The following is a 72,089-nucleotide window of genomic DNA, read 5'->3' as shown; positions in this document are numbered from 1 at the left end:
GGGATCCGGGAATTCTTTTTTTCAAATTTCGGGATGCGGGGTTTAAATTTATTTCAATTCGGGACCTCGGGATTTCGTGTTTTTAAACCCGGGATCCTGGGATCAGAACCCCTCCTACTCCCTCTCACTGTGCCATGGTTTGCCATCTCCATTATTCTCTAAACAAAGTCAAGTTGGTCCCGAGGAAAATATTTTATTATGCATTTAATTTTAATTTAGATCGGGGTTAAATCATAATTGTAAACAAATCTGTCCGATACCGTTGGTTCATGTTCTGAATTTGGTTCATGTTCTTAATTCACCTAGAATTTCGATTTTTTTTCTCAACATTGAGTAAACTGAATTACAGAAAAATCACAATATTCTTAGTCGAATACTTAAAACTTGTGAAAGATATAAAAAGGCAGGATGAGCAACTTGGCAAAAAGACCGGATGACAATTTATGTTAAAAAAAATCCAGACAAACTAATTAAAACTGAAAAGGAAGGACCAAGGACGTATGTTAGTTATACGTCCTTGGCAGGATCAAATAGACTGAAAAATAAAAAAGACAGGGATTACAAAGGAGTAGGTCCGGTAAGGACCGATTTTGCCCTCAAATTTCAGGTTCATCTGACGAAAGATTTTGACCACTTTTTAAACACTTAAGTGCTATTTCATTTGAATCAATTAGTTTATGTGAAAGATTTTAACTGATTTAGTCATTAAAACGATCCGATTTAAGCTCAAATATGAATAATCTACCAAATATGCCGAAAAATGTCACTTTTCCGATGGTTTCTGTCAAAAATAAAAGTGGCCGCATCCGTGTTCATCCTCAACCTTTGTATATGTTATGTATTATCATAAAATACAACTTACATTTCAATATTAAGGATGAACACGAATGTGGCCACTGTCGTTTAACACGAAAACCGTATAAAATTTACCTAAAAAGCTGGAATTGTGAAGATTTCAGTAATTTAGCATGACTTAATGGTGCTAGTACCCGATATATGTGCATTGTATTGTCAAAAACAGCCCACATTTATGTAGCAGAAGCATTCTACTGTCCAATAAATAACTAAAAGTTTACATTTTAATAATTTTGTAAAACTGTTATATTTTGGGGCCAAAAAGAGGTCTTACTGGACCTACTCCTTTTAAAAAAAGAAGAACAAACTGTTTCATCAAAGTCACCCCTCCAATCAAAATAAAATGGTAGATCTCTTAATCCAGAAACAATTGAGAAGAGACAGTTGAATGGAATATTTCGGTGTGAACCTTAAGATTTTAAAGTTTAAAAATTACAATTTCAATGAATTTTACATGCACATACATGTATCATTGAACAGCTAGCATCTTGGGATAATCAAGAACACAATCATGTACGTGAATACGACAATGGAGGTTATAAAAACCTTGACCGGCTACGTGAATACTCATCAGTCCATTCAACTTATAGTACGCGTGTTCTATTTTCGCAGGTGTGAGGACTAAGGTTTGAATTGACCAATGAAAACAATCGTTCCTTTACGAGTTTATCTAATAATGTTTGTTTGACTGATTACATCTCACTACCTTCCGCTAAGCTCGGCCGCATATAAGTGTAGTTTGATTTCAACACACTATTTTGAAGAATTTATTTTTAACTTATACTTCTATCAGGCTTATAATGTGATACGGACGCACGTTTCGTCTTCATAAGACTCATCAGTGAGGCTCAGATCAAAATAGTTAGAAAGCAAAAAATAAAGTTAAAGAGCATTAAAGATCTAAAATTTCAAGATACCATCGAAGACGAAACGTCCACCAGCAGTGTAAACAAGAATAAAACATACCAGGCTTATTTTTTGAAATTTTGAAATTTAATATTTGAATGGTTGTAAAACACTAAGTAACAAATTCTTCATATAGATTGGTTAGTAGGTTGGCAAATATATTGATTGATTAAATTTTTAACATGCTGTCATATTTGACGAATTTAACATTTAATTGGCAATTGATTGCCATGTTTCTGTTTGATTAATTGAATGATTCATTCATTGACAATTTCATTACGCGAAATTTGATCACAAAATTAGTGCGCCAAAAAAAAAATACAATATTACAATAATCCCCGGACCAACATCTAATTACATTGATATGAAAATATTGACCGTTATACAAAAAAATCCCATAATACTAACATAACACAATCTTGTTGTTAAAATATACCAATTATGCAGACTATTGTAATGTTCAGGTATCGAAAAAAAGATTTTTAGCCAACTTTTCATATTTATACTCAAACCTACAGGCGCCAAAAATAAAAACTACACACCCATCTGTGGAGTGCTACCTTAGGTTTCTAGGAACAAAAGATAGGGCCTAGGTATATATATATATTATACGTACAGCATGCTTATCTTTATAAAACAATTAAGGCAATTTAAAGAGCATGCAGGATTTAACCCCATTCTATTTCCCCCTTCCGTTGCATTATTCCTTTATAAATTTCAATCAGAACATGCTCTCTCAAAACTTCAGAGTTTTCTTTATGAGGGATTCTTGGAATAATCATTTTCTTTATTGAATGTGTAAACATTTCATTGTGAATAAGTTCGACTCTGGATCTAAACGTTTGTTTTTATTTGCGTACATTTTTTGTGTGAATCTAAAAATTCACTATTTTTATTTTTTCATTTTAATCTTTTTTATATAAAAATGAGAATTATAAGCAGCAGAAATGAAATTTAAAAAGAAGTTTTAACTTAAACTTATGAATGAGGTTATGTCATTATTGATAAAGGATTATGATCAGACTAATTAGTAGGAGTCAGCAATACTTTTCCGTTGTTTTGATCCGACAAAATCATTTAAAATTTCAAAACACTGCAAAACAAATCCTTGGGAAATCGAATGAAGAGAAAAACCGTGCTAGTTTCGCATCTATATATAAATCTCTCGCAATGTAAATCCATTCTAAATTGAAATGTCATAGTAGGGAAATGACGCAATCAATTAAGTACAGGTAAAATAATTATTTTTAAATCTAAAAATTATAACATCGCAAAAACATGTCGTCAATAAGTGAAGGATAAATAAATACTTTGTAAAAGTTAACCAAGTCGTGATGGTGAGCCTTAAACCTATGTTTACGTTGATTTTAATCTTTCTTCCTAATAAATATTGGAGTAGGTTTTAAAAGCATACTCATGTTGATAAACACAATGATAATGTGAACATACAACGGCTTTATTCTGTTATCTCGTTCATCAATATATATATAGATATAGGAAGATGTGGAATGAGGTGCCAATAATACAACTCTCCATCCATATAACTTTTATTTAAAAAAGTAAACCGTTATATGTCAAAGTATGGTCTTCAACATGGAGCCATTGGTCACACTGAACAGCTAGCTATAAAGGGCCCCAATAATGACTTGTGTAAAACCATTCAGACGGGAACAAACAACGGTCTAATCTATGTAAAAAACGAGAAACGAGAAACACTCATGAATTACATCAACAATAAACTCATATCATAGATACCAGGATTAAATTTTGTATTTACGCCAGACGATCGTTTCGTCTACGAAAGACTCATCAGTGACGCTCGAATCCCAAAAAGTTTAAAAAAAAAACAAAAAAAAACAAATCAAGTACGAAGTTGAAAAGTATTGGGGACCAAAGTTCCCAGAAGTTTTGCCAAATACAGCTAAGGTAATCTATTCGTAATTTTTACCCTTATCTGAAACAATAGTTTACGTTTCAAAATAAATAACTTTTCTTAAACTAGTATGTATTGATTGGGAATAAATCGAGGAATCAAAAAAGCAAAAAAAATATAGTGGTCAATGTGCTTGTTTTCGAGATATAATCCGTTGGAATTTTTGCGGGAAAATGTTCTCTCTTGATTTTTCATAGCTTTATCATTGACCAGTTAAGGTTCTCAAGTACTATTAAAAAATAAATAAAATTTTATAACACTTTTACAAATGACTTATAATTATACATGTTTAACTTAATGATTTATAAAAATGGGGGTTCATGGGGATTTTTTTTAAGGCATGCAAATGAATAAAACCAGAAGATTCCGAAAATCTGACAAAAAAACCAAAACATGACAAGCAGACATCCTTAACATAAACTCATAGAAAGACACACTTTAAAAAGACATGTTAACACAAATGAACATACACTGAACGTATAAGTCTGATCTATGATACAATGTAAGTACAAAATCAATAAAATAAGGGATAGGTAAATATATCTATTAAAGTTTAGTACACCGGTATGTAAACATTACCACGTGTATTTGTTTATAATTATACACGTGTTGAAATTAATAATAGGTTAAATGTTTTTCATTGGTCGAGTTAGAACTGACCATAATATATGAATAAGGTCAAATGAAATATTTCGTGCTATACTTTTGGTGGTTGTCCGAATTCAACATATTGTCATTCGAGGTTCGCTTTTGGTGCAGTAAGGTCCCCTCCCTCCCACCCGACTGGATGTAATTTTTGTTTATTGTGAATAATGTGTGTAAAACAGAATCTTTAAATTGATTCATAATATGTCTTTGAGTACATAATGAAAATTGCTTTTATTTTTGTAGATTGTTTTTTGTGTTTGTTACCTAGGCAGACAGTTACAGATGAACATTTAGTATTTTGCATTTGTCTTTGATAGAATTAAAGCTTTGCTACACACTGTCAGGTAAGCTGATCCCATACAAAGGGGTTGAGTTTCTTTTTGTAAATAATTTATGTTCTCTTGAAGTTACGAATTAGAACATAATTAATGTAATAGTACTATACTGCTGTGAAATGATAAACAATTTCCGAAACAACAAAAACCTTGCACCAAATTCCGCCATTTGTGATGATATTGGATGAGGATAATACGGCATGTGATATTCTTTTTGCCTTGTTTAAAATGCTTTCACAATATAAAGGAACTGCTAAATTATACATCCGAAGCACCTGGGTTGCCTTACAATTTGATTCTCGTTTCTCATAGAAATATTGTTCATTGTATTTTTTGTTGTTTATTTGACTATGATAGTTCATTGAGTTCTTTTTATCCTCCTTGTGTATTGTTGTACTATAAATATTGCATTCTGAATTAAAAAATGGTTGCTTTTTGTATGCCAGTAAATATGAAAGTTCGACGTCTGTGAAAGTTAATTGCCATGTCATGTGATAAATGACGTCACGCCCTATTGACCGTTTTATCTTTGGACCCATTGAATAAAAATGATCCAAAATAATTCACTCTTTTATCTACGGTATTTTGTTTGTAAGAGATACAAAAAGGATGAGAAGCTTGCATAAATTAAAACACGGACTTTATGTCTTAGTCGGAATCTGTACTGTTATATTAGAAATTCAAGTAGGGTTGTTATAAAGGGTAGACATGCGATAAAGGGTTGTGATAAAGGATCATCATCAAAGTTGAGCGATACAGATAAAACAGAAGGCTATTTATCAAATATTTTCGAAACTACTGTATAATTTACAACTAAATATATGATAAAATATAAGTATACATTTCAATAACTGAAAATCAACTGATGTTTTCCAGTATAGTATATGTTTATGCAAAGATAAACATATTGTTTTATCTTTTAAAGTTTATTTGTTGTTTGTTCTGTAAGCAGTTTATTTTCATAACAAAGAATAAGACACCAGAATTGGCGTACTAGTGTTCTTTTCTCGACCTATGCATTCATTTATGTCGGCTGGTGTAAAGTTGCCAATTACGCTTAGTGGCATTGCACTGATTGTGTTGTTCTTGTGTAAAAAATGCAAGAGGTCACGGCCAGATCTTGTTATCTTTTCTTTTGGAAGACCATATACAACAAAACCATGGTAGAATTGGGAAAATTATACCATAGACAGCTAGAGTATAGTTTTTTATTACTGTAAACCTCGAAATTTTAGCTCTGTCTTTATTTCGAGATTTATCATCACAATCCAAATTTGCGCTGTTTTGAATTCGCGTTTACCTAGTGGCGTATATAAATATTTTCATAAATGATTCTGAAAGTGAACAGCTCTACATATGTATCGTAAATTAAGTGATACAATCAATTTGAAATTGTATGCTTTCTGTTCATTTATATCAAAGTAGATTAAACAAATTTGCATGCTGGCTGGTAAAAACACATGCACAATAACAGAAAGTCGATCTACAGTAATTATATTTGGAGAATTTCAGGAAAGGTATCAAAAGACATAAGCACTTGGGGACAGGACATTTTTTGTTTGCACTCCCCTTGTTTCCAAAAACCGATATTTTCGGTTTTCTGTATACCATGAAAATACATATAATATAAATACTATAGACGGTTACTGATATAATATTTAGAGACTCTATTTAATATATTCAATTATCAGTGAACGACGTGGAAAGTAAACTATTGGAATTGATAGTCAATAGCAAATACACTTTATTTGTTCGTATATGTATGATAGTAAATAGCAAAAACATTTTTTTAGTATATGTATGGTCATACTATATAGAAAAAAAAAAAAAAACTATTGTCTTGTCCCCAAGAACATATCAATAGTATCTGTAATTTTAAAACGGTTCTAAACGGAAGTATTTTATACGACTCAAAAGTCAGTCCGATGACGGAAACAATATTCGAACGCCTTTATTTTCGTTTTCCTCCCGAAATAATCCAAACTGAACACTCATAAGCAAGGATGATCAATGCAACTATGCATTGTACCTATAGGACACAGAGGCATGATGAATAATTTATTGTGTAAGGAAAAGAAACACGAAATGAGGTCTTCTAAAAGGTTTGAATGTTTTCATTTTTTGTATGTTGATAATGCATTGAAGAGATTTGAAAATCAGTAGATTATTGTTGCTGCTATTAGATCACATAAACAAGGATATGTGGTATAAGTGCCAATGTGAAAACTCTTCATCCAAATAGAAAACAATTATAGGTCATAGTACGTCCTTAGATACTTGAACCTTGGCTCACAACAAGTAGAAAGCTGAAAAGGGCCAAAAACGACAAGTGTCAATCAAATCAAACAGGGAAACCAACGATCTAACTAATATATATATATAAAACCACGAAAAACGAAAAACACATATGAACCACACCAAATAATGATAACCACTGACCAACAGTCAACAAAGAGTAAACTTATTAATGTTAACAAAACAATCCAGTTCCACGTGACAACGAGTATTGTTAAATACTGATTAGATTAATTTCAAAGTCCAGTATCAGGAATAAGAATATCACATATTCATTACTTTTGTGTAAATATAGACAAATTGAACAGTGTTAGAAGTTGTTACTGAATATAATCATTAACTTTTTAACACTCAGTCTCCATAACAACTTGTACTGGTTGGAGATTTTGACTGACGTCGATAAAGAAGAATATTAACTAGTATCTCAATTGTTTCCTGTAAAATTGATGTTTTCGTAATGTGTTTTGTACAAACTTTGATTTGATAAACGACAAGCATACTTTCTGAAACCTTTCACTTTTTACACTACATTTTTGAGATCAGAAGAATGACATATGTAATGTAGACTTGATGCTTTTTCATTTGATATGCGATACCATCATGTTCTAGGAAGTTTGATTTTGCACTTGATAACATCATTTTTGGAGGACAGGAATTTGGTAGTTGAAATTTACACGTTTTGACCTTTCATTTGATGAACAACAAAAGAGGGACGAAAGATACCAAAGGGACAGTCAAACTCATAAATCTAAAATAAACTGACAACGCCATGGCTAAAAATAAAAAAGACACCACAAAAAACAATAGTACACACGACACAACATAGAAAACTAAAGAATAAACAACACGAACCCCACCAAAAACTAGGGGTGATCTCAGGTGCTCCGGAAGGGTAAGCAGATCCTGCAACAACCTTACCTTAAAAGACAATTTATTTTTTGCAATCAATGACCCAAACAAACCCATTTTTGGGGGACTTCAATTTGATATTTGAAATGTACGCTTAAAAGACTTTCATTTGACATGCGACAACCTAACCATCTGAGAAGTTTGAATTATTTGCACTAAATGACCCCACCCTTCCTACTGTTATAAAAAAGAGGTTAAAATTTCATTTTGGAGAAGAGATCATTAAGACGTTCAATTTGATATATCAACAAGAACGAAAGGGGGAGGGGGATTGTAAAAAAAATTTAAAGGGAGATACGTTCTACAGGGGTTGATGAACTCCTTAAGAGGTTTATAGGGAAATACCTCATGATAAGGTATATCGATGGTCCATATTTCGTCCTGTAACTTCAACTGAAACAAGGGGCGGCCATGTAAAAAACAATTTGGAAGAAAATACATTAGAAAATCAATTAGGTCTTTCCTCGCTTTGAGAAAAGACATTTTTTTTTTAAAGAAAAACAATAAGGTCTTTCCTCGCGTAGGGGAAGGTATTAATTATACTATTGGAAAGACCGCAATGTAAAACCAAATATTTATATTGTGACATGCATATTATTGTCAAATCAACTGAACGTGTCTATTTTCAGATATATTAGAGGTGTACAAAAACCAGACAAGCAATCCTCATACTCTTCGTGTTATTGCTTTAATATAAAGATTTCACCATAGATCTCGAAAATTGATGTGAAGATTTATCATTAAAATATATAACACGAACAAAAAGAAGCAACAGTTATTTTCAACGTGGAACACGAAAATGAACACTCGATATAAAGGGAATGATGAATAATGTTATGATAAGATGAAGAGGGGATAGTTTCATATTGGCACCCAGTATGTTGTTCATGCAAGTACAAACCCGGTTATAAGTATAATTCTTTTGGTCGCATTCGAGGATGGGATTTTGGTTACAATAATTGGAATATTTCTGTTAGAATGGATGATTTCACATTTCTTATAATCAGCAACCCTTTATCAAGGAATTCGTCATAGGAAATGCAAGCTTTGAAAAATCATTTCAACTAGGAGGTATATACTCAATATGCAGTTGCTGCTGGAATGTTGCTATATAGCAATGTAATGTTCACAATTTGTCGTAAAGTTTTGTTTTCAACCGACAATCATTGTACGTTTCTAGATGTTAGTTAAGATATCAGGTAGATTTAAAAGTGCCTTCTGTATCTTTAATTTCCAGTTCGATGGGATAGATTCCCTGAATATAATAACCACACTTAATTTAGTGAATGGACATCATATCTATAGCGAAATATTGCAATACTGAAATTGAGAACTGGAATGGGGAATGCGTCAAAGAGACAACAACTCGACGAATGAGCAGAAAACAGCCTAAAGCCACATATATGTAGCCACATATATGTGGTCAATGCAGCGTGAAAAATTCCGCACCCAGAGGCTTGCTTCAAATGGCTCCATAACAACATGTGTTCAAGTTAAATTATTATTGACGTCCTATTAAACTGCAAAATATGAAAATGAACTAAAATTCAAATTCATACAAGACTAACAAATGCCAGAGGAAGGGCAAAAAAAAAAACAACAGGGTTACACATGTTGTTTTTAAGATCTCAACCCTCCCCATGTACCTCTAGCCAATGTTCAAAAACAAACACACAGCAATACGCACAGTAAGATAAGTTTAAAAGAAGTCTGATAGGAGTTTAGTATCATACCATAATAAATTATATAAGAAGAACATAAAATTAAAAATGGAAATGGGAATGTTTCAAAAAGACAACAACCCGACAATGAATGGAACAGACAACAGTAGACGGTAACCTGTATCAACTGTTTTAAGTATATTATGTGTTTATTTCCATTAAAATCTAATACGGTGTTACATGCACGAGCGATTCGTACAGGTTGAGATATATAAACACCATAAGACAAGGGAACATCACCATCTTAAAATCGATAATAAACAATAGTAAAAGAAAAATCATCTCTTTTATCATAAATTTTGTTAGTCAGCCTACCGTTATTAATATAAATATCAAGATCTAGAAAAGGGCAGTGTTTATTGTTAGTATTAGCTATATTAAAAGTTAGTTCAACAGATAAATATCTTTAGTGTACATACTAAGGTCGTAATTTTTCAGAGCCAAAAGATCAATCAGATATCTAAAATTATTATTATTGTTTGGTATCATATGTTGTTTTGATGGGTCTTTGCTGATTTAAGTCATGAATTGTAACTCATAACAATACAGAAACAGGTTACAAGTGGTGCACAGTTTAGAACCCATTACAATTTCGATAGCCTGACGATATACGAAATCTCCAAATCGAACACAAATGTTATCTTGAAAAAATTCTAGGGAAGTTATAGAATCAAAGCATGTCCAATTGACATAGTTCTTTTGTTTGTTGTTACCAAAATGACATAAAATAGTTTGAACATATATATTCGCATTCGGACTTAAACGCCCATTAAATAAGGCGTGTGAATTTTGTCTTAAAATGAATAGTTATAATTATAGCATCTTTCATTCTTCCTTAGAAAACCCTGTATGAAGACAGCCTTATATGAATAAAGGAAAAAAGTCTACAAGAAACCGAAGAGGAACACAATTGGTGCCCAAGTAAACGCCGATTGTTTGTTGAAAAACACCTACTAAAATATAAAAAAATATATTGACAATTCTTCAAAGTGTCAGTTTCGGTATTCCAATGAGAACCAATTGTGCCCCTCTTCTTGCCGACCTGATTCTTTCAAACAGGAAATTCTTAGGAAGAAAGATAAGATGTACGCAATATCCTTAACTCTACTTTCAGCTTTATAGATGATGTCCTTTCACTAAATAATTCAAAATTTGGTGACTATGTTGAACGTATATATCCCATCGAACTAGAGATAAAGGCTACAACAGATACAGTTAAGTCGGTCTCATATCTTGACTTACATCAGGAAATGGACAATGAGGGTCGGTTGAAAACAAAACTTTACGACAAAACAGAGGATTTCAGCTTTCCAATTGTGAACTTTCCATTTCTAAGTAGCAACATTCCAGCAGCACCTGCATACGGAGTATATAACTCCCAATTGATACGATATTACCGTGCTTGCATTTCCTATCATGATTTTTCTTGATAGAGGGTTGATGCTCACAAGGAAGGTATTAAACCAAGAGTTCCAAATGGTGAAATGGAAATCATCCCTATGTAAATGTTACGGACGCCATCACGAGTTGGTTGACCGTTATGGAATAACAGTTTCACAAATGATATCGGATATGTTCCTGACGTCGTAATTACAATCCCCTTCCCTTTCATGAATGTGACTTACCGAATTACACTATTTACCGGATTTGTTATCCTATAAGCAACACGATGGGTGCCACATTAGGAGAAGGATCTGCTTACCCTTCCGGAGTACCTGAGATCACCCCTAGTTTTTGGTGGGGTTCGTGTTGATTATTCTTTAGTTTTCTATGTTTTGTCATGTGTACTATTGTTTGTCTTTTTGTCCTTTTCATTTTTAGCCATGGCGTTGTCAGTCTATTTTCGATTTATGAGTTTGACTGTCCCTCTGGTATCTTTCGTCCCTATTTTATAAAGTTTGGTGCATTTCGAAAGTTTTGTTTATTTCTGCTGTTTCCTAAGAAACGGTAATCATTCCCAAAAACACTGAAGACACCTGCGATTGCTTATGACGGGAGACATTCTATTCAAAAGAGGGACGAAAGATACCAGAGGGACAGTCAAACTCATAGATTATAAATAAACTGACAACGCTAGTTCTCAGGGTATGAGCTACCATGTTAAGTGAATGAATAGTAAATAGTAATTGAAGGTTTTTCCATGGGGTTTAATGCTAAATATATACCGTTTCCATGGCAATAAAGTAGTTCCAAAGATTCTCAAAATCGTCCAAAACATAATGGACACCAACATTATATAAACGTTCCATGGTTTTAAGTTCAGGCATACTAAAATTATTCACCAAAAACAGAGATTTTTTTTACATTTGTTGTTTCCATGGTAACGGCGGCCATCTTTAAAATTATAAAGTCAAACTGCACATCTTTATATGGTGCTACTCATACTAATGTTTCATCAATATTGGTCTAGTATTCTAAATAGTTCTCATTTAAATATCATTGTCGATCAATTGACATAATTATAAAACATAAATCAGTAAAAAAATACCAGAGGGACATTAAAACTCATAAATCGAAAATGAACTAACAATGCCATTGCTAAAAAGACAAATAGACAAACAAAAGTAATTAAGACACAACATAGAACATTTAAGATTAAGCCACATGACCCCCACTCAAAACAGGGGGAGGGCGGAAACCCCTGTACTCCGGAACGGTAAGGAGATATTGCTTTACATGTGGCACCCGTCGTGTTGCTCATGCAATTACAAACCCGGTAAATAGTCTAATTTGATAGGTCACATTCGTGAAAAGGGATCGGGATGTTATTAACGACATAAGGAAAAGGTAAAATCACAAAAATACTGAACTCAGAGGAGAATCCGATCGGAAAACCCATAATCACATGGCAAAATCAATTGGGGCAGGTCCTCTGTTTGTTCTCCCATGACTGTTTCATCATTTAAGATAGCCCTGGCAACAGAGACACAAGAAAATGGTGGTGCTACATCCGGAATGACAACTGGCATAAGTTTCTTGACTTTTTCCAAATGACAAAACACATCAAAAACGAATGGACAATAACTGTTATATTCCTGACTTGGTACAGGCATTTTCAAATGTAGAAAATGGTGGATTAAACCTGGTTTTAAAGCGCTAAACCTCTCACTTTGATGACAGTTTCATTAAATTCCGTTATATTAACAATGATGCGTGAACATATCCGATATCATCTGTTAAACGGATATTGCATAACGATCAACCAAATCGTGATGGCGACCTTAAAATTGACGGAGGATTGATTTCAACTTCATCATTTGGAACTCGCGGTTTAATAGCTTCCTTGTGTAAAATACATTAATTATGTATGTTCTAATTTTGAATAACTTACCATTTAGACCTGACAGAATGACTAAACCAAAAAGCACAATTGTCCAAATACCAAATGACATGTTCTTGAAAATGTGTGGCCTAAAACATAAAAAAATGTCACATTTTAAAGATGAGAATTATTTTTCCAGTAGTCTTGTAGTTACAGCCAAACTGAAAAATTATCTTTATACTGTTTGAAATTGTTGTATGATATGATTTATAATATTGAATATTTTTTTTAATGTTTACGCCTTAGAAAATCTTTTAATGTTCGAAAAAAAAGGAATTACCTTTTTACTGAAGTAGCTTTCATCTGTTCCCGTGTAGAAATTAGCAATTTAAGGAATTATATCTTAAGCAACTATTTGCAATTCAATGCCTTTTAATATTCCATTGCCAATTACCGATCTGATTCTGTTATTATACACTTTTTAAGCAAATTACTTCGCTTTGTCAATCGTAGACTGGTTCCATACCGGACAAAATTGGCTTTAGCCAATGCAAAGCATGATGAATTAAAAGTGATGTATCGGCGGTTAAACACGAAAAATAATTTCTGAAGTCAATATTATTTAGTTAAATAACAAATTAATGTTATTAACAGATTTAAAAACGTTTTAAAGTACTCACATTACGCACAGATAGATTTGCTCTTTCTGCTAGCTCTCCATTGTAAATTAAAATTAATGTCCCTCATAAATGAGACAACTTTTGTTAAGGGATCTCCAATTACAGGGTCATTTACGGGAATTGGCAAATAGCCTATTGAAAACAGAAAATTCAACTACGATGGTTTATATGATTTTTATATGTACAATAGAGACGACATTATACAATTGTACTTCAGTTTAAAACATAATATAAATCAAGACGATATGTATTTTCCTTCAAAAGCAAATACAATACAAATGATTTATGCAATCTTAACATGCTAAAGTGTTTATTATTAACTTTACTATATTTATCTCATTTGAAAAAATGTGCATAATTTATTGCTTCCTTTTAATGCAATTTTTTATTTTAATTTTGCATCTAAATATATTGTCTTTGATTATGATAAACATGCAGTATTGCTTTATGAGACTCTTTCTTAATTAAAGAGAGTTTCATTCATATGGACAGGAAGAGTAAACAGTTGAATTTTGAAATATTATTCATGTAAAATACAGTGCAATAATAAAGGATCTTTTAGAAAGATTTCATGTTGTATTAAACAAATGAGGTAACAAAAAGTCAAGAATTTTTTCAATTTGTGTTTTCGCTGAAAATTCTTTTGTGTTCTCTAAAAGTTAAAAGAAAAACAAAAAAGATTTATGATTATTTCAAAGCGCAGAAATATTTTTAAAACATTTCTGTGTTTGTTGGTCCTCATTTCATGAAATTCTGTCAACGAACGACTTCGTTTTGATCTTTTGAAAACACGAGTTTTTGTATAAACTTTTGATGTTTTCACAACGACGGCGGCGATATTTTATTTGTGTTTGGCTGTAGAACGTCACTCGGTGAAATCTTTATGGTGACGTTTCTAACGTCGGGAATTTGAATTCGGCACCGAAAGGGTTAACACGAAAAATAATTTCTAGAGTCAATATTATTTAGTTAAACAACACATTAATGTCATTAACAGATTTAAAAACGTTATTAATTACTCACATTACGCACAGATAGATTTGCTCTTTCTGCTAGCTCTCCATTGTAATTAAAAATTAATGTTCCTCGTAAGGGATCTCCAATTACAGGGTCAATTACGGAAATTGGCAAATAGCCTATTGAAAACAGAAAATTCAACTTCGATGATTTATATGATTTTTATATGTACAATAGAGACGACATTATACAATTGTACTTCAGTTTAAAACTTAATATAAATCAAGACGATATATATTCCTTTAAAAGCAAATACAATACAAATAATTTACGCAATCTTAACATGCTTAAGTGTTTATTATTAACTTTATTATAGTTATCTAGAACTCATTTGATGAAATGTGCATAATTTATTGCTTCCTTGTATTGCAATGTTCAAGATATGCGAAAGCAACAGACACTAGTATACGTAAGTCAATACGCAATGCTATAAAGGAAAAAGGTGAGCAGTTTCTTTTTTTTTCTAATTTTACATCTAAACATATTGTCTTTGATTATGATAAACATGCAGTATTGCTTTATGAGACTCTTTCTTAATTAAAGAGTAAATATCTGTTAAGTTTTTTTCATTTCGATTTGTTAAATAAACAAAGCTATTGAAAATTGTCGGAATTTAAAAGATAGGGAAAGCAGTTTGCCTTATGGTTAGGAAATCCGTATATATAAATGAGAATATATGCTATAATTACTAATGAGACAACTCTGTTGCCTTAATAAAGCAAAACTATTTCCGCATACCAAGCTATAAAAGAGGGGCGAAAGATACCAGAGGACATTCAAACTCAGAAATCGACATCGCCATGGCTAAAAAGACAGTCGGACACATAAAAGTACACAAGACACAACAAAGAAAACTAAAGACCAAGCAACACTACCCCCTCTCCCCCCCAAAAAAAACTGGGGGTGCTCCGGAAGTGAAAGCAGATCTTGCTTCACATGTGGTTCCCGTCGTGTTGTTCATTTTATTACAAACCCGGTCAATAGTCTAATTCAGTAGGTCACATTTGTGAAAAGGGATCGGGATTGAAGTTACGACATAAGGAACAGATTCGATATCATCTGTAAAAACAAATAAGAAAATACCAAACACGAAGGAAAGTTCAAACTAAAAAGTCCTCAATTAAATGGTAAAATCAAGCGTCAAACACATCAAAGAAAAGATAACAAGTGTCATATGACTGACTTGGCATTACGTCGTCTCCTTTTTTAATTACCGAACGTGACTTTATGGGAAATATTTTTAGAAATTCAAATATGACGTCACTTTGTGTGCTTTTTTAGAATTTTACATGTGACGTAACTTTGTGCATTGATGCTTTGACAAACTCGACCTTCTGTTGTTGTTTTTTTTCTATGATCGGGTTGTTGTCTCTTTGCCACATTCCCTATTTCCATTTTCCATTTTCCATTTTATATTTGATTGTTTTATGTAATGTATCCGTTTTTATTCTGTAGTTAGTCACCACTTCAGTTTTATCATGTATATCTATTATTTAGTAATTTTATAAAATTTACTGTTTGCAATTGTATGAATATTATTCTAAAAATGAGGATGTTCTTGTCCCAGGCAGAAAACCCTAGACGTATTGGACACAACTGTTTTGATATTTTGGTCCTCAGTGCTCTTCAACTTTGTACTTGTTTTGGTTTTCGAACTTTTTTCATCTGGGAGTCGCTGGTTGGTCTTGTGTGGACGGAACGAGCGTCTGGCGTATTACATTGTAAACCTAGTACATTAGGTTAGCTATTATTCGTGTGTTTCTCTGTCCTATATGTTCTTCCATTTATTTGTATTGTAGTTCTGTCATGTAATGTTGTCATTTTAATATTATATTGAACATTGCCATGAAAGCGGGAGGTTTGACATGCCACAATTGATTGTTACAAGCTATAAAGGGCCTCAAAAAATTTTAATTCAAAACCAACGTTGTAATTTTTTTTATAATAATACTTTATTTCTCAATGCTCGTCAACTGCGTACTTTATTTGGCCTTTTTGACTTTTTTGGATTCGAGCGTCTTATGAAAACGAAAGGCCTGTCTAGCGTGATTACAAATTTTAATCATGGTATCTATGATGAGTTTATTTAATCGATTGAAAATTAGCAATATCGTATGATTCTGAAATTAAACTTCATTGATTCAGTGTACAAAAACATTCAAACGGGAAAACCAACGGTCTTATCGAGAAATGATTACAGCTTAAGCAGGCGACAACCACTGAACATCACATTCGGACAGGTGCAAAGCGGGATTAAACCTTTTCAAACCTTCTTCCTTTTCGGAAACACTAGTATAACATCACAACATAGGAAGACACTATATAATATCAATCGGAATGACTTAACTCAATCAAAAAACGAAGTGATGCGAGTTCGTGTTGTAGTAGTTTAGACCGAAAGCTACAGTGCTGAAAGTACCGAGACACATGGTGATCAAAATATCAGTACGTCAGAAGGGTAATTTTCACCGTCTAACACACATCTTGTACCCAGATCTGAGTTTAAACTAGCATGGGTACTTTGTGGGCTTCGGTTTGTCCCCTACTTTGACCTTGAGTTAAATCATCTGATATCTCTATAGTTTGTCTGTTTCAGCTGAGTGGCCCGGTGGTTCTCCGAGTACTTCGGCTTCTTCACCATAATAACAGACTTCCTGGTGTCCTAGTACTCCTTTTGTGTTGGGTGGGAATTAATTGCCCTTCATGCATGTAAAATAATATTCGTATACATATGCGTTATTGAAACATCTCCTTTAATCCCGATAAGGAGTGTACATGGATGCCACTGTACCCTCGCAGCTTTCGAGGGGTTCTTAGGATAACGGAGGCATTTACCAGTACCTCTTTTTCTGTCTATATAATCTTCCGAATACCAAGATATTCCTTGTATGTAAATAAAAAAACTAATCTAAAATTTGATATATGTGGGGTGAATATTAACTATAAAACTATACAATTGTACTCTATAAAACTTCGTGCTCTTCACGCAGAGGTGCCGGAACACTATTTATGGAGAAAAGAACTAATTTTGATGTTCATAGTTCGAAGAAAAGACAATTTGTTTTATTTCTATATTTAAAATTTTATTAGAAACCAAATGGAAAATTTTCAGTTGGTATCTGCTTCAGTGTATTATTTCTACAAAGCAGTTACTATTAAAAGGCAAATGTCTGAGAATGAGTAATATAATTTATGTAAAACAGGAGATGTAGATTACTTGGATTTCTATATAACATGTTAATTTTTCTGGGGAGAAAGTAAATTATCAGTCTTCTAGCAAAAATGAATTTCAAACAAGATATTAGCAAAACATTTAGTATTTCGATACAAAATATCAGACAGTTTTATATATAACTATTTTGATCCGAGCGTCACTGATGAGTCTTATGTAGACGAAACGCCCGTCCGGCGTACTAAATTATACTCCTGGCACCTTTGATAACTATTAGTTCGATTTATGAGTTTGACTGTTGCTTTGTTGATTTTCGCCCTTCTTTTTAGCTGGGTAGTGGTAGTGATATGCTTGTTTACAATTTGACTCTCTGTGGAGCGTACCGGCCTGAAAGAGGGGCGACAGATACCAAAGGGACAGTCAAACTCATAAATGTATAACTGAATGCATATGCCTTTTTCTGTTTATTTGTAACCTATTTGCTTGCTTTTATAGTGATTAAGATTATAGCACAATATTAGTCAAACAATATTTTCCAGACATATTGCTTATACTCTGAGGAATGTAAATAGTACTCCCCTACTTTCCAGATGCTTCTTTAATACTTTTATTCCTTCCAACATACGCCCCTTGAAAGGTTTCCTCTGAGTACTAGTATACGAATACCCTTAGTTAATGTTTAATAACAGGAAGATTAAACAAATTTTATAAGACTGATGAAATATTTAAATCACCCTGTTAAGGATAACCCCCATTTTTGTTTAACCTAAGTACAATGATTTTGCCTTTTTTAATCATTTATTTCCTTTTTCAACAATATTTACTTTATTCCATAAAGTAATCTTAGAATCTCTTCCAAGCCTCATACATATATATATATTGGCCTTGTATTATATTTGCCTTCGGGTTTATTTGATCCGTTTATCCTATTTGTTCGACTCTTTCAAAATTTAAGAGTCTATCTTAAATTGAGGTTAACTACCGCAGGAATAGATTACCTTAGCTGTATATGGCAAAACTTTTAGGAATGTTTGGTCCTGAATGTATTTCAACATAGTACCGTATTTGATTGGAGCGCACTGATACGTCTTTTTGTAGGCGAAAACAGCGTCTGGTGCAAATACAAACATTAAACCCTGATATATATGATGAATGTATTTACAACCACTTGGTCGATGTCACTGCTGGTGGGTATCACTAGCCCAGTAGTCAGCTCTTCTGTGTTGAAATGAATTGTCATTCAATTGGTCATTTTATAAATAAATTATTTACAAAATTTTTATTGTTGAAAAAACTAAGGCTTTTCTACCTCAGGATTAGATTAATACTCTTTAACTTAGAACTCTATTTTGGATTTTTAGCTCTTATTCATTCGATCGTCACTGATGAGTTTTCTGTAGATAAATAGCGCGTCTAGTGCAAACACAAATTTCTTGGTATATATAAGGATTTAAAAGCAGTGTAAGGGAGGTAATCCAATTAAAATTCAAAGAATACTGTTATGTACAATGTATATGTTTGATTACCTTCTTGAAAATTATGAATTAAAAAATGATGATTGTCTTGAGATGTGTAGCTGTCAATTTATTTTTAGGAGTTATATATTTTTTTACTATTAATTACAAATATTAATTTTTACCATGACTATGTCATTTTATATTTTAATATTCTAAGATTTATTTAAATAATTAAATTTTTGTTGTAATTTAAACCCTCGACCCGTCTTAATCTCTCTTCAGTGATGTTAGGATTCGAAAAGGTATTTGGAAAGCCATATAAATAAACTCGTCAATATTAGTTTTTACCTTATGATATGGTGCAAAAAAAAACCCAACAAAAATTACATTAGTTTTGGCCCCAGATTACTTTAAAAATGTTTATATCATTGAAAAAGCTCAAAATTTTCTCCCTTTGATGCAAAAATGCTATTTTTTAAAAATAAAATTGAAATATCTTTTTTAAATCATCTATATTTTTTATCCTTTTTTCAAATAAGCTTAACTTTAACTAAACAATTGTAAAATTTAAGTGATTTATGTGATTTAATTAATTTCTTTTTTCATTTCGGTATTACCTTTATTTCTCCAAATTATTAGTTCAACAAAAACAAAGGACCTGAACAAAAATGCATGCTTCTTTCAATGGCAGATTATGAGCTTAAATGAACGCTGACCCCATTTTTTTATTCTATTTTCCATGAAAATATATGATAAAGTTCATTTATAGAAAAAAATAGGGAAATCCTATATGTAAAAAAAGTATCTGATTTATACCCTCGAGCCCCCTTAATTGTCGAAATCCGGATATTGTGTGCAATCAATTGCATCTCGTGTTTGCGGTATATCATACGTTGGTTTTGGCAATCGACAATAGCAGTCAGCAGGGTTAAAGAACATCAGTTGTTCGACCTGCTTATTGTGTTTTGTTAAAATATATTTTTTTTCTCTTTTTTTGTCTTTCGAAAAATGTTGTTTGTGCTGAATTTAAACACCTCTACAAAGACATTTGTTTTGCATGCGGTAAAATATTTGTGTTTTTTATCAAACGCAATCATAGGTTTAAACGTTGTTTTGAATTAAGACTATTGTGGGCCTGTATTATATTTGACCTTTTAAGATTTTGTTTGCAGCTTAATGTATTTGTCTTTGAAAGCTACTTTAAGTTGCAATTTTTTTTACAACCTTCGATTTTTCACCTGGTTGGCTGCACGTGCCTGACGAAGCTAATTTGTTTAGCGAAATATTGCGTAAATATATAAAGAATATTACAGCTTTTCTTTATAACACTCATAAGTGTGTCAAAGTTACATTCTTAGGCATTTATATAATTCAATTTAGCAACTGCATCAGTTTATTTACAAACTGATCCAAGCCTAGATAGATTGAATGTGGATTGTTTCTTTTCTTAAATACTATATTCATAGTTCTTATGATTTTTAAACGATATTTACATGTCTCAAGGTATTTGAATAAATTATGTTTAATTGCCTACACACTTAATAAAATTGAAAATGGAAATAGGGAATGTGTCAAAGAGACAACAACCTGACCATAGAGCAGACGCCAGCAGAAGGTCACCAACAGGTCTTCAATGCAGCGAGAAATTCCCGCACCCGGAGGCGTCCTTCAGCTGGCCCCTAAACAAATATATACTAGTTCAGTGATAATGAACGCCATACTAAACTCCAAATTGCACACAAGAAACTAAAATTAAAAATAATACAAGACTAACAAAGGCCAGAGGCTCCTGACTTGGGACAGGCGCAAAATTGCGGCAGGGTTAAACATGTTTATGAGATCTCAACACTCCCCCTATACTTCTAGCAAATGCAAAAAAGTAAAAGCATAAATATACTATAATACATCTAGTTATTAAAACTTTAGAGGTGTGTGTGTGTGTGTGTGTGCTCATTAGTAGCATTTATTTTCCACTATATCATATATGTATGATTTAATCTTTGTATATGTAATATTGGGAGAGATTAAATATTGATCTTGTCACATATTTCTTTATTACGATATATATCAAATATTATTTAAAATGAAATGAAATAAAAATCAATAAAAATTCAATCACTTATGAATTATACTATTTACCGGGTTTGTAATAGTAGACCTTTTCAACAATTGTCTACACCTACAGTTGAGCACGACTACGACAGGTAATTTGTGAGGGGTCGTCGCAAAATATGAATTGAAAATAATACTATATTGATTACTCATGGTTTTATTGCTTGAAATTGATTTGATTGGCAAGAAAGACAGAGTCCAAATGACATGGATTTTTTTAAAATTTAGAATGAAGAAAAGCATTATTTTTACGGTACATAAAAAAGAAGAAAAAAAAATGAAAAAAAAACACCCAGCGATCTCTGATCGACTAAAAAAGAATCAAATATAAAAGCGAAGCATACAGTCAAAATGTGACATCATTAACTAAAATATCAACCGTGTCAAGGCCGTACATTTTCAGGACTTGGTTCAGGCGCACAAAACTTGCGACGGGGTTTTACTATTCTTATTGGGGAAAAATATAAATCCGGCAAAGCTTTGTCAAGGAAAAGACAAAGAGAAACAATTTCTGACCCGCTGACAAAAAAATAAAATATATCAATGACAGTGTAACATATAAAACCAACGATACTTGATCAACACGGACCACATTAAAATATATTGCGCAGCAAGTCCCGTTTCTGGTAAGAAACCCAGAGTCTTTTTTCGAAAACTGGAAAATCATGACTCCATGTTTAAGGGACAACGTATCTTGTTTTTTTAGAACACGGGCAATTTTGTTGGTCAATCAGTTTGTGAGGACTTCCAAACCCTGATTGGCACTGTCCAAAAAGAATTTGCAATGACAAAGCTCTATAGTAACTAGCGTCTTGAATTATAAATTCCATACGCTGGTATGTTTTGCTTAAGTAATGATACATTGGAACGAGAAGTCAATTATTCTATTCATGAAGGAATACATCAACTTAAACATGGTGTCTTGTAGCGGCGTAGTCCTTCGTTGATAAAAATGGCGATGTGATCTTTTCCTTCGAACTGTGTTACCCCTCCCGAAATTGAATATGTACATCGGGTACGGTTTTGATCGTTTGAAAAACACAAACTCGACCGTTTTTACAAGTGTGTAACACACGGACAGAGAGTCCAGTAAATATGTTTCATATTTCTCATAACTTATCAGAACAGTTTTTCAGATACACATGTATCGTTATTGCAATGGGGCATAATCATAAATGTGAAGAGAAAGCTAATAAGGATATTTTTTAATCAATTCAACGTGAAATGGCGTGTAAATACAGATAGAGAAATATATTTTTCCCTGTATATGTGTACAAAAAAATATTAACACCTTATGTTTGTGGCATAATATCGTGACCACAAGTTAATTGTTTTCTGTTTAGTATTAAATTTATATTAAGATCCATTTTGTTACATCTTGTGATCAATTTTATTTGGCAATCGCCAATGGCAGTCAGCAGGGTTAAAGAACATCAGTTGTTCGACCTGTTAGCCAACGCAATCATAGGTTTGAACGTAGTTTATATTTTTTCCGTTTGGGCTTGTATCATATTTTACCCCCGGTTTATATGATCCGTTCATCCTATATTGACTCTTAAAATTCAAGAGTCTATCTAAAAATGAGGGTACATTTTATATGGCCTTCCAAATACTGTTTTGATCCCTAACATCACTGAAGAGACACTTATTGTCGAAATCCGGATCTGATGTACAAAAAAATATTAACACCTTATGTTTGTGGCATGATATCGTGACCACAAGTTAATTGTTTTCTGTTTAGTATTCAATTTATATTAAGATCCATTTTGTTACATCTTGTGATCAATTTTATTTGGCAATCGCCAATGGCAGCCAGCAGGGTTAAAGAACATCAGTTGTTCGACCTGTTAGTCAAATGCGTTTTGTTTAAATATACTTTTTCACTTTTTTGGTCTTTTAGAAAATGTTGTTTGTGCTGTATTAAGACCATTCTACAACGAAATTTGTTTTACATGCACACGTATAAAAATTGCGGTTTTTATCCAACGCAATCATAGGTTTGAACGTAGTTTCCAATTTAGACTCGTTTATATTTTTTCGTTTGGGCTTGTATCATATTTCCCTCCGGTTTATATGATCCGTTCATCCTATATTGACTCTTAAAATTCAAGAGTCTATCTAAAAATGAGGGTACATTTAATATGGCCCTCCAAATACCGTTTTGATCTCTAACATCACTGAAGAGACATTTATTGTCGAAATCCGGATCTGGTGTACAAAAAAATATTAACACCTTATGTTTGTGGCATAACATCGTGACCACAAGTTAATTGTTTTCTGTTTAGTATTAAATTTATATTAAGATCCATTGTGTTACATCTTGTGATCAATTTTATTTGGCAATCGCCAATGGCAGTCAGCAGGGTAAAAGAACATCAGTTGTTCGACCTGTTAGTCAAATGCGTTTTATATAAATATACTTCTTCACTTTTTTGGTCTTTTAGAAAATGTTATTTGTGCTGTATTAAGACCCTTCTACAACGAAATTTGTTTTACATGCACACGTATACAAATTGCGGTTTTTATCCACCGCAATCATAGGTTTGAACGTAGTTTTCAATTTAGACTCGTATAAATATATATCAATATACAGATTGCCTAACAATGTAATTTTAACACACTATTTAGTATGTAAATATAAGAATGTTTAAAATATTTACAAAATGATGAAGATAAACGCAATATTTCGCTAGACCGACTAGCCTTATCAAGCGTGCATCTATCCAGGTGAAATCGGATGAAGATGTAAGAAACTTTTGCAGCACAATGTATATGTTGCACTTAGCTGGCTTGAAAATAAGAGAATTTTGCAGCTCAATGTCTATGTTGCACTTGAATTTAGCTGCCTTGAAAATAAGAAAATTTTGCAGCTCAATGTATATGTTGCACTTGGATTTAGCTGTCTTGAAAATACATAATTGGTAGTTGAAGTTAGCAACGTCCATATATATCTTCGGTAGCTATATAGAGAGAATAATACATGGCAAAATCCGTATCATATGTCGTATCATCCCGAGACACCAATATCTGCCCAAGAACCTTTAGGCGCGAGGGATGATAATGTTTTATATGCTTTATCATATATTTCAACAGGAGAGTATTATATCATATGAACTGTTTTCTGATCCATAGAACTGGGCTACCTTCAGTTCTACTTTTGTCTTGCTTCAAAAGCCTAAAAAGAACTTCTCAATTACTTATCCGAAGCACCTGGGTTACCTTACAATTTGCGTGCTGTTGTTTTAAAAATATTTTGTTTATTATCATATTTTTTTGTGTGTTTTGTATTTTTTATAGTTGCACTTAGTGTGCCAAAAAATATGAAAACTTGACGTTCGTGACGTCACATACCAAACAATGACGTCATTCAATAAATTACGTCACTGTGTAAGGCCCGAAATGGGTTATTTGGCTGATTCTTATTTTTAAAGTATACTAACAAAACTATTTGAAATATACAATTTTAAGCAGCAAAAGATGCGATAGGTTAAAACAGTTATTCATATTTTGTTTCACAATTTTTCGGTGTATCGTCAATTATACCATACTTTTTGTTGAAACCCCCCGGCAACCTAATTCGACCTTTACACAAACTTATAAGTAAAGGTTATCTTATCAATGTTATAATTAGATATTTGAATATATTTGTAAAAATATTTTTGTCATCGGCAAATTAAAACATAATTAAAATTGTATTCTTTTCAAAGACACACCCACGATCTTTCTTTTTTTTTTTTATCTATAAGGAGGTTAAACGCTAACTATCCTAGTGCCTGTTGATGCATTTATATTAGGCAATGCACAAGTTAATAAAAGTCTTCTTTGATTGTTCATGACGTTAACATTCAAAATCCCTGGATGTGTTTTAGTTGATTTTAGTCTCTGATGCATTGATTTTTCATTATTTAATGGTTTTTGGATTTTAACTAGCTGTCAGTGACTGCGAGTACCCTTAAGCATATTGAAACACTATACATGTAGAGCACACATGGTTTATTGATGTGTTATGGACTCAAAGCAGTGTTTTAATTAAGCTCCGAAACATTGTTTGGTACAGTGCACCTATACTCCCTATAGTATGTGCTAATATTAGTTTGTCTTTTTTTTCAGTAACGACGAGTTCAAGTCCAAAGAAAGTCTCTTTGACATGGAAAAGAGATGGGGGTCATCTTTGTTTTTCCTGTGATGTAAAGAATTTATCATTAGGGGTGTTTTTTGAGGATCCTCATAGTAATACGAGAGGGCATTGTACTGCACCCATATCTCATACAGTAGCGGGTCACTGTGACTCACATTTGAAACAAAATATCTTCAATGAAACTACGGCATTGAAAATTTCTTTTCACTACAAAAGTTCTTGGGAATTAATCGTAGGAAGTTGAAAGACCTTCAATTGTTCTCTGAACAATTGGTTTTTAATATTTTTTATTACAGTTCTTCTCGAAAAATTCCAAATATATATGTATTTTAAATAATTTTGTTAAATTAAGGGAGATAATTTGTTACTTCCGGTCTGTAAAATATCACTTCCGGTATTTTTTAAAAGTTTACTTGACACTGGTTCCAAAAATATATGATTCTAATATACTTTTACATCAAATAAGTACAAAACAAAGCTACTTCCAGACTACACAAAGTCATTTCCGGTTGGATTTTCAAGGTCATGTAAATTGCAATCTAATAAAAGAAAGTCCCATGGCTTTATCGTGTGTAAATATGAATTTAAAGAAAAGGTCAAAATCTAGAACATCAAATTCAACTTTGACCGTAAGCTCAATTTCAAGGTCATAAACCAATGACGTTTAATAAAATTAACCTAGGTCTTTATTATACTTGGTAAATGAGTTATACGACCATACATGTAATTATTGATACGAAAAGGGAGAAAACGCTCCTTTACGGTCAACATACTCTTGCAATCAAAACTAATGTGTTACATGTGACGTCATGTTTTTGTCTTTTTTACAATTTCAAATGTGACGTCACTTTGCGTTGAGGCCTTGACTAATTCGGGTATATTTTTCGGGTTGGATTGTGTTGGATTTTGTCGGGTTATGTAATTTACCCGATTGTTTTCTGTAATTAGTTAATACTTCAGTTTTATCATGTATATCTTTTATATAGTCATTTTATAAAATTTAATGTTTGCAAAAGTATAAATTATTCTATATAATAGGGATGTTCTGGTACCTATCAGAAAACCCTGGCCGTTTTTGGCACAACTTTTTAAAACTTTTGGTCCTCGATGCTCTTTGTAGCAACTTTGTACTTGCTTTGGCTTTCACACTTTTGTATCTGGGCGTCACTACACTACAAACCATTAAAAGTCTGAAATGGCCTATATCTGTACTCGACTGTACTGATTTTTACTCGACCAGTCTGAATTCGTCTGAGATTTACTTGATAATACTCGACTGTAGTCTGAACCATACTTAACAGTCTGAATGTGTACTTGACCAGTACTTAACCATTTTATACTAGTCTGAACCGTACTCGACCTAGTCTGAACCGTACTCGACCTAGTCTGAACCGTACTGGACCTAGTCTGAACCATACTCGACCTAGTCTGAACCATACTCGACCAAGTCTTAACCATACTCGACCAAGTCTGAACCATACTCGACCAAGTCTTAACCAACCTAGATCTATTCTTTGTATCTATCAACTGAATTTTATCAATTTAGGATTTTTTTTAAATAAAAATGAAATTTGAACAACAAATTGAAATTAAAAATGTATTCAATACAGTATTGAAATTAAAATTTCACAATAATCAATCATAATATAACGTCAACACAATATTAACACTTACGTAAAAATATATATCAACTTTTAAAATATAAATAAAACAAGCTGATCACATAATCTAAAATAATGAATTGTGACTAACAAATGACTAATATTTTCAATATTTATTCAAAATTTTATGAATACTTCGGAAGTATTTTATGGTAACTGGACTATTTTCACCATTAACTTAAACCTAGTAAAGATTTAGTTGAGTTGAATTAATAATGCAGTGAATGTTTTTTTTTTATTAATATATATATAAAATAGTATATAAAACAACTTAATAAATTTTAAAAAAATGAGAGCTTAATTGTTTTGTTTTATTAAACCAAAAATTTAATGTAATCATGATAATAGAATTTACATAGCAATCCTTGATAACCTTTTTTAAAAAAAGAAATGTATTCCAAAGTAACAGTAAAAATTTATTTCAAATAATTTAAGTAATTTTTTTTGTCAAATTAACATGGCATACAGAAAGCACTTTAATATGTTCTAATTACCTCAACACATGTGTGTTTAATTTTACAGGTAAAAAGAAAGCCCTATTTTCTTAAATTCGTGTATTACTTATCTAGTACATACATGTATATTTGAAAGGCCTTGTTATTTAACTTAAACAGGATGTTGCAATTTTGAATCAATGTTATTTAGAATTTAATACCTCTGACCAGGTGTGATCTTATTTATGAGTTTGCCACAAGTAGAGGTTATTCTTTATATTTCACCACTAATCAGAAAAACAATTTTATTTATTTATTTAATATTATCCCTTTTTGATATAAGTTTTATATAATATATTTTTTTTTCATCCTAAATATAATCATAGATATATTTCTAATATAAGGTTAAATTTTTAATAAATTTTGTTGCCTGTTATATATGTCATGAAATAGAAATTTATTTTAACGGTTAAAAAAGTAGAGTTTTTTTGTCTAGTATGGTTCAGACTGGTCGAGTACTGTTCAGACCTTTGGTTAAGTATGGTTCAGACTGGAAAAATAGGTCGAGTACAAGTCGAGAATGAATTAAGACTGTTTCAGACTGGTCGAGTAATAGTTCAGACTATTTTCAACGGCAAAGATAAGGGTCAAGTACGATTCAGTACAGTCAAGTATGGTTCAGACTGGGGTCGAGTAATGTCAAGTAAAAGTCAGACCAATTCAGACTGGTCGAGTAAAAATCAGTACAGTCGAGTACAGATATAGGCCATTTCAGACTTTAATGGTTTGTAGTGCTAGTAAGTCTTGTGTGGACAAAACGCACATCTGGCGTTTTATATTTTAAACCTGGTGCCTTTTGTTAGCTATTATTCGTGTGTTTCTTTGTCAATTGTGTTCTCCTATTTATTTGTATTGTAGTCCTGTAATGTTGTGTTGTCATTTTAGTGTTATATTTAACATGGCCATAAAAGAGTGAGGTTCGGCATGCCACAAAACCAGGTTCAACCCACCATTTTTTTCTTTAAAAAATGTCCTGTACCAAGTCAGGAATATGGTCATTGTTATATTATAGTTCGTTTCTGTGTGTGTTACATTTTAACGTTGTGTTTCTTTTGTGTCGTTTGTTTCCTCTTATATTTGAGTGAGAATTCACATTATTATAAGACGTGTCACGTTACTTTTCTATCCAAAATTCATGTATTTAGTTTTGATGTTATGTTTGTTATATTCGTCGGATTTTGTCTAATGCTTAGTTCGTTTCTGTGTGTGTTACATTTTAATGTTGTGTCGTCATTCTCTTATATTTAATGCGTTTCCCTCGGTTTTAGTTTGTGACCCGGATTTGTTTTTTTTTCTATCGATTTATGAGTTTTGAACATCGGTATACTACTGTTGCCTTTATTTACAACAGGTTGCAACTAACAATTTAGTAAAAATCATTTGTCGGTATCTTATACGGTTTTTGAAAATAAGTGAAAATAAGCCAAAATCAAAATTGAGAATATGACCTTGACCTTTGACATTGACTTACTATTTATTTTTTTTTTTACCAAAAACCTAACATTCATAAACCCTAGGTCTCTATCACTTATGGTTTACCAGTTAGAAGTGAATATCACTTATTTCAAATATATAAGGGGGATTAACTCTCATATGGAGTCTCCAGACATCTTCGGTTCGAATAGCCACACCAATTCTGAATTCGAAGATGTTACGAGCAATTTGGTAAAAAATCATCTATTACGGTTCCGAAGGAGTTATGACCACCAGAAAAATAGTGTTTGTGGAGATTACTCTTACAACGTAAAGTTTTCGGTTAAGCAGTGTTATTTTCAAAAGCGTATAAACTGTACAATATCATATTCCAAATATATAAGCGACATCTTTTAAACAATAACACAGCGCAAGAAGAAAATTAGGCGGAAGAAAAATAAAAATCAGAACAAAATCAATAGGTCTTACCACGGAAAAGTGGAAACACCTATTAAATAGAATGTTGTTGTACGTTAGAAGTGATATATAGATAGGCAATTAAAACTGTTAATAATGGTGATGTCATTGTGCTATTGTTCCATGGGATTTTTGTTTTATTCTTGTTTTTCATTTTTGCAAATGTGCTTTGTCTTTATGCCTTTTTGTGTTTCTATGTTACATATTTGTTTGTTTGTTTGAATAGTAATTAAGACGATAACACAATGTTAGTCAAACAATATTTTCCAGACATACCCCCGACATAATCCTTATACTTTGAGGAATGAAAATGATACTCCTCCAAGTTCTAAATACTTCTTTAATATTTTTTCCTTTACCATGTGCTTCTTTGTTGTATATTTTTTGGTTTTAAAAGAGATGAAGATTAAAACATATTCTTGATCGCTTAATCCAAATTTGTTCCAATTAAGTCTGTTTGTTTTACACACACGATGTCATCAAAAAAATGAAACTTTCGCAACTGTCATACAAGTAAGAGACTTTTCCTAGTTATATAACAACGTTACAAGATATTATCCGGCATTTCTACATGAGGAAATGCCTAAATCATACACATATGTTAAAACATTACCTCCGGAATTTAAATGGATTTAAGAGTTAATCTGACAATACACGTGCCTTCAATTAAATTTCCATTTACTGACCATTGTATTGATTTATGACATGCTAAGTCCACGAGAGTGTACCTAAGATTATCTTTTATAATTTGTTTTATGGATAATTAGTGATACATTGTTTATTATCATGAAAAATTATTTTAAGTGTTATCAAAAACAGTTAATCGTAATTTACACCGATGAGCTTTGATGTGAATAAAGTGGGGATTAAGACTTTCGTTGGTGATCACCTAAAAACTACTCAATCGGCGTCTTTAATCTTGTATTTTCTTTTGAAAGAGTGAGATTCAGATTCAATATTCTATTAGAGTCTCACCACTTGTAATACATATAATAAAATCATCATAATATATACATTGAACAAAACAGTAACTAATTTTATAAATTAAAATACAAGTGCCATTCTATAAAGAATTAGGAGAGACTATAGAAATCAATATAAATTATAACTATATATTTATCATGTCTATAAAAACATTTCCGTTATGTAAAACTATATGAAAAAAAGAGAAATCTAAATTTTCTAAAATCTTTTGTATCCGATAATAAACAATTTTGTCAACTTTAAATGACCTAAATAACGCTAAGATCGATTGGCAATTACTGTCTCGGATAAACCCATAGGAAAACATCGCAACTGAAACTATTGAATAAGTAAAAATAACGTTATCATAATAATGAATGAAAGACCAGGACATACAAACACATCGATCTTATACCAGAAAAGCGAGCCCCTTCCCATATTCATCCGGACTCATTTTAGCTTTACCAAGCTAAAGAAGAGTTGTGTCTCTTGGTCTGTCAAACTTCCGAATTTCATTTGAGTCGAACTACGTGAGTATCGAACTATTTCTCTGGTCCGGCTGATTCCGAGATAACGAGAGTCGATTGTATTTATAAATCAATTATTTCTTAAATTAGCATAAAATAGTTCATTTTATTAATAATGCTTTTTTTGTCCTTGTATTGTAACAAAAAATGGCTTATGTCTTATGTGTGATAACCCTGTATCTTTTCTTTTTTTTTATGTATCTTGAAACGCCACTTATGTATCTAAACCAAATCAGTACATGGTGAAATTCTTTAATATCTGATCCCAAAAAACATAGTAAAAAACATGCATTATAAACATTTATTTTTAAATATTGTTTTTTTCCCCAATCCACTGGCTTTTTTTTTTAAATAACACTTATTTTATATTTTAACATTACAAGTTTCAGTCTTGATATTAGATGTGTCCTGGGTTATTTGTCTCAGATTTTATCGTCCACGACGACACAAAAAGATCTTAACATTAAACCAACATTTGTTCAAAAGTCCTTAACGTATGCAAGCATTTAGTGAAACACTATTGTCATTATAATGCTTTAAATAAGGTCCTCTTGGCAAAAAGCCTTCTAATGATTGACTACACCAAAGCTTTGTTTCTTCATCTTCATATCGGTTAGAATAGCTGAAAAGCCAACCTTCGAGGATACAAAAACAGGATCAATTTTTATATCAATTTGAGCAGTTTCTTTTCCATATTTAGCCGGTCATATACGTAATACTCAAAATAAATTAAGAACTGAAAGTATATATACATGATATTTATGTTATATGAATTTAAGGCGCAATTACTACAAAGCCGCCTACCAAAACCAATAACAATAACAATTAAGCCAGTCTATACTTAAGTTGATTTACTGAACGCTTTTCACCATTTTAACTTTTTCATTTTTTTATTCTGATTGATGAATAAAAAACATCTCAACATCTCATCCAGTTTTAGTATTATGAAAAGTTTCAAATTCTCCACGCTATTTTTTTAATGAGAAAGTCCAAGCAAAGTTTAATGGATTAGAGTGCAACCTTTGCGGATTGGTATACGTCGGTGAAACGAAAGGAAGGCTAAACAAACGTATGTGCGGTCATAGATCAGACATTAACTCCTCGACGTAGACGCAGTCATGGTCATCGTCATTATACATCACCTTCTCTGCATGATGTCTCTATTAATGACTTGCTGTCATTCATACAAAAGCCGTTAGGTATTCATCACATTCGCACGAAACTTTATTCATTACCCCTTTCAAGACTTCATTCTCTGTTCAATTTATGTCTGGAATCCACTGTTACAAACCCTCATTCAAACCAATACAAACTTCAAGCTATAATTTCGGATATTGCAAGTCACAGACTTTTCAAGCCAGTTCGCATTGGAAAAGATGAAAAAGAGAAAAGATCTTTTCTAAATCTTTCCTTTGCCAACAAAGGTCTCGATGGCGTCAACCTAGGCAATATCCTTCATCATAAATTAGTTCAATCGAAAATACATCCTTATTTCAAAGATCAGTCTGTACTAATAATTTCTTATACCTATACCAAACCTATTGCAACTAAAAGTTTCAATTACAAACGCGTTTTGCAGAATCTCCATATTGACGACTTCAAGTCTAAACCTCCTGATTGCACTTGTGCTAGTTCCCAATTCATATATAATCCTGCTGGCCACGTTATTACCGGTGACCTTAACGTTGTTAATAACACTTCTCTACGAAATATGTTATCGAAAGGTCCGAAATATCGTGAGCCTAAATCCATCAATTGGAAATACAACTTTAAAATTTTGATGGACTCAGTCGAGGATTATGCCAGGCAATGGGCTAAACGTGAAAAGGAAGACGTAGACACTCTATCCGAATGGATTAAGGCAGTGAGGTCGTTAATACAAATCAGAATCAAGAAACTGAATGGGTCCATCAATGCCCATGCTACGTCAATCTTTAAAGACCCAAATGTTGCTAAACACTTATCCGACCTCCATGATAAATATGTTGTTGTCCCCGCAGACAAAGCCCCAATTAACATAGTTTTTGTCTGTAAAAATCACTACATTAATTGCTTGATAAACGAATTAGGTATAGACAATTCACTTGGAAACTCAACATATACCCTCACGACACTTACCAAAGAGGAAATCCTGGATAATCATAGGTCTGTTCTTTGTTCCTTTGGTATTTCAACCAAAGACGAAGAAGTGGATCTTCCATCACTGTATTGGAAACCTAAACTACATAAGTGTCCTTACAAAAATAGGTATATTGCTGGGTCTTCCAAGTGCCCCATGAAACCTCTTTCTAAATTTTTAACATCTATTTTATCAACAATCAAAGACGGGCTTCGAAGTTATTGTGAAACTGACTATTCTAGAGGTGGCGTGAATCAGATGTGGATACTTAAACATTCCAAAGATCTTTTAGAGTACATACAATCTAACTCTCTTTCATCTTGTAACAGAATTAAAACATTTGACTTTTCTACTCTTTACACAAGTATTCCACATTCCAAACTAAAAGACAAATTGAAAGAGTTGGTATTACTTTGCTTCATAAAAAAGAATGGCCAACGTAGATACAAGTATCTTGGCTTAGGGAGGGATAAATCATACATTGTAAAGAATCACTCTGATTCAAACAAAAAATTCTCTGAAACCGATATTATCAAGATGCTTGATTTCTTGATTGACAACATATGTGTAACGTTCGGAGGACGTGTTTTCAACAGACTGTCGGCATCCCAATGAGAACAAACTGTGCCCCTCTACTTGCCGACTTGTTTCTTTATTATTATGAGGCTGACTTCATGCAGGAACTTCTTAGGAAGAAAGATAAGAAGTAAGCAATATCCTTTAACTCTACTTTCCGCTATATAGATGACGTTCTTTCACTAAACAATTCAAAATTTGGTGACTATGTGGAACGCATCTATCCCATCGAATTGGAGATAAAGGATACTACAGATACAGTTAAGTCGGCTTCATATCTTGACTTACATCTAGAAATTGACAATGAGGGTCGGTTGAAAACAAAACTTTACGACAAAAGAGATGATTTCAGCTTTCCAATTGTGAACTTTCCATTTCTAAGTAGCAACATTCCAGCAGCACCTGCATACGGGGTATATGTCTCCCAATTGATACGATATTCCCGTGCTTGCATTTCCTATCATGATTTTCTTGATAGAGGGTTACTGCTCACAAGGAAGCTATTAAACCAAGAGTTCCAAATGGCGAAGTTGAAATCATCCCTTCGTAAATTTTACGGACGCCATCACGAGTTGGTTGACCGTTATGGTATAACCGTTTCACAAATGATATCGGATATGTTCCTTACGTCGTAACTACAATCCCCTTCCCTTTCATGAATGTGACCTACCGAATTAGACTATTTACCGGATTTGTAATCACATAAGCAACACGAAGGGTGCCACATGTGGAGCAGGATCTGCTTACCCTTCCGGAGCACCTGAGATCAACCCTAGTTTTTGGTGGGGTTCGTGTTGTTTATTCTTTAATTTTCTATGTTGTGTCATGTGTACTGTTGTTTTTCTGTTTGTCTTTTTTTTAAATTTTAGCCATGGCGTTGTCAGTTTGTTTTAGATTTATGAGTTTGACTGTCCCTTTGGTATCTTTCGTCCCTCTTTTAATGCTCTGTGTTACATCTCTGCGTAGATATACTTTTTGAATTACAATATTTCAGAGTATTATCTTCTGTAATGACAACACACGCCGTGTTTTGTTGTCGTCTGTTAACAGAAATGATGTCGAAATAAGAATTGGTAAACTTCGGACGGAACGGGTGTTAATTTTCCGGATCGTCAAACTTCGTGCTCAGGCGGGTTTTATTTGTTAAGTATTACCCCCGTTGAAAATATTTTCACACGTTGCTATGGATGGGCGGGGCATTAGAAAAGTAATTGAAAATTAACATATGCCGCGTGTCTTATGAAATGAATGAATTAAATAAGAGAGCTGATTATCGTGTTTCGATTTTGTCGCTAAAATAATAAAGTGTTTTTTTTTATAAACTGAAAACTGGTCGATAAAACCTGTGTTGGACTGATGTCCCTTAGTTTTCGTAAAATCCAAAGGTTGTACCGTAAATTCTCCTTTAATAAATTACGAAAAACTAGAAACTTAGGTTCCAACTCAGGTTTTTTCATATAACTCTTCACAAGTTGACTTAAGGATAGTTTTGCTTTTTATGTATCTTTTTGTCATATAATTCTTCCCAATTTTACGTCTTGGATTTCATTTCCTTATTATTTTCTATGTTTGATAGGTTTAGATGACAGTAAATGCAGACAACTAATTGAACGAAATTACTAGTGTTAATTTCATTCTGTCATTTAAAGACCAAACAGCCTTTACATTTTTACAAGTGATCTTTCTTTAAATTTGAGTGAAGGTATTTCATGATTTGATCAATAAAATATAATGAAAACAATTGGCGGTCACACTGACTTAGTTTCGTCACAATAGCAAACTCAATTTCGTGTGTTTTCGAAATATGAATATCATGTGGTTGTCATCTAAAATTTCAAATAACCCATTAATACCGAACCTAGGAGCATAATTCTAATTTTACATGAAACAGTAGATTTCTATCTATTAGTTCAAGATTGCAGAGTTAAATATTCTTGGTGTTTTGATTTTAAAAAGTATAATTTATTTCGTTTCCGCTATTATTAAAAATGAAAACAGTTTCCAGCATAAAAATTATTCCACCAGTGATTTCGTCTTAAAAAAATAAAAGAAGGAACATTGTGTTATCTTTCAAATAAAGCCCCCAAAACTATAGATCACTGATTTAAAAAAAAACCATGAATAATTTTCTTGTGTTTTTTTTGGTTAGTTTTTAGAAAAGTCTTCGCTTTCTATAGACCACTGAATCTGACGTTAAGTATAAGTTTTCCGTTTTTATATGCAAATATTGCAAATTGGACGTTTGAAAGACACATTCGAATTTACAATGATACCAATGGTATACACAATATGTATTATCTATAATACAAAAGGTCACAATACCGCATAATCGTTTGTCAGATCTCATTCTATTGCCTTATGATATACTTTAAAATAAGCTTTCAGAAACACAATTTCCATTCAATATTTTATTTAAGTCTCATCTCTCAATAATATATAATATTATATTAAATGTAAAAAAAAAACACATCCCGTGAAATGATAAATTGTTGAAAATATCCTTCTACTACGCTTTAAAATTGAAATTAGTTTTTCCTCTTCCTCTTTTTGCAAGAGTAATTGGGAAAAAATGAAAACGAAAGATGACACTGACTACCTTCTAAAATTTTAGTTTTGTTCGTTTTAGTTTGGCTTCTTATTGAGGCTCTACGGTAAATTTCAACATAATTTTGGTGGATAGGTGTCCTATTTGCAGTTACGTCACATCTTCTTAAAATAATTTTATACTATAGAGTGTTGAAGGACAGACAGAATCACGGCCGGACTAAATTTTATTACATGTTTACCCGATATACAACTTTATATCCTCTCAGTAGGTTTAATCAACCATTTTCTACAAAAGAAAATGCCTGTGCCAAATCAGGAGTATGACAATTGATATCCATTCGTTTCACATGTTTGTGATTTTGTCATTTGATTATGAACTACACATATCCTCAGTGATTGATATAATCTTGCACCCAGTTCATGTTAAGTTATGGGCATAGAAAACTCTAGAGGAAAGAACCGAATACAAGATAATATCTTAACGTTTCAGAAACCAAAATGTGGACTACCATGCACAATGCAATGCAGAAGAGCTCACTGGATATAGTGCACAGTTGTTTTTCAGTTATAAAACTACTCTGGAGCTCATAAAATGAAGCATTATAATCAACATTATTGTCATCCGAGATATATAATCTTATTTTTACCATTGTAATGAAAAAGCAAACACAAACATGCCAATACACTTGCCCTAATTGACCTTTCCCTTGAAAATCGATAAAGCGAAGGTTTGTTTTGTCAACATGATCCCATGGTAATGCTCATGTTTTTCTAATGTTGTCTCGTGCTCTTCAACCCAAAATGCATACATGTAATACCAATATTGAAATATAAATTAAAAAAAACCAACATATCCACATTTTGGCACTTATGGGTAGGAGAAGGGAAACTTATCAAGAACCTCATCAACCCAAACAGGCAATATGTATTGCCTGACCAAACATAGCCCTTAAACCAACCACCACTTGGATATTGAAAGAATGAGGATGTGTCACATGTACTTCCGCCAAAGATATCAACCAATGAGGTTATACACATATCCTCAGTGATTGATATAATCTTGCATCCAGTTCATGTTAAGTTATGGGCATAGAAAACTCTATAGTCCATAACAGCGTATTTGCAGGCCAATCTCAAAATACACCACTAGCAAGGCTTTCCCTCAAGGAATAGTATTCCCAATACTCAAAACAAATTCAACACTTTTATTAAATATTATTCCTTTTAAAATTACTTTAAAACACTTCTAAACATTTAAAGATGCATGTAAACAGTTCTTTATAAATCGTTCATAATTCAATAAATTCTCATGAATTTGACCACATACGGACTTTTAAAAGTTGAGTTAAGGCAATGAACTCATATCAAAATGAACATTGTCATTATTCTAATAACATCTTCAGCATGTGGAAAGCTTGTAAGCAAAGGGACTTAACCTCCAAGTGTAAACTATGCTGGCTTGTCTCTTTTTTCACTGTTATTGAATCAAACACACTCTTTACTTCATAATCAGGAACATTGACAATTGTATTTCCACTCGATTCTTCACATGTCTGCTGAAAATATATTAACCAACAACAAATTGTTTATCTGTACTAAAGACAGCATTAGTCACACTTTGAAAAGGAAAAATTCCTTTGCCTACAATCCACGTGGAAAACAACTAGGGAATCAGTGTCCCTCGAACTGTAGACATTGAAATTTAAATTAAAAAATTCAACCATACATAAAACTTAAGTATACATTTGTACTAGTATACAAATTCATTCAACATTATATTTATTTATCAATTTAGATAAAACAAAACAAAACAAAAATATTGCAACCATTATTTAATCTCCCATGACAAAAAGATTTTTGTGACATATTTCAACACATCAATGAAATTAAATATACACCCAATAGAAAACATCATGAAATTACGGAAAAATTATTAGCATTACTTTTAAATAGGTTCATTTGAACATAAGGCTGCTTCCATCACAGATTTGTTTTTTAAATATACCGTGCCATATTGGCATCTTCTGCCTTTCTCAACACAGACATACATAATTTATTGTAGTATCAATATTTTCCCCATTTATTATTTTCCTATTTTCAGAAATCAAAACATTACCTCAATTGCAATTTGTTCTCACCATATTCTGATTAGAAAAAATCCTTTCCTTTTAAAAAGGTTGTTCGAACTCATTGACATGAATCATCGTGCAATATCATATTATTCTCCTTCATTCGTCACCCTGTCAAAGCTGTAGGTAACACCATCTGAAAACAAAAACATTCTATTCAATTCTATGTACAATCAAACAGACCGCTAAACGCGGACCTCGACGAAGACACCTTATAATTCAATACACATCACTCCGATAAAAAACATGAATATCAAGTGACATGTCACACTAAATTATTCCACTTTCTCAATAATTCTATTCTTTTCAAACAAAGTCTTTAAATAGCATTTCTATCAGTATGTACGATGTAAAAATAAATGAAAAGTCCACAACACAGTCAAAAGTAACAAAAGAAACTGTTTACCCTATACACAATTTATTATTCTCCTTCCAACTACAATTTTCCAAAATGGCCAGAGCCCCCACTTCCACATATATTCTATATAGCGATAGCACTTTGCCCTGCGTTTAACCGGCACACGGCATAACAAATTTCTGACCACCTGGGTTGATAATAACTACCTAAGGTCTAAATCCCAAAACATTTTGCCACCAAGGTCAAACATTACTATCTAGTTCTATTAAGAAGCCGCCAAGGCGAACATAAATGACCACCAAGGTCTTGACGCCCCCAAGGCTAGTATTTTTTATTCATTGTTGCCATCAAGGCAAATGTAAAAAATCATAAAAATGACCACCTAGGTCTATTGCCACCAAGGCATATAAAAATGACCACCTAGGTTTATTGCCACCAAGGCATATATAAATGACCACCTAGGTCTTTTACCACCAAGGCATATATAAATGACCACCAAGGTCTTAAAGCCACCAAGGCTATATTGCCAGAAAGGCAAATGTAAGTAAAAGTTAAAGAATATAGTTACTTTGCCGACAACACGTGGAGCACGACCTTCCCACAGCTTGGATATTGAAAGAATGAGGATGTGTCACATGTACTTCCGCCAAAGATATCAACCTATGAGGTTATTCATGTTTTAAGTTTTCCTCGGAGTTCAGTATTTTTGTGATTTAACTTTTTTTAATTTGTAGATTCGTTATTTCTAAATTAAAAAAAAAATAAAAATAGAACATTGAAATGATTAGTAGATAAACGGTAAAATGATTTATGTACAAAAATATGCCAATTCCCTTTTTTAAAATCTTAAAATTTTAAAAATTTTGTTAAAAAAAAAAGCAGAATAATCATGAAAAATATGAATTATAGATTTAAGACATTCAAAAAGTCAACAACGTCTGGAAATGAATTAAGGGGGCTGGAGGTTGTAAATATTTTTTGAATGTAGGATTTCGCTATTTTTTCTATAGATGAACTTTATCATATACCTAACAGAAAATAAAAATTAAAAAATTGACGTCAACTTTCATTTAAGCACTTAATCTGCCTTAGAAAGAAGGATGCATTTTTGTTAAGTTTTTTTTCTGTTGAACGAATAGGAAAAATAGAGGTAAGATTGAAATAAAAAAAAAACTAAATTACTTTTATCAATTTAATTTTTAAATTGTTTAGTTTAAGTAAAGTTGATTAAAAAAAATAATAAAAAGTATAGGCCACCAATGAGTTGAAAGATATTAAGGGAGATAATTTGGAGTTTTCTCAATGATATAAACATTTCAAAAGTTTTTTTTTTACCCTATCATAATGAAAAAAATAATAACGTAATAAATAAAATTGGTAATGAAACATAAATGTTTAAAATTTTAACGAAATGTTTTACCCTCGATCCTCCTTAAGGGTATACAATGCAGTTACAGGGGAGGTAATAATGTTGCTAACATAAAAAAAAATTTTCGCGACGTCAAACTAGTTCATGGACACCTCTATTTCAAAATGACATTAGATTTGATAACGTATGATGATTATAAGTACCAGCTTTAATGAAAAGTCAACCACACATTTCTTTAAAAATTAGATAAATATAATCAAGTACCGTTATTTCCCTAAACTCATGCAACTTTGATAAAAATAAAAAACTTAAAAGGATTTTTTATCCAAAATAAGAACGATTTCTAGATGTTATTACAGAATTCCGCGTGTTTTCATCTTTTGAAACAAAAAAGTAAGATATGTCTATCCAAGGGATAGAAATGTAAAAAAAAAACAGCTTTTGGTAAATGTCTATAATTTCTACCCAATTTATCTCTGAAAGTAGCATATGAAGGTATATGTTTTACAACATATTAGAATTGACTTGGTGAAAATTATCTTGTATCTGTGAACCGTATCGTATACCCTTTAGAAGGGGTAATCAGACGAACGTAAACACAAGATTATGAATGTAAAAGCAATAAATTAATGGACAAAATATATAAATTCATATAATTACATTAAATGTATGTTTCATTATAATATTTTATTCTGATTGGCTAACTGCACATCACGTGTTATTCCGTAAGCAGTGCAATGCTCAATACAACTTTTCACTCATGATAACACGTGGTCCAACAATAAAGTGCACAAGTGAATTGAATAATAAAATATATAAAATTCGTGTTTTCATGATCATAGCTAAAAAATGTAATTATAAGTATTGAATGCTTCTTTTTGTAACTTTATAGGGTTGTAAAAGCGTTGACCGTGCGTACATTTTTTAGAATGAAGCGCTTCTTACAAAATGTACTTCGGTCAACGCTTTTACACCCCAATAAATTTACAAAAAGAAGCATTCAATTCTTAAATAAAGGTGCCGGAGCAGCATTGAAGGAGGGAGAAAATAGTTTTAATGTTCATTGTACGAAAAAGTGTAGTACTTCCAAACAATCAAAGCTGGAATATAGACCAGATACATATTAACAGTAAAAAACCAAAAAAGCATTACAAATATATCAACAGGTCAAGTTAAAAGTCTGATAAATGCTGAAAACTTATTCGGTAGATATATTATACTTTTATGACACGATTAATATTTGTTTCCGGTACAAATATATTTATTTTTTAAAATTTTACATCGTGCTATTATTGAAGATGGATATCTGTTATCCGAAATATCTAATATTTGTTCATTTTTATTTTATGGTGATGTTGTACCTTTTTTGACTTGTTATATATTATATTAAGTGGTGTACAGAATCAAATTACATGATTCATCGCCCTGTGAGATTAATCGTTGACTATTTATTCAGTCATTTTATATTTTTTAAAATATATAGCTAGATCATTCGTTGGTTTGTAGAATTAAGTGCTCTTGTCGTGTCATCTGTAATTTATTATTTTATGTGCATGGCGAATAGGTTGCTGTTTATCTATTTTGTGTGATATAATTGACTTTTAATCATTTCAGAAATGTTTTCAAACAAACTTAAAACGTTTTGCACTGTCTTTTTATATATAAATAAGAAGATGTGTTATGACTGCCAATGAGACAACTCTACACAAGAGACCGTTTGACACAAAAATAAACAGCAATAGGTCTTTTATATATGTTTTTCAATGTATTATTTGACATAAACTATTATTGGTTCGCTTACAACATACATTATGTCGAGCCTGCCACTTTTGTTGCAGAAAACTCGACATAAGGATAATGATCCGGCGGCGGCAATGGCGGCTTTAGTTAACTTCTTAAAAGCTTTATATTTTAGAAGGTGGAGTACCTGGATTCTTCATACCTTGGTAAATAAGTATATAAAGTATGAATTATTCTAAATATTAAGGATGTTCTTATCCCAAGCGGAAAACGCTACCCGTATATGGCACACATTTTTCAACTTTTGGTGTTCATTGCTGTTCAACTTTGTACCTGTTTTGCCTTTCGAACTTTTGTATCTGCGTGACAAGTAAGTCTTGTGTGGACGAGGCGCACTTTTGGCATATTAGATTTTAAACCTGGTGCCTTTTTATTAGCTATTATTCGTGTGTTTCTTTGTCCAATATGTTCTCTTATTTATTTGTATTGTAGTCCTGTAATGATGTGTTGTCATTTTAATGTTATATTTAACATTGCCATTAACGCAGGAGGTTTTGCATGCCACAAAACCAGGTTCAACCCACTATTTGTTTTCTTCAAAAAATGTCCTGTACCAAGTCCGGAATATGGCCATTGTTATATTGTTATATGTTTCTGTGTGTGTAACATTTTAAGGTTGTTTTTCTTTTGTGTCGTTTGTTTCCTCCTATATTTAAGTGTGAACTCACATTATTATAAGACGTGTCACGGTACTTTTCTATCCCAGATTCATGTATTTAGTTTTAATTTTATATTTGTTATTCTCGTCGGATTTTGTCTAATGGTAAGTTCGTTTAATACGACTGTCATACAAGTGAGAGGTTTAGCTAGCTATAAAACCAGGTTCAATCCACCATTTTCTACATAAGAAAATGTCTGTACCAAGTCAGGAATATGACAGTTGTTATCCATTCGTTTGATGTGTTTGAACTTTTGATTTTGCCATTTGATTGGGGACTTTCCTTTTTTAATTTTCCTTGGAGTATTTTTGTTTTTACTTTTTCTGTGTGTGTTAAATTTCAATGTTGTGTCGTTGTTCTCCTCTTATATTTAATGCATTTCGACAATACATGTCTCTTCAGTGATGCTCGTTGCCAAAATATTTGAAATCCAATATAAAAGATGAGAAGCTATAATCCAAAAGGTCCAACAAATAAAGCCAAATCCGTGAAAGGAATCAGAGCTTTGCATGAGGGAGATACATTCCTTAATTTATAATAATTTTAAACATTTTGTAACAGCAAATTTTAATAACACAAAACAATCCGTATTTTCATGTCAGTACCGAAGTACTGGCTACTGGGCTAGTGATACCCTCGGGGACTAACAGTCCACTAGCAGAGGCATCGACCAAGTGGTAGTAATAACATTAACGGTACCAATTTCCTGCACCAGATGCGCATTTCGACAATACATGTCTCTTCAGTGATGCTTGTTGCCAAAATATTTGAAATCCAAAGCTCATATAAAAGATGAGGAGCTATAATCCAAAAGGTCCAAAAAATTAAAGCCAAATCAGTGAAAGGAATCAGAGCTTTGCATGAGGGAAATACATTTGAAAGTATACTACATTTTCATGGTTCATTAGTCAATGATTAGTTTTCTTGATTAATGTTAAGTTTATGTGACAGTTGTAATAAGGCGTCGTATTTAGGACTATTGACATTATATCAATGATTTGTAAAGAAGGCGAGACATTTCAGCATGTACACTTTTGTAAATTCTTTTGAAAATTTCTTTTAGGAATCTAGTCCTATATATGATCCTATTACAGTTAATCGTGTATTTGTCATGTGCTCATGGGATAACAGCAGTTGCAAAAATGAAAGCGCAAAGCAAAGAATGTAAGTATTTGTAATATAGATGCATTACGCTTGGCTTACCAAAATAATATAAAACATTTTGTTTCAAACTTTAGAGAACTGCACTTGATATCATTTTTGACTAACCACAAATTATCGACACTTAGAAAATGTCTGTACCAAGTCAGGAATATGACTGTTTCATTTGATGTGATTGAGCTTATGATTTTGTAATTTGCTTACGGACTTGTTGCCAAAATATTTGAAATCCAAAGCTTATATAAAAGATGAGGAGCTATAATCCAAAAGGTCCAAAAAATTAAAGCCAAATCAGTGAAAGGAATCAGAGCTTTGCATGAGGAAAATACATTTGAAAGTATACTACATTTTCATGGTTCATTAGTCAATGTTTAGTTTTCTCTTCAGTGATGCTCGTTGCCAAAATATTTGAAATCCAATATAAAAGATGAGAAGCTATAATCCAAAAGGTCCAACAAATAAAGCCAAATCCGTGAAAGGAATCAGAGCTTTGCATGAGGGAGATACATTCCTTAATTTATAATAATTTTAAACATTTGTAACAGCAAATTTTAATAACACAAAACAATCCGTATTTTCATGTCAGTACCGAAGTACTGGCTACTGGGCTAGTGATACCCTCGGGGACTAACAGTCCACTAGCAGAGGCATCGACCAAGTGGTAGTAATAACATTAACGGTACCAATTTCCTGCACCAGATGCGCATTTCGACAATACATGTCTCTTCAGTGATGCTTGTTGCCAAAATATTTGAAATTCAAAGCTTATATAAAAGATGAGGAGCTATAATCCAAAAGGTCCAAAAAATTAAAGCCAAATCAGTGAAAGGAATCAGAGCTTTGCATGAGAGAAATACATTTGAAAGTATACTACATTTTCATGGTTCATTAGTCAATGTTTAGTTTTCTTGATTAATGTTAAGTTTATGTGACAGTTGTAATAAGGCGTCGTATTTAGGACTATTGACATTATATCAATGATTAGTAAAGAAGGCGAGACGTTTCAGCATGTACACTTTTGTAAATTCTTTTGAAAATTTCTTTTAGGAATCTAGTCCTATATATGATCCTATTACAGTTAATCGTGTATTTGTCATGTGCTCATGGGATAACAGCAGTTGCAAAAATGAAAGCGCAAAGCAAAGAATGTAAGTATTTGTAATATAGATGCATTACGCTTGGCTTACCAAAATAATATAAAACATTTTGTTTCAAACTTTAGAGAACTGCACTTGATATCATTTTTGACTAACCACAAATTATCGACACTTAGAAAATGTCTGTACCAAGTCAGGAATATGACTGTTTCATTTGATGTGATTGAGCTTATGATTTTGTAATTTGCTTAGGGACTTTCCGTGCATAATTTTCCTAGGAGTTTGGATTTTATGTTATTTTACTTTGCAAGTAACATAATCAATGAAATATTAACGAGAAGCACGCGAGACTCAGACCGTTTAGACTTTTCAAATAATCTTCTTTTTACAATTAGCAATTGCTGTAACCTTTGAAGGGCAAAAAAGTGGAACAACAGTTAGATTCAACTGCAGCTTGCAAAGAGCTCCACCATCTAAAACAGTTCAGTTTTTAGTTAATTCCATAACAGCAAATAATATTCGTCTTTACCAAGGAGAGTGCTACTTAACTCATAAAGGCAGCCCTTGTAGTTTATTTGAATGTCAATGTTCAAAAGACGGGAAGCGTTATTTTTGGACATATGAAGAAGCTAAAGAAACATTTACTGCCACATGTAAGGCCAGAATCAAGAAAGGGTGCAATATAAATGCTACTATTCAGTTTACAGATACAAGTAAGTGTATAGATTCAACCTACATTACTTTAAGGATCAGTGTAAGTGATAACATTGCAAAAAGTTAATAAACGGGGCTTTTAGCTGTCCGTATTTTCATCTGATTGCATTGATAGTAAAAAAAAGTGTCACAAATAGGGGTACAACAGAAGCACGAACCCAACCAAAAACGGGGGGTGATATCAAGTGCTCCGGAAGGGTAATTATATCCTGCTCCAAATTGAGCCATGCTTAAAATAAGAGGCACGAAAACAAAGATATTTAGAAATTACATGCTTGAATCGTAAAAAAGGGCGTATATTCATGTGTTTTTCCAAATTAAAAAGTTCCGTAGCCCTTGCCAAAATATGACGATTAGAGATCAAATTTATCTACACTTTTAAAAACATGCGCGGTCAGGGATAAACTTACTTAGCGATAAATCAATAAATGTATCACTACCAAATAACACAAATAGGGCGACCATTATAATAAAGCGTAAATGGACATACCGTAGGAGGTGCCATTTTACATATTTTAATCATAGTTAAAGTAGATGTTTTGACCTCGTTCTTAACTGAGCATAACAACAGCTATTGAAAGTTTTCGTTCTTTTATTTAAGATTTAGCACCTCATAAAACTATAACAACTACGTGTGAGACTACAGGTAATACAGATGGCACAGATAGTACAAGTGGTACAATGTGCTGCACCAAAAGTAAGTATCATATATACAACAAAAACAGTATGCAAACATTCAATTGTCACATCGCATTCAACTTGTTTTATTATTGTCTTATATAATCAAAAGACAGAAATGTATCTCCTGCTTCTCAATTAAAATGTGTGTATGTCAATGTTTTGTTTTCGTCTACAACAACTTTTTTATGACGTCTTCATCATATTTATTTATATGTGTGTTTAATGTTCAGTCACAATACAATACAATATGATATATCATATTGAAATCTTGATTCGTTGATCAGTATGTTTACGGCTGCATTCAAAATCTTCACTTACACCCTGCTTTAATAATATTATGTGGTGTATTAGCATATTAAAACTATACTTAAAGTGTTCAAAGCAGTAAAGAATATTTTTTTTATAAAAATAAATACAAATATACAATGTAGGATAGCGGAAAAAATAATAATATGTCGACTATCATTTTAAAAGATACTGTTGTGATACTGGCAAATCATTTTGAATTCATATGATGATTCCAATTTGAGCAGTCGCCCCCGCTAAAATAAATATGAAAGGAGACTATTTTTATTTTGAAACTATCAATCTCTTAAACCAATGTAGCAATATACAAAAGTCGGCTGCAAAAGGATATACATATCCAAGAGCTTGAAGTTGCTACACAGACTTTGTAAAACGTTTGTCGTGTGAGAAGAGAGAGCTGATGAACCAGGATTATGTCAAGAAAGTCTCGACTTTAAAAGAAAAAGGTTAATTGAAGATACCAAAATCTTGTTGTTAAATATTCCCAATCAGCCTCGCTCACAAATAACACATGATTTTCATGATGAAAAAGGCCAAAGCACACAGACAGCATCATAGCTAATGGCAACAAATATTTGGGCTTTGTTAAAAAATCCTAACTCAGGCATATCTATGAAATGGTCCAAAGGCGAGCTTCCAGATATGTCTGTAACAGGTATCATAACATCAGTAGTCCCACAGCCATGATAAACTTATAAAACTGGCAAGAAAAAAGACAAAGCACAGGACTAATTATGTTCTACAAAAAAGTACATCCAATCGGAGCAAAAATAAAGGCAACAGTAAACAAAATCGGAGTAACAAACTAAAACTGAGGGAAACGCATTAAATATTAAAGGAGAACAACGACACAACATTAAAATGTAACACACACAGCAACGGACTAAGCATTAGACAAAATCCGATGAGAATAACCAACATAACATTAACACCAAATACATGGATTTGGGATAGAAAATTACCGTGACACGTCTTATAGTAATGTGAATTCACAAACCCATCTTCTATTCTCATACCATCAGACAGTAGAAACCGCACCTTTAGACACATTTCAACCAAAAAAAAACAACATATACCATAACACAGTGGAATGTATTGCGAATCCATACAGTCGCTTTCACTACAGACGACACTTTCAGAGAACAGCTCACACCATATGTTACCATAAATGCATTTAACTTATTATAAGTATATATAAAATCTGATTTAAAAAAAATACGCGCTTCAAATTTAATGTCTGTTATGCCACGCTGCGCAAAACAGTAAATAATCTTCAGATCAATGATGGACCACTAAAAACCGAAAGAAGAAGAAGAACGCTGCGAATTACTCAGAGTTATATTTTAAGAAGGTTGAAATGTGAAGCCCAACGTTCTGACAACAAAGTTATCGTCCTCAAACAATAAACTGATTTTTCAACGGCAAAATCACGAATGAATTGCTCCGAATGATTATGTATGACGCCTTACTGTTTTATATACACTTAGTTTTCCATTAAGACTTGTTTATATTTTTTCGTTTAGTCTTGTACCATATTTTCCCTCCGGTTTATATGTTCCGTTCATCTTTTTTTTTTTGACTAGTTAAATTCAAGAGTCTATCCTAAATTGAGATAAATCATATGGCCTTCAAAATACCGTTTCGATCTAACCTAACTGAAGAGACATTTATTGTCGAAATCCGGATCTGGTGTACACAGTGTTTGCACCTCATGTTTGTGGTATTATATCTTGGCCGCAATTTATCTTGGTCGCAATTTTATTGTTTCCTGTTTAGTATTAGATCAATATTAAGATCCGTTTTGTTACATCTTGAGTTTATTTGCAACCACTGGGTCGATGCCTCTGCTGGTGGAGATTTATTTCCCCGAGGGTATCACCAGCCCAGTAGTCAGCACTTCTGTGTTGACTTGAGTTATCATTGATATGTTCATAATTATAAATTAATTGTTAACAAAACTTTGAATTTTTGAAAAACTAAGGCTTTTCTGACTCAGGAATAGATTACCTTAGCTGTATTTGGCAAAACGTTTATGAGTTTTTGGTCCTCAATGCTGTTCAACTTCGTACTTAATTTATCATCTTATAACATTTTTGATTCAAGTGTCTCTGATTAGTCTTTTGTAGACGAAACGCGCGTCTGGCGTAAATATTAAAATGTATTCCTGGTATCTATTATGAGTTTATTCACACATCTGTTTATAGACATGATCCCGTTGTCAAACATGATCACTTGTTTAATGAAAGTCATTGGTCGTTTATTTAATGCATTAGTTTTAATTTGCACAATATTTGCCATAAATTTGGAGCTAACAAAAATCTGCAAAATATTAGGAAATAACAAAACTTGTCATATATTAGGATTGTAAATAATCTGCCATAGATTAGGAATGGCATGACGTCACATTTGCCATAAATTAGGAATCTGCCATAGATTTTGAACCCACCATAGATTCGAGTCCTACATATATAAAGTGCCTAGAAAATCAACCTAACGATGTTAGAGTAGATTTGATTCGTAACTTCCTTCCCGAGCGTGGCGCGAACCTGCACATTTTATTTCTAACTTCTACGGCAACACTGCCTAGTTTTGCGGTATATATTCTAGTAATAACAGTGTTAGAGCTAGATTTTCTACTGACAATTGTTTTTTAGGTAAAAAAAAACACTTTATGTTTATATATTATTGTCTCTAATTTTCAGAGTTTTATATCGTTACTTTTTTTATTGCAGGTTCATCCTTACTTCTATTGCTTTGTCTTGTAATACAGTTGCAACAAAAAATTGGTAGAGAACTGTTAAACCATTTGTGAAGAAATATGTTTTATGTTACAAAAAGGACATTGAAAGGTTAATTATAAGATTTCACGTGGATCAAACAATATTGCAGACATTACTTCTTATTCATTCATGAATCAGTGATTACGATAAACACATGATGAACACTTAAACAGGTTTTTATGACAAAACAAGATTAAAGTTTATTACTTGGATTTATTTTTGCTAAATCGATTTATAACTTTTGAACAGCGGTATACTACTGTTGACTTTGGGATACATTTCCGTTGAATTTATCAGCTCTTATCTAAAGTTTAAACATACATGGAGTGCTACAGCTATCTATTCATATTTCATTACATTTAAGGTAGCAATAAACAATATTAAAATTTACCCTCATAAATTTTACCATTATCTTTACATTGCTTTCTTCTCAATTAGGCATAATGTTTGTGTCATATATGTGCATACGTATGTAATCAGAATCTTTCATAGATTTATATCCAGTAGTTAAAAAAGTAAAATATAATATCTTATTGGTATATCCATGTTAACAATCTGCATTTATTTGTAACAAAATATTGCAAAAATGGGCGGAGGAATGTCACAAATTTCCCCCAAATTTGGCCAGAAGTAGAATTCCAATCACTTGAAGTAACAACTTTTCTTAAATGGTTTACACGAATTCCAAGAAAAATCATATGTCTTCCATCTCATTTTGATTGTAGACATTACATTATTTTCTGGACCTATGGAAAATGAAAATACGCAGAGTCAAACAGAAAATAGGCCATAAAACATGTGAAAAAATAATCTTGATGTAATAGAAGTAGTGGATTCGTAAACCATAATAAACGAGTTAGTGTGTGGTTCACATTAATATTACAGTTAACATAAGTTCAATTTAACTTTAATGAGTTGTTATTTCCCCTATTTTATACCAGTTTTTATATGTCTAAACAAATATTTTATTCAATGTTTAATCATTACAAATTATATAAATGAAATAGATTTTGGTATTTATGATTTATTCAAAAATACATACAATTAATATACAGAATATATTTATTTGTTTTAGGAAAGTAACAAAAAATTTAAATACCAAAATTTAGAAACCTGTATATATCTCCCAATTGATACGGACGCAACGTTAGATATTGCTACCATTTGTTGTAACAGAAAAATAACATTAAATTGGAACAACGCACTATTTATGTTTTCCTTGTTGGGAAAATGCAAAGTATAACACACATATATAAATGCGGTGGGATTCCAATCCAATATGATTTTATAATTTAAATAGGATAACAGATTTTACTGTCATTAATTTTGTGGAATATTTCTGCATTATATATTCAACACGAATAGGATTTCATTAACTTAAAAGCTGTTTTCCAAGAAACAAAACAATGGCATATAGTTATGATACTGAAGTTTTTTAAATTTTCGATGGTCTTATAGATTAGCATTCTTTGTAATATTTTTGCATCGTTTCGTTTTGTTGAAAGCAAGATTTTTACAGTAAGCAGAGGAAGGAACCCGCGAATGCAGTTCATGCAATCCCTAGAATATGGATATAACGCTTGTTGCGACATCAAATAATGTTTACGGACAAACTTGCAAGACATTTTCATTAATTCGCATTTTTTTTTATAGATAACCTTTAATCAAAATACAATTTGGTGTATCAATTGCAGCTTTTAAAGTACTTTTTATTTGTATAGTTTTCAAAGACGACAAATAGTCTTCACGAAATCCATTTTCTGTTTTTTGGCCATAACAGTTTTGTGAAGGCATGAAAGTTTAACTCGGACATTTAGTAAGACATTGAAAACCTATTGTTTTGAATTGAATATGTAGCTAAATTGTTTGATAATTTGTGGTTTTGAAGCTTACACTTAGTACAAAACGATTTTAAAAATTCACTAGATTTTATGTCAAAATTGTATTTTTTAGGCTGAAATATTTCAAGTTTCCAGACTATATTTACCCTGAGACATTTCATTTCATCATATTCTTTTAAAAATATCTATGCAAATGTTAAATGGAGACAGCCATGTAAACTAGTACTGAAATATATCACGTCGTAGAACGTTTATGCACAATTTCGAAGAGTTGCTTGAACATTTAGCGAATTGTTCAATTTATGTTTTCAGTTTGTTACATGGGACAACACTAAGTAAACGTTTTTTTCTCATAATCTGTGTCTTCCGATGCCTATGATATTATTTTTTTTTATTCTTTTTCTATCGTAAAGTGAATATTCAAGAAGCAATCTTTATTTTCATATATTACTTGACATATTTATTTCAGCATATCTTAGAAAATGTTCCCGTCAAAAAACTACTTAGGGCTATTTTTCGTGGAAGTAGCAATATCTAACGTTGCGTCACGATATTCCCGTACTTGCATTTCCTATCATGATTTTCTTGATAGAGGGTTGCTGTTCACAAGGAAGCTATTAAACCAAGAGTTCCAAATGCTTAAGTTGAAATCATCCCTTCGTAAATTTTACGGACGCCATCACGAGTTGGTTGACCGTTATGGAATAACCGTTTCACAAATGATATCGAATATGTTCCTTACGCCATAACCACAATCCCCTTGCCTTTCATGAATGTGACCTACCAATTAGACTATTTACCGTATTTCTGATCACATAAGCGATACGAAGGGTGACACATGTGGAGCAGGATCTGCTTACCCTTCCGTAGCATATGCGATCACCTCGAGTTTTTGGTGGGGTTCGTTTTTTTTTTTTTAGGTTTTCTATGTTGTGTCATGTGTACTATTTTTAGTCTGTTTGTCTTTTTAATTTTTAGCGCTGTCAGTTTCTTAGGAAGAAAGATAAGAAGTTAGCACTATCCTTTAATTCTACTTTTCGCTATATAGATGATGTGCATTCACTAAATAATTCAAAATGTGGTGACTATGTGGACCGCATCTATCCAATCGAGCTAGAGATAAAGGATACTACAGATACAGTTAAGTCGGCCTCATATCTTGACTTACATCTAGAAATTGACAATGAGGGTCGGTTGAAAACAAAACTTTACGACAAAAGAGATGATTTCAGCTTTCCAATTGTGAACTTTCCATTTCTAAGTAGCAACATTCCAGCAGCACCTGCATACGGAGTATATATCTCCCAATTGATACGATATTCCCGTGCTTGCATTTCCTATCATGATTTTCTTGATAGAGGGTTGCTGCTCACAAGGAAGCTATTAAACCAAGAGTTCCAAATGGTGAAGTTTAAATCATCGTTTCGTAAATTTTACGGACGCCATCACGAGTTGGTTGACCGTTATGGAATAACCGTATCACAAATGATATCGGATATGTTCCTTACGTCGTAACTACAATCCCCTTCCCTTTCCTGAATGTGACCTACCGAATTAGACTATTTACCGGATTGTTATCACATAAGCAACACGACGGGTGCCGCATGTGGAGCAGGATCTGCTTACCCTTCCGGAGCACCTGAGATTACCCCTAGTTTTTTGGTGGGGTTCGTGTTGTTTATTTTTTAGTTTTCTATGTTGTGTCGTGTGTGCTGTTGTTTGTTTGTCTTTTTCATTTTTAGCCATGGCGTTGTCAGTTTGTTTTAGATTTATGAGTTTGACTGTCCCTTTGGTATCTTTCGTCCCTCTTTTTTAATTTCGATTGATGAGTTGGACTATCCCTTTGGTATCTTTCGTCCTTCTTTAGTATTCACATATATATGACCGTGTGAGGGTGGTGAATGCAGTGAATGTCGTAAAAACGTCCATTTGATTATTTATACAAGACACTGGTAAGTCTTGTGTGGACGAGGGGCGTTTTTGGCGTATTGAATTTTAAACCTGATGCCTTTTGTTATCTATTATTCATGTGTATCTTTGCCTAATACGTTCTCCTATTCATTTGTATTGTAGTCCTGTATTATTATGTTGTCATTTTAATGTTATATTTAACAATGCCATCAAAGTGCGAGGTTTGGCATGCCACAAAACCAGGTTCAACCCACCATTTTTTTCTTTAAAAATGTCCTGTACCAAGTCAGGAAAATGGACATTGTTATATCATAGTTTGTTTCTGTGGGTGTAACATTTTTACGTTGAATTTCCGTTGTGTCGTTTGTTTTCTCCTATATTTGAGTGTGGATTCACATTACTATAAGATGTGTCACGGTAATTTTCTATCCCAAATTCATGTATTTGGTTTTGATGTTATATTGGTTATTCTCATCTGATTTTGTCTAATGCTTAGGCCGTTGCTGTGTGTGTTGCATTATAATGTTGTGTCGTTGTTCTCCTCTAATATTTAATGCGTTTCCCTCAGTTTTAGTTTGTTACCCGATTTTGTTTTTTGTCCATAGATTTATGAGTTTTGAACAGCGGTATACTACTGGTGTCTTTATTACATTCAAAGAAGTAGTTTGACAGTCGTAGCTTATCACTTTATTCAAAATAAAAAATAAAATAACAAAAATATTGAACTCCACGGAAATTCAAAACTAAAAAATCGCTTATCAAATAACAAAATAACAATCCCAAACACATCAAACAAATGGAAATACCTGACCTGGTACTGGCATGATATTAGTATGTAGAAAATTATTATTATGATAAAATGCTGGTAGAAACTAACAAACAGGCAGCTGTCATTGAAAATTTGTGAAGGCGTTTTCTTTTATCTACAAACATTTGAAACACTTACATGTTGAATCACCCATATATTTAAGGCTTTATACTGTACAGTCAGTTTTTTTTACATAATCTTATTAATATTAAGAAATATGAAACGCAGTTGGAACATCTTGGTGTTTATTTCATATAGCATTACTTGAAAAACTGACAGAATTATACATCTTATTATATAAACTAAACCAAACTAAATGTTGTACTCAATATAAAGAAGAAACAGGATGTGATTTTTTTTACGAAACACAAGTACATGTTTATTGCTTGCAAACATGACATTAAGATAATAGTGATGAATGAGATTACAAAGTCATATATTATTACAACCATATCAATCGCAGTATGTGTCAAATGTTAATAAGAATATACAAACTACACATATGAATATCTCTTTTCCTACCAGTAGCTATTCGAATATTGACCTAGACTGATTATTACTTAGTATAAATCAGAATTTAGATTTCTCTTAGTGGTTATCGCTATATCAATTTGTACCGGGAGAAATCTGTATCCCATTGAACTTGTACTTACCACAGTCTTAGACATAGTTTTCAATGTTGTGTATGTTTTGTCAATCACTATAAAATATCATGCGATGTATGACTAATTGTTTCTGTCTATCATAACACATCTCCTTAACTGTAAAAACCTATAGTAAGTATGCTTCATGCATAAATATGGGGTTTACCACCTTGATCATGTTCAACTTTTTTGCATTTGGCATTGATTGAAAAACTGCTAGTGAAGGCTTTGGCCATATCTCCATACCATACGTATTGGTTCATAAAAATACTTCGATTTGTAAGAAGGCAAGAAAAAGAGGTGGTAAGAGTTTAGAGGTTATTTTAACTACTAAAATATTAAAAGAATGCCAAACTTTCTAGCCCTGAAGGATATGAATATAAATCTCGTATATACTCAAAAGTGATGACTAATAGCACAAGGAATTCTAAGAAGCAGCATTAGTTCAAGAACCTGTAAACTCAAATCCGTTTTTAAATCCCAAACCAATGGAATTTACCAGGATACTGCAAGTGCTAAAACGGAGCGAGACCAACTGCGTCGAATGGGCTAATATCACTTGCTTTACATTTGTTAATAGACATACTAATATAGATTGTTTCCAAATACGATTATATGGAATAAGACGTGCAAATACAAAGTTTGTTAAAGGCATCTTAAGGAAACAATGGCTTTCATTCAAATACACACGTTCGCATCGAACATTAATAACACGACGGTGACACGAAACTGATTAAATTGTAGGCTTGAGCAAAAGTAGTAAAATAAATAAATAAAAAAGTAGCAAATCATACGTTTTAAACCAATGGAACGAGTGAAAAACAATTGTCATATTCCGAACTTAGTATATGCATTTTCAAAGATAGTTGAACCTCCCTCTTTTGTGACATTTGTTTATAGTTACGTTATATTGACGGCATTGGATTTCAATGATCGTAATCTATGTATTACTGGTGTTTCTTTAAAAGGGCATTAGCTACGAGATATGTTAAAAATTTAAAGTATGATTTGTTTGTTCGATATGCGGTGTTTCTTTCCCTCCAAACACGTGTTCTGTCGTCGTTTATAAACGACTTTCATCGGACCAGTGAATTCTTCTCCAGCTGCGTAAAGTCCATCGGCGATGGTTCCTAGCCCACTGTTGTCTTGCTCTACGGTGTCTTAAAATTAATTCCGGGCGCTTTATTGGCCTCCGAGCCCTTAGACGGAAATATGCAACCTACGTATCACAGTACGCACACTTACTATACCCCAATAGGTCAAAGTCTACGACGCTGATCAGCAGACGAGAAAGGTTTCAATCTTGCTTGCCGGGAAAGATTTGTGTCTTCTCTGGGAGTAGTTTTACGTGGTCTGCCTGCTCTAGGGCGGTCTTCAACTGACCCTGTCTGTCGGTATCTCTGCACGAGCCTGATAATCACAGTGTGGTTAACACCAAAATGGACCGCTATTCTACGGCAACTTAGACCTGTATTTGCCATACCTACAACTTGCCAGCGTTCCGCAATACTCAGTTTTCGTCTTGCCATCTTAAAAGTTTGATATCAATTGCTAATTCAAGTGCGAAATGCACGTGCTAAAATCATTTGTGTTTAGTCAAAAACAGTTACGCGAAAAACACAAAAGACAGGTTGTTAAAACTGGTTTTGAACAATCAAAATGTAATCGATTGACATTTTACCTGTATCAAAATGTTACCTATTGTTTACAGGTTTAATATATATTATTTTTTTCATAAAAAAAAGTAATTAAAAAAATAATTATTTCTAAATTAAATTGGGTGGTGCTCAACTTATGGTGCAAGAAAATTGGTACCGTTAATTTTATTATGGCGGAGTGTATACCTGAATGTGAAATTAAATGTTCTAGCCTCTGTGATCTTCTTGTTTTTGACAAGTATCTGTAGTAGATAGTTTTCACCTTGTGTATAAGTACACATTATGCAAAATGTAAATACAAGGGCATTTTTAGGACAATTTTTTCAATTTAGTGACCAAGTGAGGATGTGCCAAATGTATTTGTGATTAAAGATTTCAAGGCGCACATTGCTTATTTCTAACACATTCTAAATATCGCAGGGTTGAGAAAACACGTCAGTAAAAGGCAAAATTACCATGACGGAGTGGCAAACAGGGTTTCTGTAGTCATTTAAAAAAAAATGTATGACTCTCATTTCATTGATATTTATTATTAAAAAGTTTCCAGTATCAAAACATTAATGAATACATAGAAGGCATCCTTTAGAATGATAGTAGTTAATAAATTGATAAATAAAGACACTTAAAAGAGGTACATCTAAGACTCAAACATTGATAATATCAGATATCAAATAGACTTACATTCCAGACTCAAACATTTATAAAAAACAGATATTAAAAGGACTTACACCCAAGACTCAAACATTAACAAAAACAGTTATTAAAAAGATTTATAAAAAAAATAGATACTAAAAAGACGTACACTCAAAACTCAAACATTAATAAAAACAGATACTAAAAAGAGTGACATTCAAGACAAAACATTGATAACAACAGATACTAAAAAGATGTACACTAAGACCCAAACATTGATAAAAACAGATACTAAAAAGATGTACACTAAGACCCAAACATTGATAAAAACAGATATCAAAAAGACTTACATTCCAGACTCAAACATTTATAAAAAACAGATATTAAAAGGACTTACATCCAAGACTCAAACATTGACAAAAACAGATATTAAAAAGACTTACATCCAAGACTTAAATATTTATAAAAAAACAGATACTAAAAAGACGTACACTCAAAACTCAAACATTAATAAAAACAGATACTAAAAAGAGTGACATTCAAGACAAAACATTGATAACAACAGATACTAAAAAGATGTACACTAAGACCCAAACATTGATAAAAACAGATACTAAAAAGATGTACACTAAGACCCAAACATTGTTAAAAACAGATAATAAAAAGAGTTACATTCAAGACAAAACATTGATAACAACAGATACTAAAAAGATGTACACTAAGACCCAAACATTGATAACAACAGATAATAAAAAGATGTACACTAAGACCCAAACATTGATAACAACAGATACTAAAAAGAGTTAAATTCAAGACAAAACATTGATAACAACAGATACTAAAAAGAGTTACATTCAAGACAAAACATTGATAACAACAGATACTAAAAAGATGTACACTAAGACCCAAACATTGATAAAAATAGATAATAAAAAGAGTTACATTCAAGAAAAAACATTGATAACAACAGATACTAAAAAGATGTACACTAAGACCCAAACATTGATAACAACAGATAATAAAAAGATGTACACTAAGACCCAAACATTGATAACAACAGATACTAAAAAGAGTTAAATTCAAGACAAAACATTGATAGCAAGATACTAAAATGACCTACACTCAAGACTCAAACATTGATAAAAACAGATACATAAAGACGTACACTCAAGACTCAAAATTGGTAAAAACAGATGCAGAACAGACGTACACTTTAGACCCAATCTTTGATAAAAAAAACCCAGATACTAAAAAGACAATATGATGGACTTTCCATCTGATGAGTTAAGCCTTTTTCAACTGATTTTTATAGTTTGTTCTTATGTTGTAGTGTAATACCACTGTCCCAGGTTAGGGGGAGGGTTGGGATTCCGCTAACATGCTTAACCCCGCCACATTATTTATGAATGTGCCTGTCCCAAGTCAGGAGCCTGTAACTCAGTGGTTTTATATGAATAAGGCCGTTTGTTTTCTCGTTTGTATTGTTTAGCATTGTCATATCGGGGCCCTTTATATCTGACTATGTGGCATAGCTTTCATTGTTGAAGGCTGTATGGTGACCTATAGTTGTTTATGTCTGTGTCATTTTGGTCTCTTGTAGACAGTTGTTTTATTGGCTAAAATACATAATCTTCTTTTTTATATTCAATATATATGGTGAGCACTGTTATCAGTTTAACTATATACATATATATATATATATAACAAGTCAAAAAGGGTACAACATCACCATTAAATAACTATAAAATGAACAAATATTAGATATTTCGGATAACTGATATCCTTCTTCAATAATAGCACGATGTGAAATGAATTATGTTAATATATTCAAACTGAAAAACTATCAACATCTTGAAATTTATACAATTTAAGCGAACACCACAGACGCTGGTACAATCTTAAAATTTCCAAACACGGCGCAAAGATCACAAAGATATGCCAAATAAAAATAGTTATTTGCGAAGTGAACTGGCACAACTCTAAATTTCCAAAGGTTGTGACAGTTTAGATGTTATAACTGCATGGAAGACATCCTCAAACAAAAAAAATCCCTTACCTGTCCAAGTTGGTATAATATTTCAAATTTGACAACGGTAGGGCAATAGCAACAGAAACTACATATTTGAGCCTCCCAAACGAATAGCAGTTTGATAATGATAGAAAAATAAGTTTTACCTAATAAGGTAAAATAATGGAACGTGGCTACGTACTTATACATCCATCACAAATGAATGAATCCCTGTAATTTAAACTGGTATTTAAAAAAATCTTCGAAATGTAAAGCCAGTACGGAAGCCGGAGTTACAGGAAACAAGTGATGATAGGAAAATGAGTGACTCATTCTATGTTTTTTTCATTTATGCCCTCTGGGGAAACTGTCCTTAACTTTCTTATCCAAAATCTTTCCCGAACGACTCTGTCGACCTTCTACCAACCCTCGTTGTGGTCTATGATTGTGATGGTAAGGTTTTTGAGATCAGCTTGTGTGTGCCAGGTGATCTCAAATGACGACTTACGGGTAGGTCAAGTTTGCAAGTGTAGTCACTTCAAGGACCATTCATGCGTTTGTTGAATGGCTGTTCTGTCTCGCCAACATACATACGAAACGTTTACAGGAACTTCGCAGATTTTTGACAAAACGAGGTTAGAAGAAATTGAACATAGATAAGGGGTTTGCGCGAGCTAACAATAACAGCCGAAATGACCTCTTACAGTACAAACGGAAGAGGCGCAGCAAAATAGTCCCGTTTGTTCTAACATACAATCCAGCCTTTACTAACCTTTCACGTTTGATCCGTGCCAATTGGCAGACTATTGCCAAACACCCTAAATTATCCAAGATATTTCCCAATCCTCCTGTCTTAGCTTTTCGGAGACCAGCAAGTCTCAAAGACTTATTTGTTAGAGCTGACGTCTCCTCAAATAAAAACTGTTCAATTGCAGGATGGTGCAAGTCATGTGGTAATAGACGTTGTCTGACTTGTCAACAAATACTTAATACTCAAACATTTACTTGCCACTCGACTGGGTCTGTGTACACTATATTTTGCAATGTAACTTGCAAAACCCAGAATGTTGTATACCTCCTTCAGTGTCGATGTGGCATGCAGCATGTTGGCGAGACAGAGCAGCCATTCAACAAACGCATGACTGGTCAACGAAGTGACTACACTTGCAAGCCCGACCTACCCGTAAGTCGTCATTTGAGATCACCTGGGCACACACAAGCTGATCGCAATCATAGACCACAAAGAGGGTTGGTCGAATGTCGACAGAGTCGCTCGGGAAAGATTTTGGATAGGAAAGTTACGGACAGTTTCCCCAGAGGGCGTAAATGAAAATACATAGAATGAGTCCCTCATTTTCCTGTCTTCACTTATTTCCAGTAACTCCGGCTTTACAGTTCGAAATTCTTTTTAAACTATCAGTTTAAATTTCAGGGCTTCATTCATTCGGGATGGATGTATAAATAAAGGCAACAGTAGTATACCGATGTTCAGACTCATAAATCCATGGACAAAAAACAAAATCGGGGTAACAAACTAAAACTGAGGGAAACGCATTAAATATAAGAGGAGAACAACGACACAACACTACAATGTAACACACACAGAAACGGACCAAGCAACAGACAAAATCCCACGAGAATAACAAATATAACATCAAAACCAAATACATGAATTTGGGATAGACAAGTACTGTGACACGTCTTTTCGCAATGCGAATTTACACTAAAAAATAAGAGAAAACAAACGACGCAACGTTAAAATGTAACACATACAGAAACGAACTATAATATAACAATGGCCATATTCCTGACTGGGTACAGGACATTTTTAAAGAAAAACATGGCGGATTGAACCTGGTTTTGTGGCATGCCAAACCTCCCCTTTTATAGCAATGTGAAATATAACATTAAGATGACAACTCAACAAGTACGTAGCCACGTTCAATTATTTTACTTCAGTAGATCAAACTTATTTTTCTAATCATTATAAGACTGCTATTCGTTTGGGAGGCTTAGATATGTAGTTTCTGTTGCAATTGCACTACCGTTGTCAAATTTGAAATATTATTCAAACTTGGATCGGTTAGGACATTTTTTATTTTTTTGTTTGAGGACTGCATGATTCATTTGACATCGTGCTATTATTGCAGAAGGATATCAGTTATCCGAAATATCTAATATTTGTTCATTTTATAGTTATTTAATGGTGATGTTGTACCCTTTTTGACTTGTTATATATATATTAGGATTTAGATACTTTTATTACTCATGCCAACAACATATATCCAAGTATCAAATTTACTCATGAGAAATCTAAATCTAAATCCAAAATCGCCTTCCTCTTATATTTAATGCGTTTCCCTCGGTTCTAGTTTGTTACCCAGATTTTGGTTTTTGTCCCTGGATTTATGAGTTTTGAACAGCGGTATACTACTGTTGCTTTTATTTATTCAATACTTCAAGTTAGCTCACAGAGGGCGTCATATCTACAGATCTATATTCTAAACCCGCTGACGCTCATAAATATATGTCCCCTAAAAGTTGCCATCCCCTTCATCTTACCAAGAGCATCCCATACAGTCAAATATTAAGAGTCTAGCGAATATGTTCCAACACAGAAACAACTAAAAGACAACTACGTCAACTTGAAACTCGCTTGAAGCAAAGGGGCTACAAACACAGAAATATAAAAAAAAGTTTTCAGAAAGCGGAACCAATTCCTAGGAGTGAACTATTTTAATACGAAGTTAAAACATAGAATAAAAGGATTCCCTGTGTTCTTACTTACCACCCATCTCTCAAAAACAGCCTTGGTGTCATTCATTAGCATAGAAAAACAGTTGAAAAGACTCCAAACTATCCAAGATTTTTTCCCGAGCCTCCAATGATTGCGTTTAGGCAACCAAATAGTTTGTGGAACCTACTGTTGATAGGGACTGAAGTGTCTGATAATATAAGTACTTTTGGAGAATGTCGTCAGTGTGAGGGAAAACGCGGCAAATGCTGCCTACAGTTGCAACATTCATCAACATTTCACAGTAAGGCAACCGAAAATAACTATAAGATATTTTACAATGTTACCTGCAAAAGTATGAATGTTATTTACATACTATAATGTTCGGTTTGTCGCCTCCAATATGTTGGTGAATCAAAGCAGACTTTACACAAAAACCTCAATGGCCATAGGAGTGATATCTCTTAGAAGCCACTTCTCCCAGTTTCTCAGCATTTCAGACAGTCGGGTCACAAACTTGATGACTTTAACCGAATGCAAATTCTAGTGATTGCACAGAACATTCACTGGAGTGATGCCCAGCGACAAGTTCGGGAAAGCTTTTGGATATAGGAACTAATTGTACATCATCAAAACGGCATCAATAAGAAATACTAACAGTTTTGTTTTTCCCTCATTTTAAAATGTAGATATACACAGTAACGTATATTTGAATATCGAGTTTTGTTTATATGATAATGTTCAAGATTTTGGATTAAAATCAAAAGACCAAAACTTACCTGTACTACTGATTTTTAGACCTAATATAAGTATTGTTTATACCATTGACACATGCAGAAGGCTAATTGTGAAGCCGAAAAATTTGTCAACACAATTTAATTACAACATCTTTGTATAATTACATCTTATATCAGTACCGTTGTGCAAGTTTTTTAGATTTATATATATATATATATATATATATATATATATGTATAAGTACGTCTGAGTCAGTGACAACCCTGAAACAGATGTATATATATAGAAAACTCGTCTAAACATCAACACAACAATGTTATATATATAAAACTCGTCTTAACATCAACACAACAATGTTAAATCTGTAAATTTGCTTTCGCAATTTTTTTATTCTTCCCTTGCCGGGATTCGAACCCATGCTACTGAGATATCGTGACACCAAATCGCCTGCACTGTAGCTAGACCACACGACCACCTGGGCTTCATAAAAATGAAGCTTTTGGTGGCCGGGTGTTACCTTTCCACGTCAGTTTTAATCTAGCGTCGCACTACAGTACATGATATATAAGGCATGGAGATGTTATTTTTACAGATCAGCTAAATTATCTATAGTAAAGGATCCTACAAAGTAATGTAAGATACAGTCACAGAAAATAATATATATATAAGTGCGTCTGAACCAGTGACAACTCTACAAGAGATTTATCCATCGGATCACCAGCAGTGATGGTGATACATGGCTGTGAAATTTATGTATATACAACTCGTCTAAACATCAACCCAACAATGTTAGATATGTAAAGCTTTTGTTTTAGTTCTTCCCTCGCCGGGATTCGAACCAATGTAACTAAGATATTGTGATACCAAATCGCCTGCACTGTAACTGGCGCGCTAGACCACACGACCACCTGGGTTTCATAAAAATGAAAATGTTAATCTTACAGATCAGCTACATTATCTATAGTAAAGGATCCTATACATTAATGTAAGATACAGTCACAGAAATAATTATATTTATAAGAACGTCTGAACAGTGACAACTCCACAACAGATTTATCCATTTTTAATATGTTGAATGAAATTCATTGAGTAAAATAATACAGGGAAATATCTATCAAGAAAATTATACAAATAAGTTTTAGATTGATTGTTTAGTTCATGGTTAAAAGTAAATGTACATATAAGTACATGTGCACATGTAGGTTATATGCTGACATGATTTTGATAAGTTAATAAACTGGTCAAAAGCAAGATTCGCAACTATAAATTGTCCAGATTGGTAAAAACATGTTAAATAATGCCAACTTCATAGGTATTCATCTGTGTATCTGTAGAATAAAAACTGACATTTTTAAAGTAATAGAAACTTTGATAAACTGTTATATTCAAATGAAATTGTATATAAACTGTTGCTTGTACTGTTATAGAGAGACCGTCCGTTATTAACACTTGTCCAGACCGGCTTTAATAAACTGTTGTTCCAAAAACTTGTGTTGTGTTAGACACACAAGACCCAACAACTGGAAAACAAAATACAGTTACTCTTGAAATTGGATTCACTGAACAGCTTTACGCTTAACAAGGTATATTGGCTAGTTTAACTTCAAAATTCTATAACTAAACATTAGGTCACAAGTTATCATTTAAATATGTATAATATCATGATAGTGGAAGATATATGCAAGCAAAATCGAGGGAATTGTGCAAATGATGATACAAGCACGAAAATTAGCAGAAAACATCATTATTATATACTTATATCAGAAAAAAAAATGCTAGAGTTATAGTAAGTATAACTTCTATGATGCCACTGTTTGAAAACACGCCCATTCAGTTGCAATGATCAGGTATTCGATTGATAAGGCGAAAATGTGGTTAATCCCGGAGAAACATCATTTGCAACAGTCTGTAGATCAGCTACTTTAAGTAACGAATAAGCAAATTCAAAGGGAATGGCTTGATTTGTACAGAGAATATAAGTTTATCATCATGTTTGGTGGATTGCACATCGACATGACTTGTTATAAAATTCTGGTTGAAATATTGCGTGATAGTGGATGGTCATGTGCCATCAATAAAGACGATATTGCAACACCTAGAATGGCAAATTTCTTTTTACGTACGTTCAAATGCACTTAGGACTTAACACGCCCATTAGATAAATGCATGTGTTTTGTTTGAATCGTTAATGTCGGCTTATGAAAGCTTAATGCAGAAAATATAACTATGTCATGACTCTGTGACGTTAAATGATTTGATTGACTGGTGTAAGGAAAAGAGTCATCTCGATCACAGTTTCATTCCTGGCGTTTGATTTAAGAACTTCTTGTGCTTTTGGTGGTATGCTAATCGCATGAGTCAAATTTTGTTCTTACAAACAGTCTATATTAAGCATGATACCGTATTGATTTAGGTCCTGATCGTGTAAATTATGCTCGATCGTTACCGAGCCATTCTAAGATATGGCTTACCTTCGCGAACATCACCCACAGGTCGTAATAAAATTTAAAAATGGTAATTTCACTGTATTAAGACAGGCAATTTCTTTTTTTATAGCACAATTGATCAGGCACAAAAACAGATTAATGCAATCGTGAAGGAAAATGTTGGTGACATATGATTGACCGAAGATCCCTTGTAGACAATCGGATGGTAGCTGAACCAGAAGTCAATAGACTAGAAGATGAAATTGAAAGATCTAGTGATTCGAGTCATTCAGACGAACGACATAATGAAGACTCTACGAAACATTAAAAGCATTTCTTTGAAAAGGTTCAATGGCTTTGTAAAGTGATGAACGATTTTGGAAATTCATTTATAGGATAGTCGTAAGATTTGTAAAAAAAATGCCCTATTCAGGAAATTGTTGATCGGAGGCAGGTAAAATATGTATATAAACTCCACGATGATATTGGTCCAAACAATACGAAGATCTTTCGAAGCAAATGCCAAATGAAGGAGAAGCTGCTTTTTATAACCAGATAAAAAAAACTCTTCCTATTATGGCCGTAAAGTGAAACTAGAGAAACTTAAAAGTAATTGGCTTCTTTAGAGACTTAAAATGTGCATGATACTTATGGTGAAGATATGTTTCTGCAATAAGAAAACTTCCCAGCTATTCCCTTGTAATTATGAAAAAGCAGACACACGTATGTTTGTCCATGTATGTCATGCTTATGAAAATGTTTAGGTAGTATTGACACAGATGTAGTAGTATTAAGAATTGCATGCTCGCAAAATTAGGTGGAACCAATTATGGACAGGTTTTGGAAGAAATGAAGACTTGATGGCTTCCTGTACGTGACATATCAAATGCGTATGGCTCTCGTGTAGCTGCTATTCCTTTCGTCCGTGCATTCATGGGATGTGATATATTGTCTGACTTTCGTGGGAAAGGGAAGAGGTCAGCTTGACTGACATGGGATGTATTTCCAGATGTAACGAACGTTTTGTTTTGCAAATTCGAAGTTCTTTTCTGGAGCACAGTTAAAAAAAAAAATATCAAGGAGGACATGTTTGGGCTCATCCTGATTCATGTAATCGACAGGTACATGTACCAAGTCACGAACACTGAGGTTGGTTGAAAGAAAAAAAATCAATGACAGTTGCAAACCAAAAAGGACTTCCTTGGCTGCCGTTGCATCCTCGTGTTATGAACTTTTGAAATGCGGAGGCATTAAAACCAGTTGGTAACTGCAAAGTCTACCATTGTGGCCTTTCTTCAATGGATTTTTGTATTGAAAACTGTCAGATAATTATAAAATAAGCAATTTGTTTTTCTAACCAAATTTGGCATTTAACTTCATCAAGAAAGGATATTACTTGCTAAGTGATCGAAGTTATAAAAAATTAATACATTTTCAACCTTTTTGCCTCCATTTTGGAAACGGAAGTCACTCTTTTTCTTTCTTTATGTATTGTTTTGTCCTATTTTAGGAACTGTAATTTACATTTTATTAAAACTAACATTGGATTATATCTATTAAACAGCTTTCAAGGATTTACGAAATGTAGTCAATTGAATATGACGCCATTTGCAAAATGAGCGCTGGCCATCTTGAAAACATATAAAACAATTATGGCCAGCAACTTTTTTTTATAATCATTTAGTCAACCTTTATACCAAATTACATGCTTGTATGACGATTGCACAATTATTTCCATAATATCTCCCACTAGTATAAAAGATATCAAGGAGATACTTTAACGCATAATTTGCAAAAAGACAGAGAACGCGATGGCAACAAAGACCAACTATAATTTGTGAAGCCTGCTAAAAACAGAGTGAGAAAAATGTTGAATTAGCTAACAGTAGTTTACGGATAATCAATATTGATAAATAGATTAAGGAGGTACAAATTAATGTATAAAACAAAAACTTAGGGAATCTGACAATAAAAGGAGCGTGAACCATTGGGTATACATAGCAAACATAACCTTATATCCCGGCATATGATACAATACTTAATCAGGAAAATTACAGCTTAAGCAATTGATCTGCTATCTAAAACATTCAAGATATCTAACATGTCCTTCGACTTTTAGACCAGTTGTTAGGATGTGTACATGTTCATTTACAAACAGTGTTTTATAGGTTGTAAATTATATTTGTAAACTTACTATGTCCTGGTGTAGAAATTTGTTCTGTGTCTTTGATACACTTATCTGAAATCAAGTTGAATTTTGATGAAAATTAGATAAAAGACAAAAAATATCGCTTGACAATGAATGATAATACCTATCTTCCATCCACAAACACACACACATGTCAAGTAATATTATCACAAAAAACAATGCTGTTAGACATATTTATAAAGAATGTTGTTAACCTAGACATAAATATTTTTTATTTGACAAGAACAACCACAACAGTTGAACACAATGTGTCGTGTTGGCGCCAATATGTGAGGTAGAATATTCGCGAAAATAATGTCATATAGTTACTAAGTTCGCCTCGATTAAAATTTTGATCGTTTGATCTCCAAGTATAACTTTTCACTTTAGCTGGTTTCTTCTTATAGGCGTTTTCAGATGATTATACAGTTGTGTGACAGTCTGTTCCTCTGGTAAGTTGAGAGTTGAAATCATATCAAATATGAAGTGTAATAACTTTACTCCTGAACTTGGAAACAGGATTATTTTGTTTTCATCTTATCATATACGTTGTAGTAATTAGCCAACTTAATAAATATGTTCAAGTTTCTGAGCAGCGGGGATCGTCGAAGGTATTAATTTTGTTCTTTTAAATAATATTAAACAAACAAGAATGGTAACAGCAGACAAGAAACGTTGAGTTTTAAAAGCTGTACTTTCTTAATTGTAGAATGAATATTAGATTTTCTCACAGAAAGATTGTGGGCAATAAGGTACACCCAATCATTGATATCTCAACCATTGTCCACCACAAATTAATTCATATCAAATAACTATTACCTTGTAACAATTTAAAACTAACAGTTATAATGACACCTACAAAACCAACAAGTATGCACCATTCTGCTAAAAAATATAAAACAAAATGATTTATGAAAAATGACTCATTTTATCCACCATTTTTCTATATAAGGTAATGCCCATACCAAGTCAGGAATATGACAGTTGTTTTATGTGTTTGAGCTTTGATAGGGGATCTACCGTTTTAGTTTACCTTAAGTTCAGTATTTTGCCTTTAATTTTATTTTGGTCTGCTGTTACACGATTTATGTATTGAATGTTAATCATAATTTTAAAAGATAAAGCGAAAATACTTTCAGTTAGATATGTTTCAATACAGATTTTCTACTGAGATTGGATGTTTGTGTTGAAAACAAATACCTTTAGTGAAACGAGGTGATATAATTCTATTTTTACATCGGTTCAGCTAGTTATAAAACCAGTTCTACATAAGAAAATATCTATACCAAGTCAGGAATATTACAATTGTTATCAATTTGTTTGATGTGTTGGAGATTTTGATTTTCCCATTAGCATATGGACTTTCGGTTTTGTATTTTTCTCCGAGCTCAGTACTTTTGTGATTTTATTTTTACTCATCCATTCATTTATCTCTCTGTTTTACGTAAATGTAAATGACAGTATTTAATCGTTGAAAGGTAATCTTGATTCTGTTCGTGCATTTAAGATATTATATCAAGAGAGATAATCATGTTGCACTTTCACCTATGAACCATGAAGTTATATGTTTTATAGGTATTGCGAGGACACACAAACGACTACCAATATTTTTTAAAGTATTTATTAGATTTTAAAAGCCTTTGCATTTCACCTTTAAGAGTGTTTGAATTGTCTCTGATTGTACAGAATTGTTTACTGTTAATAAGTTCAATATGATTTTATAATTAACTTTAACGAATGACGACGAACATGTTCCAATCGGGGCTACTACTACAATCCCGTACTGAATTCTTCGAGTATAACTTTCCGAACTAAGATGTACCACCAGATTTGTACTAACATAGCACCACAACGAGGGGAGCATGTGGAACATGATATGCTTACCCTACTGGAGCACATAAATTCACAATGGGTGTTCAATTGGTTTTGTTTTGCTAGTCTAGTTTTTGTTTGTCTTTTTGTCTAGTTCCGTTTTTTTTTGCCATATCATTGCCAGTTTGTTTTCGACTAGTGAGTTTCGATATACCTAACGTATCTCTTGCCTGTCTCTAACTTGACTGGTTATTATTTCGAAACAGGCATTACATTAACATTAACAATTATTTTAACATATTTGGACTTATTTTACCTTTATGACTATTTTGATCTGAGTGTCACTGATGAGTTTTTTTGTAAACGAGACGCGCGTCTGGCGTATCGAAATTTAAGCCTGTTACCGTTGATAAATAATTACCCGTGTAGTTTTATTTTTCATTTTAAGCATCTTTCATAGTAGATGTAACAAAAGTCATTGATCTTAATCTGTCAATTGAAAAGAAAAAAAAACAGTTTCCCAGAGTCTGTAGTACTTAATAAAATAACATTGCACGAGGCTTTCTATGTATTCAAGTCATACAATTTGCCTTTTCTACCTCAGGCATAGATTACCGTAGCTGTATTTGGCAAACCTCTTAGTAATTTTGTTACCCAATGCTCTTCAACTTCGTACTTTATTTGGCCTTTTTACCTATTTTGGATTCGAGCGACACTGATGAGTCTTTTGTAGACCAAACGCGCGTCTGGCGTATATACAAAATTTAGTCCTGGTACAAAAAGTATCTATAATGGGTATATTTCTATGTATAAACAATATGAGTTTAAAACAATAGCTATACCTTTGCATATATCCGTAAAATTCATCAGGAAAAGCGGTAGTATGTGAAAGATAACTGATGGTATAACAATTTCGTTTTTCAAGAACTGTTTCCACCCTGAAAAAAAATCAGTAGACTGGATACAAATGTGATAAGAAATACACGTATGTACTTTATGACAAAAATCGAGATTTAAAACTTTTACTAAAAGTGTGCGTTCTGTTTTATTTTATAATATATACATAGTTAGTTTGAAAAACTTAGCTAAATTTCAATGAGTTTCTAACATAACTCACACGCCTCCTGTTATATCAGACTGGTTACTACATTCATTCAAGCCTGTTGACTCTATTATAAAGAATATGACGATGCTTATAATGTCGCTATTACGCTATGAAGATGGTTTCTCTCGTAAGATACGTAAACATATGGCTTCTATAATGATTGGATTTATCTAATGGGACACGAAACATATAATAATTCAGATGCAGTCTACTTTATATTTTGCCAAAAAATTATTTTAACAACCAAAGAATAAAGATGTTTTTTTGTGATCTTTTTTATTCTGTGTCGTACCGTTCCAGCATTGTCAGCACATTGAGTAACTCCAAGATAATACGATATTCCACAACTCTTTTTTTTTATTATTATGTACGAGATATTATTTCATCAAAAGTAGTTCCCCATGAAGATCGGATCTTCTTTGAACGTTTCGCAGGCGACATTATGTTTGGTTCGGCGGTGATGAAATATTGTCTCTTCCCGATTATGACGTTACCCATTATGTACCTTTTACAAGCATCGCACATAATGCCACATATAGAGCCGGGTCCGCTTATCTTTCCGGAGTACATCTATTAATACTCAAGTTTGTTTGGGTGAGTAACTGACTTTTAAAGAGAAAGGCGAACGATAAAAGAGGGATATTCGACCTCATAACAAAATAAATTGACAACGCCATGGCTAAAGAAGAAAAACATCCAAACATACTAGCAAATGTTCACATCATACACCATTCAAAGATAAAGACTTGCAACACACACTGGACGTTATCACAGACGATCCGGAATGGTTAGCAGATCCTGCATCACATAAGGCATCATTAATGTTGTATTGCAAAACCAGTAAAAGTCTTATTCGCTAGGTCATATTCGGGAAAATGGGACTGGATTGATATTGTAGCTATGTAATTATTTTCCGACCTGTAATTGCTAAACAAGTTAGTCTATTGTTTAAAAATGTCTCATTTGATGAGTTTTGCAGTCATATGAAATCCCATTTTTTTAAATCGATATACTCATGTCAAATGAGAGTTAGCGAGTTTCAAGAGGAAAATCACAATTGAATTAAGTGTTCATATTGGTCAAAATGAGTGATGAGGAAACAACAATTACTAAATGTAAATGATTCAGATTAAATCACCACTTTGGCAATGGTACTGAAGCTACATTAATCGGTTGACAGTTTTCGAAAATATTTGTCAAAGATAATATTTATTCCACTTTAATAATCTTTTCCACGTTCATGTTTTGCCCAAATCAACACGCGATAACACTGCTAATAAATTTGGAGTACTTTAATTCACCTGTGCTTGATTTGCTCCATCTTTTGTATTTTTAATAATGGTTTGTGTATGGATCTTATTCTGTTTGCTTTTCCATTAGGCTAGTTTTTATCTTTCTTTTTGAATTGTATTTTACACTAATATAGCATACAATTGCATAACTGTTCTGAACAACATGGCATATTGACCGGTCATTTCACGTACCAGTAATCTTGATACATGTATTACCATCTCATGTTGCTACAGAAATGTTTACTGCACGTTTGAGTTGCAGACATTTTTTCGTGGATAGATATTAGAACATTCAAATATGAATTCTGTATTCATACATAACAGTCAGTTCACGGATCATTAAACGTTAGTTACTCTCTGTTGAAATTTAAGAATTTCAATTTTTTTTATTTATAATTTTTAAATGATTTCCATATCTATAAATTCTGAATGGGATTGGTCAATTACATTATCCCCCCTTGGTTTACACTTCGATAAACCATGTTTCAGAAACTACTTGCATTAATTGCAGAGATCTCTCCATACGCAATACACATATATAAATGGATCCCGGAGATTTCAGTAAATTGAGATTAAAAACAAAAAAACATAAAAGTAGACTTGTTTCTATTTTAATGCATATATAACAGAAAATAAAGTTTTGAAAATGTATAAAATTTAGATTCATAAAACAATTTTGGGAAGTTTCACGAATGATGTGGCATGCAAAGCAAACTTTCAGACGAAAGATTATTTCGTTACTTGTACGTTTTAATTTCGGATACTATCTAATTAATATAAAGTTTTTAAGATAGGTGCTTTTTTATTTAAGATTCTTTAGACTTCTACTATGAAAGATGCTTAAAATGAAAAATAAAACTACACGGGTAATTATTTATCAACGGTAACAGGCTTAAATTTCGATACGCCAGACGCGCGTTTCGTTTACAAAAAAACTCATCAGTGACACTCAGATCAAAATAGTCATAAAGGTAAAATAAGTCCAAATATGTTAAAATAATTGTTAATGTTAATGTAATG

The 72,089-nt window shown here is 32.6% G+C and overlaps 1 protein-coding gene and 1 long non-coding RNA gene across 2 annotated transcripts; one reads left to right on the top strand and one right to left on the bottom strand.

The window, feature by feature from the left end:
- Positions 1-37,408: 37,408 nt before the first annotated feature.
- Positions 37,409-38,425, bottom strand: LOC139522274 (uncharacterized). Its single transcript, XR_011664368.1, has 2 exons — positions 38,356-38,425; positions 37,409-37,773 (listed from the first exon to the last, which is right to left on the bottom strand). It is a non-coding gene; the product is annotated as an uncharacterized lncRNA (long non-coding RNA).
- Positions 38,426-44,720: 6,295 nt separating this feature from the next.
- LOC139522273 (uncharacterized) lies at positions 44,721-49,660 on the top strand. Its single transcript, XM_071315826.1, has 4 exons — positions 44,721-44,841; positions 45,186-45,503; positions 46,106-46,201; positions 49,224-49,660. The coding sequence occupies exons 1-4, from the start codon at positions 44,757-44,759 to the stop codon at positions 49,301-49,303; spliced, it is 579 nt and encodes a 192-aa protein (XP_071171927.1). The 5' UTR covers positions 44,721-44,756; the 3' UTR covers positions 49,304-49,660.
- Positions 49,661-72,089: the final 22,429 nt, after the last annotated feature.

This window comes from Mytilus edulis, chromosome 5, assembly GCF_963676685.1.
Source record: "Mytilus edulis chromosome 5, xbMytEdul2.2, whole genome shotgun sequence".
NCBI classification, from domain to species: Eukaryota; Metazoa; Mollusca; class Bivalvia; order Mytilida; family Mytilidae; genus Mytilus; species Mytilus edulis.
Note: the sequence above shows the minus strand (reverse complement) of the source record. Positions and strands in the feature narration are given on the sequence as shown.

Excerpts from the sequence above, each read along its gene's own strand:
- LOC139522273 (XM_071315826.1), top strand. The coding sequence starts at position 44,757 with ATGATCCTATTACAGTTAATCGTGTATTTGTCATGTGCTCATGGGATA. Across the intron at positions 44,842-45,185 it reads GAAAGCGCAAAGCAAAGAAT|CAATTGCTGTAACCTTTGAA; the intron begins GTAAGTATTTGT and ends TTTTACAATTAG. Across the intron at positions 45,504-46,105 it reads TATTCAGTTTACAGATACAA|ATTTAGCACCTCATAAAACT; the intron begins GTAAGTGTATAG and ends CTTTTATTTAAG.